The 72,089-nt window shown below is 41.9% G+C and overlaps 1 protein-coding gene across 1 annotated transcript; it reads left to right on the forward strand.

Annotated features, from left to right (window-relative positions):
• Positions 1-30,534: 30,534 nt before the first annotated feature.
• On the forward strand, positions 30,535-45,592 carry TSPAN8 (tetraspanin 8; the record flags this gene model as incomplete). Its single annotated transcript, XM_082308979.1, has 8 exons — positions 30,535-30,594; positions 35,132-35,194; positions 37,893-38,021; positions 38,658-38,732; positions 38,818-38,925; positions 40,636-40,785; positions 42,830-42,913; positions 45,539-45,592. The coding sequence occupies 8 exons, from the start codon at positions 30,535-30,537 to the stop codon at positions 45,590-45,592; spliced, it is 723 nt and encodes a 240-aa protein (XP_082165105.1).
• Between the last annotated feature and the right edge of the window lie 26,497 nt (positions 45,593-72,089).

The following is a 72,089-nucleotide window of genomic DNA, read 5'->3' on the forward strand; positions in this document are numbered from 1 at the left end:
TTGACGCATACTTTTGTTTTAATAATATTCTAGCTGGTGGTGCCAGAAGAAGTGAAGATCAGAAAGAAAAACATATGTCATTACTCAGCAGTCTCAGCGCTCAACCAGGCTGTGTTCTCCATAACCTGCATTCAGTGCTTTGCTCACTGAAACACCAGTGTGCAGAGTGCATAGTCCAGAATCCATGTTGCATTATGGGATCTGTGTCAGCGGGGTATTGGAAAAGACGACCTCATGTGACAGTCACTGCACAGGGCATGGTGGCTTAGCACTTCCCATTTGTGGAACAAAATTTATTAAAAAGAGAGTATATACGTGTATGGGCTCATTCACCTGGTTTTCTTCCCGTCCTGTCTGCCAGTGTCTAGAGGCAACAGAAAGACCAAGGTTTCATGGCTTTACTGGTGGCAAAGGACCCCTCTGTGAATTTTGTTGTTGGGCTGCTGATGAGTTTGCACTCTGCATCAGTTCATGGTTCAGGAATGGTGTGGGACAAAAATGGAGCACGTGAGAGAAGACTGCCCCAGTAAACTAAGTAGCCTTGGAGAGATGTTGTGCGTAAGCTCACCTGGGGTTCAGAACCTAGACACCTCCTCACCAAAGCACACTGAGAGTCTTCATCTGGAGAGCAGGACCTACTAAAAATGTACTGACAAAGGCATTCCTCGCAAAATTTGTCTGTGCTTGCCACCTTCATTATAAAGCTAGAGCATAAAGACACTCTCCCCATCCTCCTCTATATAATAATCTAATGGTGTGAGCCTTCAGCCTGGAGGTGTAGGACATCTGGATTCAGGCCCTATTCATCTTAAGGACATGCAGATTCAGATCTCCCACTAGAGTGCCTTAATCCTTGGCTGTGGGGAGCATAGGGAAGTGATCTTAGTCCATTTTTGTCAAAGTAAATGCAAAAAAGGAGCCAAGATTCATTGGGCCACAGAAAAAGAGGGAGATCTGGGCAATTACCTGAAGGAAGGGAGTCCTGGATCTTTACTTTCAGACAACTGTTCCCGTATATTATATCAAGAAGTCACTGGATAAAATGAACTGAATTGAAAAAAAAAAAACCAAAACAAACCCTTTTCAGTCTTTTTGTATGTAACCATAGGTCCTTTCATTGCTAACTTTTATGGCGCTATATCGCTTTGATGACCCTGCTGTGAATTCCCTGCAATTTACTGTAGCAAGCATGGTGGCCCGTTACTATAGCTTTCCTTCTGAGAACAACGACAGGACTGTAAGCTGCGCATGTACATGCAGAATATGTGGCGCACATTTTAACCTCACTTCCCGGAGCAGAGGTATTATTCTCACTTTGGCTTGCTTAGTAAGTTCACTAAGAGGTGGGAGAAGAATAATGGAATCCTGGAGATCTGGCTCATGACATACAGCTGTGTGCCGTGAGTAAAGCCCCCTTTGGAGATATCATTTGGGGCCAATTTCTTTATTTTGCAGTCAGGCAAAACTCCCATTGACGTCAGTGGGAATTTTTCTTCAATAAAAAATGGGGACTCAGGTTTGGCCCTGATTTTTTTGTCAGCTTGGGCCACTTCAGATAGTGCCAGTATTCTGAACACCCATTGGTGGGCAGAAAGCTTCTATAATGTACATAAGATATCCTCAGGTTGGCATAAAAAAGGAAAAACAAGGAAAAACAAGGAAAAACAACTCATCAGCCAGCTTTTTTTCAGTATTCCCAAACGTATCTTCTATGAATAGTTGGACCCCCTCAGATGGATAAGGATAGCAGGTATTTTGAATTTAATCTTTCAAAAATACTTTTTAAATCAGACATCTGGTAATAGCTTGTAAATAGAAATGTTAATAAAAATGCATGATATTCAGGGATATTCACAATGTGAACTGCTTACTCCACCCCAAGCTTAGGAAAAGTAAATGTTATCCATTTTCACATAATTTTTTTAGCCAAAGTCTTTTAAGCATATAACTTTACAGCTTTCATAAAAAGGGCATAAAAATGAAAAATGTGTTTTGCAATGAATCTGCCACTGATACGAGTGTTCAATTAAATGGACCGTGCAAGAAAGGAGGAAAGATTTGCTACTGGGATATTGCCAACGATATCCTTTGACACTTCTATGGTCTCATGTGTTCCTGATCAAGCAGCACAGAGCACTGGAAAATCCCAAACCAATAAGCTTGAAACCAGAGCAGTCCGCATACATTTGATATGCAGTCAGAAGAGGCTGATTTGAAATGATTGGCACTGAACTATGGCCTTTCTATTAACTTAGCTTAAACCCTTTCTGCCCTTTTGTTGACACAGAACTTCACCAACTCTATTTATACCCTGTAAAACTGCATGTTTCTGCTTAGACAACAGATTCAAACTGTGTTTTCACTAGTGGCAGCCATTTGGAATTCTTTCCTACCACACTGTATCCCATTTCATTTAAAATCTCTTCTGGACACATACAAGATTCATATTTCTGTAAAAGCTAGTTACCAAATTTGGTAATTTATCATTGACATTACCCAGTGAAATATGTAACTGGTTTTAGTCTAGTTCCTAAATTTGTGTATTTTGTTCCCATCACAGAAATTTCAGCATTCCCGATGCAGTTCGGTATGGTTTCCAGTGTGAGATCTAGGTCGCCATGCATGTTGTACTGCAGGTGCAGGGACAAGAGGGTCAACTCTGCTGTCTTGTCATTTCTCTCCAGCTCCGGCCCTCTCTCCTATGACCCCAGGATGCCTGTCCTGTGCACCTGCTTTGAGGATAGATGAGCATGAAATAAGGACCAGTAGTTGATCTGTCTTGGCCATTGTTTAAACCCTTAGTAGCCGATGGATGCTGAGATTGTCACAGGTAATAGAGTTGCCTCCCACCTTCATGGCGCAGGTTCCTAGGAGGAGGAAGGAAGGGAAGTTCCAGGGAAGAAAAGACAGGATGTCTTCTGGTGGCAGAAAGCCTGCCTGCAGTCTGACCTGGGAACCAGTGTTGGGTTCCCATGGTTTCTTTACCTGTGATCTTTTGATTTTGGTGAAACCTCCTGAACACCAGATACTGAGGGCGCCATTGGTTTTGGGAGACGACTCCTCTGCTGTTTCCTCACTGGGACAGCAACCACTCATTCTGACTGAAGAAAGAAAAGGAAACCCTATGAAAAGGGTACATAAATGTTTCCATCTTCTACTCTGTCATGCACTCATACACATCGAAAAATGCATTTAGAGCATAGTGGGAGCTCTTAACAAAGAAAGTGCACAAACCAGAATGTCACAGAGACTGTTTTTCCTTGTAAAGCTAAAAAGTGGATGTGCATCATGAATATATTTGCATTCTTGCCACTCACTGGCTTACCTTCCATAAAGCTGAGGTCTTCCTTTTCCAGTGCTACAAATCTGGCACCACTCATAATGATTAAATTCTCTCAAAGAAAAATAAGAAAGAGAGAAAAAGAATTATTTTGTTGTGGCCAAGGAATGCACAAACTACTGGAAGAAGAATTTTATAACTGCTTAACACAACATAACAGAGAGGTTATGCCAGTCTTCAGGATAAAAAAAAAATCTCATGAGGAATTCAGCTTCTAACTTGCTGTCTCATGTAATTGCATTCTCATCTGTGCAGATGCTGTTTAGTTCTAAGTATAAAACTACTATATCAATCAGATTTATTTTTCATATGCAAGAAACCCTGTTGCCATCAGTTCAAGATTCATCTGTTGTGATTGAGTTTGTTTTCTTGTGCATGAGGAAAGATATGTAGCTCATTTCTCAAATGACATGTAAAGGACCTGCCACTACTCTTCCAAACACGTCCAATTCAGATATATCTTGGCCTTTGTTGGTGAAGAATGCAGTTGTTCAAGATCTGGCTCTCTTCATGGCAAGGTGCTCAAGTTCCACCTTCAGCTGCATTGACGACTGCATCCCCAGCAGGCACATCTGACCGCCTGCCCTGCATATGGACAGTTGATCCGTACAGGGGAGAAAATGGGACAGGTCTCAATCTCAGGGCCAAGCGCCATGGCACCCCTTTGATCGCTAAGTGCGTTTCCTCCTCAGAACAGGACAACCTTGTCCATGCTCCTCCTGGGAAAAGTCTTGGCCCTGTTATCGCCCTGTAGAGTATTAATTGTCTCATGTCAAAACTGGGGTGTATTCTAACAACTATATTTAACAGATGATCCTGGGAAATTGTTCACGCTGCTGTCCTGACTGTAACCTTTTTACTAGCATAATCATAGTCCAAAATATCTAAAATCCACCCCATTAGACCTGGAACACTAAGGAGTAAGCTTGAATTGGTTTGCACGGGAAGCACAAATTTTAGTGCGTTATGAGTTCTCATTGGTCTCTCTGACTTGACTTGAAGTCTCACTGAATATTGCCATTCAGTGGTAATTTGGGAACAGAGGAAAAATGCTGAAGACAAGTAAGCACACCATTAAGAAATAAACTCAAGCCTTTGAAAATGTCGAATAAACATATCTATGTAACTTTTAAAACAAATGATGGACATCTTTCTAGACTGCTGGAATAACATTATCCCTCCATTTTTTTTCCATAACTTTATTCCCTTGTCTAACCAGGAATAATTCAGTGCAGCTGAAATTCGGGAGCTGAAATGAACTGCAACTGGGACTAATCCCAGTAAAGTTTATTGCCTCATGCCAGCCAATGACTTCAGTACAGTGAGTCATTTTAATTGCATCATGAGTGTCCAAAACACCTTCTGTTTCACTGACCTCTTGGAAAAGTGAAGACTTCTTGTTGGGATAAGTCTTTTTTATTTCTTTCCTTGTTACAGTGTGTGTATGTTTGTGTATGAGATGTATAGAGGACTATAAAGAACTGAATCATCAAACTGCAGACAAAACTAATAGTGGTGTTCAGAACAAAGCAAGATGACTGGCAAACATACAACCCTTTATGATTCCTTTCCAGTCCGAGGGGGAAAATAAACAAAGAGGGCATTAAAATCTAAAAGAAAAACTAGTTATGTTTTGCATATCGCTACCTGGGCACCTTCAGAAATGAAAATTTGGCATTCTCACATTTGTTGAAGCAAAGAGAAAATACAAATCTGTATTTGCAACTGTATTATTTTTTCCTTAATTATTTCAGACCTTTCATCTATTGTATCATTAACTTCTTTACAGAGAAAAACAAACAATCCAATAATATAATTTGTGCAATTTCATGGCTCTAATTTCCTTTCTTGTGAAGTGGTGAAAAAGAGTGTGTTTATTCTATTTTGGTTACAGAGCATTTTGGCAAAAACTTAATTTTGGAATAATTTCCTTGACATTTGACTTACCAGTGTAAAGGAGAATGAAGAAGGAGAAAGAGGAATTTCCATCCGGTATCTTTCCATTTGGTGCTACCACTTATTCTGTGGCAATCAGCAGCTATTCAAAACCCTCATCGGATACAACCAGTGAATGGTATTTGCATGTTAATACATATTTTGTTTTATTTTATTTTGTTTATTACAAACAGTGTGGTTTACACGCAAGTTTAAGGTAACAGTTCACAGTGATTTTAAGAAATGTTGCTTGATAAATAATCTAAAACTGTTCCTAATCTGCATGAGACCTAGGCTTTAGGAAATGAAAAGAACTTCAAGAGGTCACCTATTCTGAAGAAGATCTTTGCAGGATCAGGATCAGGGCAAAAGTGTTCCTGGATTTCCTTCTCAGCAGAAGATAATGTTTCAGGGAATCATCACTGGGGAAAAACCATGCATGGTACATGGATACGCAAAATTCCTGTACAATACTTCTGTATCACATTAAATCCCACATTAGCCCAGTATAATGTGTGCAATGTATAGGCTCGAGTAGGCCTCTGCACAGTTAAAATAGATTTATAGAGCAGTGTTTTCTTTACTTGTCAAGAGAGTTGTTGAAAAAAGTATCGCATAATAGCAGGAAGTGGGAATAAAGTGGGAATGTGGTTGCATGTAAAGATAGAAACCCCTAGTAAACACCGTACTCTGAGACTGAAAGACTATGGACTTGTTATTAAGCCCATTAAAGTTAACAGGAGCAGTTCTGACCACGAGAATGAGTGCAATTCACATACAGACTTGAGCTCAGTGAACAAGTTTGCATAAAACAAGAGCAAACCTGAAACCTTGCAAAAAAAAACTTGAACAGAACCAAGCCTTTTCCTGAGGGTTGGAAAAGATTTGATTAATTGTTTAATTTTCACATTCTTCATTTTTTCCATTTTCAGCTGGGAGAAAAAGTGGACAAGAGAGTATTTTGTGGTATTTTTACTGGCCTGACTGAAGCTGAAGAGGTATTAGAGGTAATCTCATGAGAAAGTTTGACCTTGCAAGATTTCCGATTGATTTGGAGAGCCAAAAGATTCAGATACATTTGGATAGGCTTTGAACAAACACCCAAACTTCTGCATGCTTGTCTGAACTGAGGATCCAAATGTTTTGATATGCCCTCCTTCCTCTCCTTGACAAACACACATGTATATTGTGTGCATATTTGCATGCGTTATTTGTGAATCTTGGGAAAATATGGGTACATTTAGGCTCTTGTCAGAGGGGTTTCTGGGCTGAAGTGCTAATTCATTACTGGAAATAAAAGCTGATATAAAACATAAGTGCTAAGTACTCCAGAAAGTACATTATGAAAAATTGTTGAGCTATACGCAGTCTTCAGTCTCATTAAGAAGTGAGAAAGAGATGGCATGGAAAAAATTAACTTGTCAACGTAGCCATATATAATTTGCAAAGAGCACAATGTGAACACAAGATGTTGCACTGACCATTCAAATGCATCAGAAAGCTGTGAATTATTTCAGAGATTTATTGATTTAATTACTGATCATAACACAATATGTTTGTTCTAAAGTAATTCTATAAAATGGAAAAACATGATGTATTTATGCAGCTCTTGGACAGAAAAGCAGATCCTTTGAAACTGGTGAGTTATGGGCTGCATGTGAATCATGCATTTACTATGCAAAGCTTTTAAAAAGTTTCTATAGAGAAGAGCAGCATCAACAGGGCATGTTAAAAGTTAGAGATTCCAAGGAGATCTTTTTGACCTCAGAGTAGCTGAAGATTTCTCTATCATTTTAGTCATCACTGGAATCTGAAACAGCAAGGGAGCACACTGACCAGGAAGATGATTTGGCATGGGAAAATCATTGGCGCTTTTCAGCCTTGCACACAGACAGCACCTAAAATTAACTACTCTGCAAAACTCGTACTGAGATGGAGGGAGCCTGAAGAAAATTACCTGATGCTCCTAACCGAATATTTGCCAGCATTTCAATATTTAAACACCCTGATCAGAAAAACTCATTAGAGTTAAGCACAAGCTAAAGTCCCCTGAAGCAGTTCACATGCTGAAGGTTATGCATGTGCTTAAGTGCTGCCCTGGGGCAGGTCTGCATAGATATGGAAGCCAGTATATTGGAGCAGTACTAGGAAACAGGAGCAAACAGACGTATAATTATGGATAAGGAGCAAACAAAGCAAATAGCCACAACATAGTGGAAGAGAAGTCACAATGATTAAATTTACTGTCTTATGATGGATCCCCTTCTCTAAGGCAGATTTTCCTCCTCAGGACATGCTGCTGAAAAGCCTTGGTTGGGTTGTCCAAAGAACCCACAAGGCACGTGAGAGGTCTTTTTGCCATAACAGCCCAACATAGTTTACACATATATTTAAACAATACCTGTAATCCAGAAATTTCAAAGGTTTTGATTTTCAGGGACTTGGTTCATCCAGAATGGGGCCAGAGTAAGCTTGTGTGTGCTCACTGTGGGCAGTCAGGGTACAAGGCCCGGTGAAATGGGAAGTGAAGTAAGTGAATTAAACTTAGTGTTTTAGACTAAAAAGTATCACCTCCTATAAGAGACGGGGAATGAACTTACCAAAGCCACAAGGATTCCTGTCTACCTGACTTTTGGTCCATGTTCTACATGCAGAGAGATGAAATTAAACATAAATGAATGTAATTTCTTTGGGACAAAATTTAATTTTCCAGGCTGTCCACTGGAAAAATTAACCTCTAAACTAAATCTCTGGGATTTAATTCAGGCCTGATTTTTATTGGTCCTGAAGGAATAAAAGTTAGTAACATCTAAAATAGTGTAACCTACATCTCCCTCAGAGCTGGCATAAACAGAAATTTTAATGATCTATAAAGTTTTATGAGTGACTGAACTTTAGTCAGCAGCGTTTCAGCGGGATTTCTAGAAACATCAAAAGAATAAAAAATCCAAATATAACACCATTCCACTTTGGTGGCTAAGAGTTAATAAAGTTAAAACCTCTTCCATACTCTGTCATTTAACTCCATATCATAACTCTTGTTACACTAAGGTTCATTGCCAAGAATTCATAGTAGTAGAAGCAGCAAATGAAAAATGGCCAGAAAGACCACAGTTTTGTTAGGCAAAATAGTTCGGGTACAAGATTTTGGCCGCTGTGAAAGAAGGGGAGGTGGCCAAAACTACTTGAGTATAACAACCTCCCCATATTCTGCAATTATATAACAATGAGTCTAGTCATTAATATCCATTAGCTGTCTCAAAGTCCTGAGCAATCCAGTGCTATGATGCCTCCCGGAGTGCATCAAGCCAACAGCCTAAAGAGGTTCCCAAGACCTAAGCAAGCAGAATAATAATGATAGCTGGGAATAAACACCTTTGTTCAGTAAAATTAATCATTGCAATGCTAGAGTCTGTGACCAGGTCATTACCTAAAAGGCAGGTCCTGATTGTGGCAGCTGAGCAACCATAATGGAAAAGCTCATACGCAGAGGGCATGAAGCAGTTCTTTCATTATGGGTAACTAGGCCAAGGGAGTGAGCCCTTACGAGTGACAAGCTGAGCTGGAACTGGCCACCATGTCGCTAGTTTAAGCAGGAATACTACTATGGCTATAGGATACTATCTAGGGGTGACATTCACTGACTGGCAGAAGAAGAAATGAGAAGAGAAAGAGGATAAGTCTGTGTAAGGCAGAGAAAGCAGATGAAAAAGCAGGACAATCTGAAGCTAACACAGCACTGACCCAGAAACTGAGCTTTCCTTGCTGGGAACAGATGCAGTTATATGGGAAACCCTTGCTCTGTAGTTGGGCGTAGCAGTGCCAACCACCCACAGCCTCTGCTGCAGCCATTAGTAGGCCTGAGGCCTCAAAGACATACCTGCAGAGCTGGGGGAAGGAGGTTGTCTAGTTTCTATAAGGTACCTAACTTGCTACTGATTTCCATGGAAGGTTAGGCATCTAAACCTTGTTAGACACCTAATACCTTTCACGGACCTGGCCCCCTATCCTCACAAAAACAAGGTGATTTGGATTCCTTAGTAACAATTCCAAAGAGAGATTCCTCACGGTCACTGCTACCACTTCTATAAGTAGCAAGGGTTCCCGTGTGGTGTGCAGGTCGGAGGCAGATAGCAAAGGATACAATTCCTCTCCATGTCAGTCATGGTGGATGAACTCAGTGGGAGTCAGATGAAAGCATAAGACAAGTACAAAGTGAACAGGGCTTAGCAGGCATGCTGAAATCACAGCTTTGCATTTGCTTGGCCAGTGCAGGAGGGGAGTTATGGAATTTATTTCTCTGTCCCCACATGGAGAAGCCTGCAGGGGAGGTTAAATTAAGAATTCTCCATAGTAGTTTTCCTCATGCATAGGGGACAGGCAGATGAAAGCGTAGAGGTGGCTGAGAAAGAAGCAGACGTGGTGATCAAGGCTGTCATCTTTGTCAGATCACAGGCAGGAGCTGACAGTTTGATAGACCAATATATTTGACAGATAGGGTGAGGCTAAACGTGAAGGATCTTAAGGGCAAAGATAAGATGCTTGTGTTTGAAAATGCAAAGCCACTGGAAGGACACAAGGAGAGTGGTGATGTAGCCAAAGCAACGAGCCAGGAACATGGTTCTAATCTCAGTGTTTTGAATGGAAGTGGAGGCAGCAGTAGTGCTGGAACATGGCTGGAGACCAGATTATTACAGACGAAGTGCAAAATGATGGGATCCTGCTATGAGCCTTCGCTGGCTGCTGAGAGAAAGGATGAATCTGTGAGCTATTATGTAGGAGGAGGCAAATAGACTTGGATCATACAGTGACTGAAAGAGGGAGCAGAATCTGAAATGTTCCCTGATCATGGGCTGGAGGAAATGTGAGGTTAAGACCAGTGGAAAAATCAGGGAAGATGGACAGAAAATTTAGTTTTAGCCATTACTGATTGTCGGAGATGTAGAAGTGAAGTGTTAGAATGAGAATTACATAGAGAAACAGATAGTGAGAAATTTGGGAATCATTTGCAGAGATAAATTTTTAGGGGAAGGGCACCTACAAATGGGATAGAGCTAGAAGATCTTTAAAGAAATCTTTCTGCCTCTCTGGCTCTCTTCTCCTGATGTACAGGAAGCAGGAAAAGTCATGGGCATTACCAATAACAATTCTTCCTTTCTTTGCTTACTAAAAGCATCATTTTCTTAATTTTGTTATGTTTTTTTCACTTCTACACTAAGTTGTGCACTAGGTGCACAGCCAGTTGACTCAGCTCCAGATATTGCAGATACTGATAGGGGTTACTGGCAATACTGGACACAACAGAGCTTGTGAGATTCATGAAAAAGGACAATAATTTCAGTGCAGTGATAAGACCCATCCCAAAATGTGACAATCTACTGGATACACAATGGGCCCAGTCTTCTATGGATTTGATATAAAGTAGTGTGGATATATGACGAGGCCCTGGGTATTCTTAAAGCAGCTTTATGTGGCTTCTTTAATTTTCACAGTGAGATAATCCTGTGCTTTTCTCTCTGGTGAGAAATGAGAGTCCTGATGGGAGTTACCAGATTGACAGACCAGGAAATACTTGATGGACATGTCATTCTTATCAAAACCACCAGCTTTGCAGCCAGGTTGGATTAAGTCCCATCAGCATCCCATGGTTCAGCTTTTCTGTACTTCCCAACCCTCCTCCCCGCCCCCATCATTCTTGTTGATGGACATGACACCCTCCCTGCCAGTCTCAAGAGGAGAGGGGCAGTAAGGGATTCTGTGCACATTTTTGCTCACTCCTTTAATCCCAGCATGGCAGACCAGGTCTCTGCTGCGAGACCCCAAGATGAGCTGGCCTTCAAACTTGCTCCAGGACCCATCTCAGGACAGATTTTAACTCCATCAAAGAGTATCAACAACATTCTCACAGGTTTCTGCTGAGAAACTGAGGCCAAAAGCCAAGGAAACTATTTAAAGAGATGATAGTGATTCCTTTTTCCTACTAAATTTCTAGCCAATGTCTAAAAACCAGGGTGATGGCTGAAGTGCTGAGAGTAATAAACAGAACATCTTACCGATTGTTTTGGCTTAAGAGAAAAAGAAAAGCAACGAGCCTTTGTATACTTGAAATAATTATTAACAGTTTTTATTAGGAAGAGACCAAACTTGTTCAGCTTCTTTTATAGTAAACATGTCTGGTGGGCTGGAGGGAAAGGAGGGAAAATCACGCATATTTTTTATACAGTCTGGTTGGATAGCTGGCAAGTGCACCTGTAGGGCATATGTGAATGTGTAAACCCACACATGTTCACTTAAAAGGACACCGTCAGCTTGCTTCAGAGCTTTTGTTTGCTCTTTAATCGACATTATTTTAATACCCTCTTAGAAGCTTAAAAAACATTATTTATTTCCCTATTGATTTCCTTCTTCTCTTTCCCCTTGTCAAACCCTTTCTGTGTGTGTTTGTTTTGCTTTTTGTGAGTAGAGATAAAATTAACACAGCTGGTCTTATTTAACAGCCCAAACAACTTCAATTTGTACCACACTTTATCAGGCCAGTGCAAGCAATGGTGAGAGCGTCAGCGGACAGTGAGCTGAGTGGGCAGGCCGTGGGAGTGCTGCTTCGTGGTGCCATGCTTAGACTGGCCTTTGATGGGACACCAAGGCAACGCAGTTCCTGTTTTGGTGACCTGGGAATGGGAGGGAGGACAGACACATTAAAGAGGTTCAGCTCCTGTGAAAATGTGAGTAGCCACTTGCTGCCCTCCTTGAACAAAACAGATCAATTGAAAAACCACAGTGGCCTTCATCCTAGTCTGTGCAGTCGGGTTAACACCTTTCTGACGGTGCAAAAAGACCCGGTGTTGGTGTAACTAAGTGTGAGAACCTCTATTTTCAATTCTTACTGCTGTTGTGAGCATGGGTCTGTTTGCAGCGACGCAGAACTCCACGAAGAGCCCTGGGGGCAGAGGCTGCCCGTCCTTGCCATCACCTCATGGTGCTGCAGGCAGCAGGCACACCAGGAGAAGCAGCCTGGTGGGAGACACTCAGTGAAAGCCCCCTGCTCCTTGCCCTCCCTGTATTCCTTGCCAGAAAAGCAGTGATGGTAGGGAGCCCTTCTGAGTACTGGGCTTTCCAGGTAGATTGAAGTGGGGAGATAGGAAAGAGCAGAGAAGCGGGAGAAGGGGAGTTTCCTAGACAAGCCACTGTGCAATAGCTCTGCTGTGGGACCTCCAGCTACCTTGGGAGATTTATCTGTGGTCACTGCTTGGCCATTGTCTTTAGGATCTGTTCCAGAACAGATTAGTTTAGCTGCTGACTCTCATTTTTAGATATTTGATCAAGTGAGGAGGCTAGATGGAAAGCAACAGATGTTCAAGGATCAAATAATGTTTCTGTCTTCAGCCTTGCAGGCTTTGTCAAAATCTAACAAACCCTCTTTAAAGTTCTATGTGGATGAAAGGATTTTGTGATTTCACCAAAGTTTCACCCAAAGGGAAGGAGCATCGCCTTTGACAACTTGCTTAACATCAAATGAAAGCGAGCGGGACTGGCACTGGCACTGTGCTGTTGTTTCTTCTTCTTGATGGCGTGGTGGGACCAGCTTTCAAATGAACCCTTGCAAGCAGAAAGTGCAGGACGGTCTTATTAAATAAAGCACCAGGCTAAAACATACAAAATAAGCTGCACAAGAGCTTCAAATATGGTGTTTCACCTGTTTTTGCGAATTCACAGGATTGCTGTCCTTTGGAACATGACTCTCCAAAGGTTGCCACAAAAGAACAGAATCTGATCTCAGCAATAGCCGGGGCTACAAAAGCAATACGAAATAACAGGGTGAAAAGAGAAATTCACACCCAGACCATTACTGGATTAAGCGTTTCATGTTCCCACACAGTGTTCAGCTCTTCTCCAGTACTTCTGATGTCAAAGAAACATAATACACCAAGGCAAAGAAAACACTCCAAAATGCTGAGATGAAAAGCCACCCTCGCACGGAGGTCAGATGTGGCTACTTCTTCCCCTGCTCTGAGCAGCTCCGGGCAGGGCTTTCCCACCTGGGCTGGTGGGATGCCATTTTCAGGGCTTCCTTCTGCCATCTTCTGCCTCTTTGCAGTATTGCGAGCCGGGGAACAAACGCTTCAGCCTCCTGCCCTGGTCTTTGGTTGGTGGCAGCAGGACCTGGGCTTTTGCCCAAGGGCAGAAGATCTTCTTATAGTCCTACATTGGGAAATAATTGAAAAGAACTTGTTTACAATAGTAATTATGCTTTATCAAAATTATGCTCTAAAGTGCTTATAGGTATCCCTGCCTGAGCATCTGGTGTCTGAGTACGCACAAGAAGACAGAGAATCCTCACCAAGGTGAAAGCGCATTTTTTCCCTGAGGTTTTTTTCGGCTTGCCCTTGTGCTGCTAGCTCCCCCCCTCCTGTTGAGGCAGGAGCTTTGTCCACCCCAGCGAGGTAAGATGCCCAGCAGTGATACTGAATACAGCCTTATGCCTAGGTTTTAGCTAGGGATTGTCTCCTTGGGCTATTGTAGCAGAATTATACACAGTAAGGTTATCATCCCTGATCAGTTCTGATGGAGTAAAGACTGTGACAAACCCTCCTTTGCCCCTCTTTCTTTTAAGCTTCCAGACTCAAGGATAACACTCATTCAGTAAGGTGGAAGGCTACTAAATGGACACCTCCCAAAGAGGACAGAGTTGTGTGTGTGTGTGTGTGTGTAGCTCTATGTCCCTTCTAAAGGGCATCCTGCTCTGCTTTTGCTGCTGCTGTGTTTAGTCTTAGCCAAGCAGCTTTCTGGATATGCCTGCCCCCACCTCAGTACACATTAGTCCCTGCCATTGCTGGGTCGGGTAGGAATATTTGAAAATATTTTGCATACGTAAATGTGGCGTTATTTCCTTCCAGCTGTATCCATCCACCATGCTGCCAGCTATCTCACAGCATCCAGGATTTGCATTGGCATTCTGCTGCATTTGTTTTCGTATCAGTCAGTAAGCAGCGTTTTCAGCTTTTGAGAAAGCCTCAGCTACAAGCTATATATACACATATATTCTGTGAGGCTTTTGCTGCTGGCATTTAAACAACAAAAACAGTGACAGCTACCAATTTTTATTCCTGTTGTTTGGGTCTAAGCTACAGTACCACCTGACAAGGTGGAAGGAGTTCAGCTATTTTCTGCTTTTTCCTAAGAAGGTGATTTATAGTTTCTCATATGTTTTTCCTCATCACATTTTGGCCCTGGATGTGTCTCTCTTGTCTCTATTTACAAATGTTGTCCCAGAAGTATAAGGTTAAAACAGCGGTCACCCCATTCACCTCTGACTTGGAGTTATGGACGTAGAAGTCCCTTTCCTGCCAATTTCTATGAGCAACTGCATCTAAAAGCTCATATGATGGCTTTCCTGGCAAAATGCTGCTTCTCATTTCCCTTCTTTTGTTACATTTTTGTCCGTGCACAAAATAATTAATACTTTCTGTTCTGCTTTTTCTTACCTTCCACTCATCTTTGTTTCATTTCTGACTTTGTAAATTTGTTTTGGAATAGAAAGGTCTTTCTCTTAGCTCTTTCCAACAACCTTGTGTACTACATTTTATGAATGACTGTGACTTTTACAGAGCACTGCCTATTTGTGTGTGCGATTTTGCAGTGCTAAGGTTTTCAATAAAATTCCTCTCACCACAGAAGTTTAGTTAAGTAAAAAAATTGACTTTTTTTCCAGTTCTGCTTGGGGTTACTTTTATGTGTTGTTAAGCACACCTAATTAACATTGGCACAATAAGTTTGTCATAAAAGTGGAGACAATACAAGCTGAGTAATCCTTGCCTAAGTTCTTAAAATACAGAGAATGTTAGGTTTTTGTGGTTGCACTGTAATTTATTTTAACAGAAAACAATTTACTCCACCAAATCTTACTGGGCATTCTTAACCTGTAAGGTTTGTTTTCTTGCTCATGAATACAAATATTTACTACATCAATTATTTGCTATTTTTATGTGGTCAGGGGGAGTCTCTGTGCAGTCCTGAGCAAGAAGCGGGGTTTAATGTGCCTGGCTGCAGAAGCAGCCCAGGGGGCAATGAACCTTTCCAGGCAAAGCTCTGGGCACAGAGCTGGTCACTGGGGGTTCAGCAGGGCTCTGAAATAGCCCAGGTGCAGGAGGCTTTTGGGGCCAAAGTCTGAATTAATGTAAAGACTGCTGCCAGCAGTAGAAAGGCGTCGTTTACACACTGAGGAGTAAGAAATAATCAACAGACAAAAAGCCTCCAAGAAATTAATTAAAAAGTGGTGAAGGTGTGAAGCATTATGATAAACCTATGTTTAATTTATCATTTCTGGGACAATATTATCTTACTAAAACTTGCTAAAATGTGCTGTATCAGTTGTACCCTAGTAAAGGGCTGGGCACGTGCTGAAAAAAGAGGGAGAGCTTAGCAGAAGCCCGTTTTGTTCGCCGCAGTGTTCCTTTTCCATCCTGTTTCTTCAGCAAACGTGTGCGTTACAGTACACACCTTATTTTAGCTTAATCAATAGTGTACCAGGCACCAACAGGTACACATCATCACACACACGTTCTTATCATCTCTCAAGGTGTGTTTGTAGATAATGTGTAATGTAAATGTGTCCATCATTACATGAGTTCCACATACCAGTTATTATTATCTACGAAAATTATTTATTAACAGAATAAGGGAGGAGAAAGGCTGCGTGCAGTTTCAAACTAGGGTTTCCTTTGCTTAACCTTAGGTTACATGACTCACAAACTGAGGGCTGCGAATGTGTATCTGAAGCTGTGCTTTATTGCCTCAACTATGAAGAAGTTCAGGAGCATTTTACTTTGCCTGTCTCTGATCTCTGTTGTTAATAGTTTACTCCGTAGCATTGTCCATGTGTAGCCCTCGTCTTTCTTGATTTCAGTTGCCCTAAGTAGCCCACAGTATTCTTCCTTCCCCTGATTTCCCTGGTAGTTTCTTTGTCATCAGTTCTCTGCCTTGTTTCTGTTTTCCTGTACTCTCCCCACTCCTGACGCTGGAGCAGAGCATTCGGTTTGGAGAAGTGTCAGGCTTGGAAACGCCTGCTTTGATTGTTGTATTCCGGCAGTCAGAGTCGCTATTGCTTGGCCATGCCCCAAAAGACTTTCTATAACCACAGCTGGTGCCGGAGCAGTTCCACCAATTTGGTGAACGTAGAGGATTCCTCGGTGCGCAGAGGACACTCGGTTTGCTATTTAACTACTTTAAAGTTTTCTCATGAAAGCTGCAATGGCGCCCAAACGAGCCTAATGTAGTTAAGTATTCAGCCCAATGATCTCACATCCTCCACAGCAGTTGAAGACTCATAAACACATTTTATGTCTGTATTGGTATGTTGTCATAATTTGGGACACACATTGCCTGGAAACACAATGGTTATGAAAGTCTAGTTTGATGCTGAGAGAGCTCAGCCAGATGTTACATTCCAGTAATCAGAATTAAGCTATTGCAGGAGAGAATAGAAAGTAGTGAAAGGCTAATTTTATGTAGCTCTGTTTTTTTTTTTTTTTGTTCTTTCTTTTAAAAACGTAATTTATTTTGTCTTTAAAAGCAGGGACTACTCAGAGAAGGCAATGATGACTCGGAGACTAGTAGGAGAAGAAATCCAAAGAATTGTAGAATCAGTAGAGTTAGTCAGGGAAGAGACTTCACATTATGCATTAACTTAGAATGTATATCTGATTAGAGCTGTACATGCATTAAGTGTAACCTATCAGAGCTCCACGAAAAGATCAAGAGACTGTAGAATCAACTGGTGCAGGAGTACAGATGGATATAGAAGATACGGCAGAGAAAAGGCTTCACAGAAAACTCAGAATTTGCAGATACCTACTGCATAAGGCAATCTCAAGGCTGTTCTTCTAGATAAGTTGACCCAGGGAAGTATTTCTGTAAGAAAAATGTAAAGGAACAGAGAGTCAACTGAAAGACACAGAGGCAATTAAGGGATGAGCTTTCTGCGCTGTGAAATGAAGAACAGGAAAGGAGAGAAGGTAGGAAAGAAGGAATTTGGAGAGAACAGCCAGCTTCACAAAAGACAGGAGGAAGAATGGAGATATCTGGCAGTCATGATCTGGGGAAGAAGAGGAAAAATACACAGAAAAGCTGTCTCTGAAAAAGGGATGTGAGAGGAGGACTTGGGGTTGGGGGGGAGGGCAAATGATCTTGTTGGAAATAAAGGAAGATTCACCCACCTCTCTGAAAAGCAAGGTCCTTGCTGGAACAAATTGATAGTCAGTGTGCTGGGCAGAGGTGAATACTTAAAGGTGGAAGCTCAAGCGTCTTCTGTTTCTGTCACATATTCAAGGACCAGTTTAAAGCAATATGCATAAACACTTACGGTAGTTGAATCCCACTATTGATCCATGGTAGTTTAGTGTCCTAGAGAGGAAACTAATACAGAACTAACCTTATTTTCATACTAGTCACCTGGATTCTGCTTTCTTATCTCCACAGGGGCCTAGCTTCAGGAGAAGTAGATTATGTTTGCACACCCTACCTTCATATCTCTCCAGAATGCACTGTCCCCTGATAGTGGGGATTCTTCCTTCCATTCAAGGCTGAGATTTGCTTAGACCCTAAACCTTCTGCTTCTCAGGAAAGTACTCCAGCTAATATTCAGAAAATCACCATCACTGGCCTTGTCCTGAAAGATGTGAAATATGCTTGATAAGACAACCACTTCTGCAGACAATGGAAATGCAGGAGCATTTCTCTATCCCGTCTCTGTAAAGCGTACGATGGGATGCCACACAGGGGGTTGTCTGTTAAACCAGTGAAGATGGAGATCGATGGAAGTGCTCTATGGTGGCTAAGGAGATGCTTAAAATAGAGATGTCATCAGGTAGTGTTGAAAGGGCAGGTGCTGGCGTTAAAGGAAGTTAGTTTAACAGAGGAGCGGAGCGGAGCAGAGCAGCAAAGGAGCAGGGTTGGGACCTTTTTCTTTTAACATTTTCACGGTAGCGTGGAGAATGGAGGAGCGCTGATGGGAAATGCTAGCGACACAAAGGTTTGAGAGATGTTCAAGATATGAATGATCAAGATACACAGAAAAATTGAATGGCCTGAGGACTGGGGGATTAGAGTGGGATGGATTTACGCAAAACATAATGTCAAGTATTTAGCTTGGACAGGGATAAGAAAAGAACTTCTGTTATAAACCAGAAACTAATCAGGTAAAATCAACTGAGGATGGGAACTTGGGTGTATTATTTACCAGGATAAGTATGCACTACTGGTGTGGTACAGCCAAGAAAGACAACTATGGTCAGGAGAGAAATTACCTGTAGAAAGAAGGATGGCTATTTTTCAGACCTTATCTGGAACTCTGTGTCCTGCGTGGGGCTCCCTTATTCAGGAAAAATGAACTCAAACGAAACAGGTGCAGAGAGACATGGTTAGCTTCAGCAGGGGAACGCCAAGCATCTTGAGAGGAGAAACTAGAAGAATGTGGCACCTTTTTAGCAAAGCAATCTTTCAGTTCATAAAGGTGTTCGTTACAGAAAGAAAGTAACTATTTAAGCTAAAAGATGGGGTTGTCAGAAAAGACAGAAATAAACTGTATAAATGTAAGCTGGCCATGTGCAAATTCAGAATGGAAATCAGAAGAACCTTCCTAACCAGTATAGCAATGGGAGTAGAGGAAGTGAAGAAGACAAACTGCTAAAATGGAAGTTGATAAAAAAGGATATAATATGATGTCTACAATAACAAGAGACTGGTTTATGTGACTCAGGAGTATTCACTGAGCTCAAAGGCCAGTTTCTTAAATTAGATGTAATTTTACAGTTCATGAAATCAGCATACCTATGGCAGTGCAGTACTGTCTAGCTAAATGAGACTGGATTCATATGTTCAGGTGAGGAGAGAGCATTAAGATCATCTATTCTGAACTCCAATGTAATGCAGCCTATAGAAACCCACTCATTCATTTTTGCTCCAGGCTCAATGCACCTCTTTGATCTATAACATATCTTTTCAGAAAGGTATTCAGATTTAATTTAAACGCTTCAAGTGAAGTAGAGTCCACCACATTTAACAGCAACGTCTATTGAAACTGCAATGCAGATGGGGTTTGAGAGAACAGCTTTTGACCTTCGTGATTTTTTTTTCTTTTTTGCCATCGTTGACAGGCTTTATGAGGAAATACATCAGACAGATCACTGTGGAAAATATTAAACCTCCTACATCTATTCTGATCTGATGAATTCCTTTTCAATAGTCTCAGGAGGAGTTAATGACCTGTGGTATGTTCTTTCTGCTGTTGAGCCCTATTTCGAAATCAGTGAAGTTATTCCCATTTACACCAGGTAAGAATCTGATCCTTTATGCATATGATTAACAGACTTCTTGGGATGAGTAAATATTTTCTAAGTAATCCAACAGGCTGGAAAATGGCTATATATCTTATCTATGAGTAAAGCCAGCAGACTTTGTTTTATAGTATGCTGTGTGCAGTGCACAGCATTTAATTTCTTACACAGATAGAAAGCTCTTAGGGTAATATCTATTTCCTTTAATATTAGCTTCCTAAATCTGGCACATAATCCGAGCTAATCCTTTAAGTTCTCTCTGTCGTTGGAAAAAAGAGATAAATACTTGCCAACAATAAGCCATCTCACCTGTTTTATATACTCAGGATGGATCTCCTCCAGGTTAGAAAACTAACTTAAATTACAGACTTACCTTTTAAGTGGCTGCAATTAAGTGAAAGCAATCCTATTTATAAAGTCTGGAAAAGAAATATCCTCATGACAGGGAATTCTGGGTGGCTGTCATAGAATAAATTTGAAGTAGTGCAGTGGTAAGACTAAATAAAAGAGCAGTACTCCGATGCAAACAGAGGTCTGATTTCTGTGTGATGGGGAGGAAGGACAGGAGAGGAAGCCGTTCGGGTCTGGGAATAAATTTGACTTCTCATAAAGAGCTACAAGCCTTAAAAACCAAGTATGGAGCTGAATCCAAGCATAGCTAAATAGTGATTAGATACATGGTTATTCTTCTCTTGTAACATTTCTGGTTGGTTGTAGTGTTTCATTGGCACCCCTTCCAGAGATCGTGGGCACCCTGGCGAGCAGTCCTGTGCAACCAGCAGTGTTGTCCTGCTTTCGGCTGGGATAGACGTAATTTTCTTCCTAGTAGCTGGTATAGTGCTGTGTTTTGGATTTAGGATGAGAATAATGTTGATAACACGCTGATGTTTTAGTTGTTGCTAAGCAGCGCTTACACTAAATCAAGGACTTTTCAGCTTCTCATGCTCTGCCAACTGAGAAGGCTGGGGGTGGACAAGAAGCTGGGAGGGGGCAGAGCCAGGGCGGCTGACCCAGGCTGGCCAAAGGGCTATTCCATACCGTATGACGTCATGCTCAGCGTATAAACTAGGGGAAAGCTGGCCGGGGGGTCGCTGCTTGGGAACTGGCTGGGCATCAGTCGGCGGGTGCTGAGCCACTGCATTGTGCATCACTTATTTTGTATATTCTTTTACCATTATTATATTATTTTCCCTTCCTTTTCTGTCCTATTAAACTTTCTTTATCCCAACCCACAAATCTCACTTTTTTTTTTTTTCCTGAGTCTCTTCCCCATCCCACTGCGGGAGGGGAGCGAGTGAACAGCTCTGCGGTGTTTAGCTGCCTGCCGGGTTAAACCGCGACAAGTGTGCACCCCGGAGGATGCTCCCACTATGTATGACATCTTGTGACAACAAGCTTATTGTTTGCAGCACTGTGGTTATGCCTTATTCTTAGTACCCAAAGACTCTTTCAAGAGCAAAGTGCAGTGGTGCCAGACTTTGAACTAAATCTCCAACTAATCAATATCCTTGCCCAAATGAACTTTTTTATGTATAGTCAGCACACCGTTAGGCATGTCTTTTATAAGGATAGTTTGAATGTTTAATCTGTACTACGGTGCTATGAAAAGAAAGGCGATGTGTCCAAACTCTGCTCTTGGCTACAGCAGTCAGCACAGCCATATGGAGGTCAAGTATTTTTAGAGGTCTGACTCGGATTAGAGTATGACCCCCATGCCCATGAATCATCACAAGGATTAATGAAGTGTATAAAGTGTGTGTGCTTGTTAATCTCATCTATGGACATGACAAAGGAAGAAATACTTCACTTTAGGATAGTAAATGGTTTAGCAAAGAGAAGGCACAAAGCCTAACCATATGCTCATGGGGAGCCTATAGCTTAATGGAAAAGTGTCTTTTATTATCTTAACAGTTAAGAACTACAGCAATTGTGCTCAAAGGAGGCATGACATGAAAACGATCCTGTTTCACTTTTAGCCATGAAGTTTTCACTCTTCTTCCTTTTGGCAGTCCCACCTCTGTTTTAAATATTATCTATTATATAGATTCTATTTTAAATTAAAACTAGAGTTTCATCATTTGCTTTGATTTTAGTTCACAGTTCCTCTAAGTTCCTCTGGCTCGTGCCATGGATATAAACATGGTTGCTCAAGATTTGGCTTTGGCTTGGCCAAATACTTTCACAGGGGCAAGTATTTCTCATAGCAACTCTGATATCATAAAATAGGAAGTTTACTAACTTCATTTTGACTTGAGTTGTTGCATTAGTTCTTTAACTGTAAGGTTAACAGGGTCCTCTGCCATTCCAAGGCAGATACTCTGAGGCAGAGTAGTTCCATAGACTGTCTTCCCTGGCCTGCAGAGGAGGTTTTTAAAGTTTCAGAGTCAACTCTAAGACAAACTGTGTGCAGAGCTTTGAAATCCTTCACGGATGGTGACAATCAGAGGCTCGTCTTCAGAAGCTCATCCCTTCTGGTATCGTACTGTTTGACACAGAATGAGTCAAGGGGATCAGAGAGCAAGTAAGGAAGCACATCACGTCCTCCAAAAGGCTGAGCTGGTCTCTAAGAACTTCTGTAGATACAAAAGCCCCGGGTTTGTTCCAGTATGCGTCTTCTTTCTTTCTGTGTCAGTAAAGGAGGGCTTTGGACACTTTTTTGCAGCATTGAAGAGAATCATCTTTGTGCAACAGCCAAGAGTATCCCAGCTCCACGTGCTTGTCTGTTCAGAGGGAGGTAATCCCAGAAAACTTGTGAAAGCTGAAAAAAGGGGAACTATTTTTGCAGTAGTGGTTAACATTTGGAGCTTAGCGCTGGATGGTACTGAGCTTCCTCTGAAAGCAGCTCAGCACTCTCAGCTCTGATTACAGTCTTGGGAGGCTGACAGTCCCTCAGTATGGGCTTCTTAGCTTTTCTGAGGACCGGGCTCTTTACAGCATCTTTCTTCAATGGCTTCAGTAGGAAATTAGTTTTTAGTACAAATGTGAATTGCACATGTGCAAGTTATAAATCTGGATCATTGCCAGTAGGTAAAGCCGCTAACTCTGCTATTTGGTAGTTACTATAAAGTTTTCAGTAATACTCTTCAGTTCTCTTCCTGTCCTTTCAGCTACAGAAAAAACATTTGGAAAGAAAAGAGCCTTTTTATGTATAGAGGGGATAAATGGATAGCACTTGCGGGAGTGGGAATGAAAATACGAGTTTTTTCAGCAAATGTTTATAGTCTGCAAATGATAGAATTTTCATATTCAAGCTTTGTAAAAAACAGCACTCAGGGGCAGAAATGAAAGGTCTGTGTGTGAGGGGATTAAACTGAAAAAGCAATACAGCTATCTGAATCAGAAAAGACCCCAGTGTCCACAGAGCACGGCAGAGCAGCAAAGTTTAACGTCAGCGGGATTGTGAAGGTCAGCGAGCAGATGAGGGTTGATGGAAACTCCTCTCTGGACTGTGAAAAGACTATCCACATCTGGTGGAATAGTCCCAGAGGATCTCTGAGTTTCAGGGGGTTGTGAAGCCTGTGGCTCACTTGCTGTGTAGTGTTATTTTGATAGCATCACTTTGTCTACAGCAACCACAGAAAAATAAAGAAGCTCCCATTCAACTTTCAGAGCATGGATGTTTTACCCCAAATGAGACTTAAGGAATTAATAATGTTGAAAGCTAGAGCTTGCTTACTTACATTTGTTTTTTAATTTTTGTATGTGTTTACTTACTTTGCCAAACAGAGGTATGCCTCAGTGAAAGTGGGGATTGAGTGTCATATTATCCTGAAACAGAAGAAATACACTTGTCAAAATAAATATCAAATCTGCATTTTTGGAGCAAAATTTCATGACAGATGTTAGGTACTTCCCGTGTACTAATTCTAAACATAACTGGTGACCACATTGCCTGCCTGCCTGTATTATGTAGAGTTTTCATATAAGGCATTAAGAAATCGTCTTTATAGGGAATAATGTAATTACAGTTACATAACTGATGTCTATAAAACAACAACAGAATAACCTAGTTCTCATTTTCTAACCTATAAGTATCTGATTTTTGGGTCACAAACCAACTGTATACCTGTTTGGGCCTCATATCGTTTGGGACACTTTCCACCCATGGCTGGAGGGCAGCAGGGAAAATTCAGAGAGAATGTGTCACATTTTTCTGGCAGATTTATTCTTTTTCCCTTGGAAAAAATAGGGCAGGGAGGAAGGTTACATATATGATTTCTAATCTATACTGGCAGTGACTTGCCTTATAAACTTCTTTTGATTTACATAGGCATAAACAAAATCAGAATCAGGTTCCCGGTGTTTAGACCTGAATATGAAATACGCATGTCCTTTTCCAAGAGAAACACTCCTGGATCAGCTCCCCCCATGCTTGAAAAAGAAGATGGTATTCTAAAGATGAATCCGAAGCCTTTTGATTCTTCATTGACAAAGGCTGTTCTCTATATTTTTAAGGCATCTTTCTTCACAGCAATCTGTACTTTACAGCACAGACAGTTTCAAGATATGCTGAAAATGCCAGGGGTCAAAAATACCACCTCTTTTGTTAGTAACAGCTCCCATACATTAAGCCCTGCCTACATAATACAAACCTACAAGAATCATATTCAGTATGGGTTCTTTAGCAAGCATTTTTTTAATGAAGTTAGGCTTAATAATATACTTACAGGCTAGATGATAGTGAAACCCTTACTGACACTTGTTAGCATGTTAATCCATGATAAATTCGTCTTGAAACCAACAAACTATTTTAAACCTGGAGACCTATAGTTTAAATGAATCCTGACCAGGCGCTGGGAAATAGGAAATCCCTGACATAAGGCCTGACATAAAGGAACAGCTTAGTTCATGAAGTACATAAATGAGCAAAAAGGATGTAAAACAGCCAAGGCGGCTAGCAGTACATGAAAAGGTCTGGGGAGGCAGGGAAGGTGAAAAGAGAAATATGTGGATTAGGTATGTGAATTTATTCCTACTTAAGGTCTTCTTTTATTTTAATATGAGCCAAATATCAATGAAAGCTTAAAAATATGTATTTCAGACAGTTTTCAGACGAAAGGCTTAGAAGAAAACCGGTGGTGTATGGGAAGAGGAGGCTGCATCCTTTGGGAGGGAGAGCGGATCACAGGCAGACCTGCTGCAGGAGGTTTGTTTTCTGGTGGAAGAGTTGTTGCTTTAGGGGAAGTGAGAGTGTTCGAGACACTAGACCTTGCTAAAGCAGGAACATATGAGTGATGTTGGCGCCAGGCCACGGAGCGCCTGGATAGGAGTTCAGCCCAGAGCTGGCTAGGGATTTGCTGATGAAACTCTTTTGTCAGAACAGGAACCTTTCGTGGAGACGTATCCCCATTTAAACTCCCTCCCCGGGGACAAGATTTCCAGTGCTAACGTGAAAAGTGTGGTCAGAGGGAGGGCATGACGCAGCTCTGACCAGTGCCCCAGTGCCTGTTCTGGGATGGGGGTATTACACATCAGCGCTGCCTTTCTTGTGAAGAGGGGAGAGCACCAGGCTAACCCAGCTATACATTTCCCAGCCCGGAGCTGGGACTGGCATGGGACAGAGCACATTTGCCTGCTCCTGAGTGTATAGACATGGCTGGGACGTCTAGGTTTGTTCTGATGGTCAGCCCACTGCCTCTTCCAAGCTGGGTTGCTCACCAACTCATGTGTTGAGTTGTACCTTTTATATAAAGAGTTTACATTTTTATTGGCTGGAGTGCAGAGGAACATAGTCATCATGAAAGAAGGGTTTACGTTGTTAATGGCTACAAACACCGATTATTTCAAAGTGAAAGCAAAAGCCCTAACAGGCAAGAAATCTTTTCCTGGTATGACACTAACAGGAGCCCAGTTCACTCATGTAGCCCACAGGAAACTGAGAGGCTCCAGATCCGGCTCCGAGACACAACTTTTTTCATCCTTGTAACAGTTCGCAGTGTGGTAGGAGGGAGGAAAAGAAAGGAGAGAAGTCAGTAGCAGTATTTGGCACCCAGGGACCACACTGGACTGCTTTATGTGTGGATTTTAGCTTGCTCTGAGGTGGAACTGGGGTGGTGCTGGGGTCAGTGCACTGCTGAGCTGCAATGAACCAGTGCCGCTGAGAGACTGGGCTTGCTGCTTTGGGGTGCACACCACGCTAAGGCAGCTACCCAGCTTTGGGTTGGGTCAGGACAAAGCCATCACAAGGCAAAAACTGCGCAGACGTGCCCACAGTGTTAAATACTAAGGCCAGATCCTCATTTCCTCCCCCCGCCCCCCCCCCCCCTTTTTTGCATCACTCTAACAGAAAAAAGAAGTCCTAAAAGGGAAAGAAACATATTCTTCCTTTAGAGCACTATAAGAGCAGAAAGGGTCTGCTGTGAAACAGAGATGCTGTCCCACTGGGGAGGCTCTTGGGTGGGATCCATCTCATAGGACTTCTGTTTCCTGGGCTCACTTTTTGGTCAGTGGAAAGAAACAGCCAGTGTAAGGGCACGGTTCACCTGGGCTGTTTTCATGCCTGTTTTAGGATAAGCTAGATCACTCCCTAGCGGTCCCCATCCCTCTGCAGAAGCTGTGAAGGCACCCTAGACAGCTGACTCTGCCAGCCATATACATGCCTAACAGTGCTTGAAAATATTCTCATTCCTTTTCTTGTGGTCAGTTACAGGATCAGCCTTGGACTCAATCATAGCCTCCTAAGCCATGTGAGGCATAGAAGTTTGCAAAAAGTTTATCTGCTTATAGTACTGTCGATCACAAGTCAGCTACCCAAAATCATGAAAATGGTGTAAAGCTCATGTGATTAAATACAATACTGCTGTCTTCTTTCTTCTGCTTTTTACTCAGCCTTTGGAATTTTCAGGTATATTTTTGTCATGCTTTCGGCTCTTACCCTTCATCTCAAGGCCTAGATGAAAGGATATTTTAAAATGAGGGCAAGGAATCTTGTAATTGTTTGACTCTGGGAGCTGGGTATAAACCCAGCAGCCATGTCAGTGCCACATATATTCCAACGCAAAATAATTCTCCACAAATAAGATCTGTTAGGGCACTGTAGTATTTTGCTATGAGTCAGACATGGGAGTATACTTCAGTTTTACAATTGATGTATTACTAGCTGTTATGGTATTGCAGTAAGATCTATTTGCTAAGGTTGAACCCAAGACGTGAGGTGTAGTAGGCTGACTGCAATCTCAGTCAGACCTAGTGTTGCAAATACCTTCAAGGACAAAAACAGATGCTCCCATTTCCCACTGGTTTGAAGGTGTTTGTCCTACTGTTTGGATGGCAAACGTCTTCTTTAGGCAGTGTTCCCCATTTAGATGAGTGCCAAAATGCTGTCAAGGCTGATGGCACACAGCGTTTGTTTCACCTGGCATCATGGGTCAGCAACTTACTGTGAAAGCACGAAAAAGCTCTTAGACCTCGCACTACTGTTTAGACAGGAGTTTAATCAGGAAATGAAGAAACTTGTATTGAGTAGAGACCTCAGGGCAACAGCTGAGGTTGCAAGAGGTGAAGTGTCCCTTTGGCTGAAGGATGAATGCTCTGACAGCCTGACGAACGCTGACAACCTCTGCACAGCTTATACAGCCTGTCCATACTGATTCAGCAGATCCAGAGATCTACTGGTCTGAGATTGCAAGCTCCACGCTGAATGTAGTTCTTACCCGTCTTCTCTGTTGTGCGTTTATCACTGCACTGAGCAGAAATTCCAATGGCCATCAAACTTTTATTATCCATTCTCCACATCCCACTGTTCAAAGAGCTCGCTGCTACCCAGATCAAACCAGTTTTTCAAGTCCGGACCTGAACGTATGACTGGCTATACAGTGAATCATCTGATACGGGGCTTTGGTCACAGCCTGACCATGGAGAGGCACCTCACAAGGGGAAATGGAGGTCGTAAAAAAAGAAGGAAAAGACTTGAAGTGAGGAAAGGCTCAGAGGAGAAAGAAGATAAAAGCACTATAAAACCAATGGTAGCTGCTCGGGAAGTGTCAAAGGGGAGATGCTTTACTCCAGGTTCATTACAGGCGTACTGGCATTTTCTTCTGGCAGAATATGCCTCTCCCTCACCAGTCTCTTGTGTGATGCAGCGGGCAAAGTCAGCATGTCATCATAGCTCCCCTGTTGTTGTGGGCAGCTGCGTGCTCTGCGTCAGAGGCTCCCACCCTGTGCTGCACCCAGGCTGTGCGCTGATAATCCTCTTCTAATCTGTAAGGAGGAGCTGTAAGGGAATGGGGTTTTACAACTTCTTACCGGGAAAAGCTTTTGAGCAGTTTGTGGCACAGGCTTTGTTATTGGTCGGGCATAGCTGATCATCTAAACAGTTAGTGGAGGGGTAATGGGAGCAATTTCACATGCAGCCAAATAGCGGCAAAATTTCTCATGCCATTGCTGTCATTCATAAGCCTCTGCAATTATCTGCATGACCTTCATACTTGTAGGTACAACTGCAAACGTAATCTGTGCCATAATTGTGGCTTTCCTTTTCTCCAAGACATGTAAAAAAGCACTCTGTAGCCAGGAAATAAGAAATCATCAACTCATACAGAAGATTTAACCTGAAAATCTGTCACTTAATGGAAACTGCTTGTTTGCTTTCAATCTTAGATGACATATTATAAAATTGTAATGAAAACAGGTTTCAGATCTAAATCACATCTATCTTCAGCTGTTTAAATTTCCTAGACTGAATGAGAAACTCAGCTGCGCTGGTCTTACACCTCCCGAGGATGGAGGCTGGGGAAAGGTGCAGAGATGCTGCGGAGCTCTCTGCCCCCGCACAGGCCTGGGGTCCTCTGACAGCCCGGGACTGCATACCACTCTGGGAGTCACGCCGGGGCATTGCTGGCACAAACCCCTACCCGCCCAAAATCCAAGAGTGCTGTGAAGGAAAGCGGGGAGGTGAAGAGGGAGTGGGCCTCTTGCACGTGAAAGAAGGCCCTTTTTCGAAGGGCCGGTGTGTGAATGCTCACGCTTGCTCCCGATGTTATTACTGCCCTAGCACAGTTTCCCTCCAATGTCTCTGACTGAATGCCTGGGCTAAGCATCTCACAGACAACAGTGCTACAGCTCAAGCCTTCTTTAATGAGTATCTACTGTGCATGAAGATTTATAGCTGTGTAGTTTTTGGTACAAAATGCTGTTTCCGAACTCCGCTTATAATAAACTAAGTTTACTGCAATTGCATGGTCTGATTGCAGACTTATCTCTTCAAATTCTGTGTCATCTGTGATTCTCTTATTACCCTTCATGGCCCTTTTCCTACAATTTTATATGGCACTTTAAACTTTTCTCATGATTCATCTGTGGCTATGGCATCCCTCCATAAAGACACCCACATTTCTCAACTTACTTATTTGTTGAGTGCTTTAGATCTAAACCATACCACACAGTTGTTTCTCCCAGTCCTTACAAAATCTGTATTTCATGAGTGCAATTATTTTTAGGAACGTTCTCAGATTCAGGGTGGATATTGCGAAATAAGCTAGTCAGATGGCCTAGCTATCTCCTAGAGTTAGAAAAAAGAATATTACTCCAGAAAGGAGCCCAGAAAGTCAAAGGCAGGTATAGAGCCACTCATAAAAATGGGAATGGTTGTGTCTGTTTAAATATAATTAGTGAAAGTGAATGGAGAGATTGCAACATGATACCTTCATTAAAAGTTGGTTTAGAGAGCAGCTAGAAGTTGTTATTTTCAGTGTAGAGTAGATTTTTTTTTTGTGGATCCTATAAAAGCCAGGCTGTAAGTTACATCTTTTTGTCACCATCTACAGGTGTGTTATATACTAACACTTTCCTTTTTTTTTTTTCAAAAACAGACAACAGAATTGAAGAATGTGAACTGAGAGTCAAGGCTGATAAATGGGCTTGGGCCAAGGGGACTTCATACATCACTTCAGTCCAGCATGTCCTTAATCTCTCACACTTAAATCCTTTGTGCTCACCTGGAAAATAAAGCTTCTTTTTTTATGACAAACTCAGGGGAACCTGTGTCTGACCCTCATCCCTCCAAGGACTGCTATACGGGGCTTCTCCAGAAAATGGGCTGAGAGACAAAAGCAGAGCAATGATACCTTTATTTTCCCCTCAGGATTCCTAGTTTGAGGAGCACAAAAGAAAACAAACAAGACATAAAACAAAACTAATGAAACAGGTTTATTGCCTTGTCTTCTGGGACAAATCTAGCTCCTGTTGCTGAGAGGTATCCTGCACCTGAGGCCAGAACCGTGGTTGCTGTGCTGGGTTCACAATGCTTTTGGAGACCTGCACAGTGGGATGTTTTGTGCACCACAGTGCTCAGGTTCCCGGAGTCCTGATTTGGCGAGGAAGAGGAAAAGGATCTGAAGTAGACACCGAGAGGGAGAAAATAGCAGCAGATTCCTTACCCCTCCTCTGCTGGGATAACACACATCCCTTTGTGCCGGTTGAATGTCTGGACTGGGAGGGTGAACACGACCGAATGAATGTTGGCAATGATCAGCGGGCAATGAAAGAGTAAACCCTGTAACTGAAAAGCATTAAGAAATGCAATCATTTCCACCTCTTAAAAGCAGGTCTGTAAAATGCTTTTATGCTCACTTCCCTTTCTCCTGAAACTATGACTTTTGCAGCATTCTCTATTTACTTTTGAGGTGTAGGGCAAGACTAACGGGGTCGTAGAAAAGTACAAATCACAAAGACACAATAAGAGTCTGGAGACTCAGCGGTAACACCTGGTAGTGCTTCCTGAATGCTCTAGTTAATATTTACCTGTGGTATAGGAACTATTTAAATAATTGTCAATGCCTTGGTCACAATTTTTGCTTTCGGTAGCAGAGCCCGGTGTATATGACGTGGTTTGAGAGGTTTTCTGAAGACACAGGAATAACTTTTATATCGAGGTCAAACTCTTAGGAAAGCTTCTTCTGCAGCGCTTGTTTTTGTCTCAGCTTGTTGAAAATGGCGGGTGTAAGCAGCTGCATGAAGTACTCCATGTTCATCTTCAACTTCTTCTTTTGGGTAAGTTGGTGTTTAAATTGTTACTAGTGATGCACGAAATGTGTTCAAGATTATCTGAACATTGTAGTTGAAGGAATTGTAAAGAAAATAGAGCGTAAGTGGAACCCGAGTACGATTCTAAATCCGGAGGGGAGAATATGTTTAACTTTTGTCCTTCCCTTTGTCTTTTTCCTTCAAAATCGCTTTCCCTCTGCATTGAAAATTAGACCAGCTATGAGTCTGTCTCCCTCTCCCTATCGTGCCCCTCATGTCAAGGGACATCACTCATTTCAGTCAGAAGATAACAGACCCTTCACTTACAATGCATCGTTTTGCTTTTATTGTCTGCTGCTTGCATCCAAATGGCATAATCCTGGAAATGTAGCTGCAACAGAAGATACGGAAAATTCACTTGTGTTTTTAGCCTCCTAATTGATAAATGGTTTCATATCCTTCTTTGTGGTTCTTTGCTTTATGTTCAGTGTCATAATTAGTTTCTGATGCTGGACAGTAAATGTTTGTAAAATGGTATGGGCTGGCAGTACTGCAAATAGCTGTATCAAGGCAAATACAGCACAGGGCAGCAGGCAGGTTTCTGGGTGTCATCTGAACCGTATTTGTCTATTTGTCGCATCTCAGCTGGTTTGTAACAATTTCAGGTCCTGGAAAGTCTGGAAAGGTTTGAGTTAAAGAACATTTCTCTCACGTTCAACCTCACAGTCAACTTTCCTGACAAAGATTTGTCAGGTTCACCAGAGGTTCACTGAAACCAGAGCAGAACTACTAGCCACATTATGGGCTTTGCCTTAAGGGATTTTTTTCAAGTGAAAAGGTGATACCATTCAAAAGGGACCACAAACAGTAGCCTTGGAAAATTTGTGGCTAGCCAAAATGAGACCAATTAGTGAAATTCTTTAATCGCTTGTGGACCTCACACAAGGAGGAAAAAACACAGGATGCGATCCTGGGGGGAGTTCTGAAAGCTCAGGAAACAAGCAGGCGTGGAACAAATGTCCCAAACCTATCTTTATGCCAAAGGTAGGAAAATCCGTACTCTAGTCTGGGGAAAAATATGCTGAGAGCATATTCTGAGAGGATTTGCTGTGCATGTGACTGCCTGGATGGGACAGAGGAGGACAGAAATGCAGCTATAGTTCCTTATTTTGAAGGAAGGGGTTTAGCACTACCAAGACAGCGAAGAACAGACGTGGTGCAAACAGGCGTATGGGCTGACAGAGCACAATGAAGCTGAATTCTTTGATTCACATTCCTGGCTCTAATTCCTGGAAATTATTAAATTGCTGTAGTAAAGTCCAGGGAACAGTGATGCCTTTACAGCCACTGGTCCCACAGCTGCTCTGTCAGGTGCACAAGGCAATTGGCAAGTGGAAATATCGAACTGATAGTGGGAAATGAAGGTGACTTTAACCTTAACTCGATAAGAGCAACGGCTGCATATCTACGTGGCGTCCTTTCTTTTTAAGCCCTTTGCAATCTCTCTGGGAGTGTCCCATCTTAGGGGACTCAGGAATGGGCTTTCCAGCCTCCTGATGCCTTTTTCTAAGCAGCTCTTACAGCACAGCTCTAAGTGGGTGGGCCCTGGAACAGTCTAAACTGGCTCTGCAAAGTGGCTCTGGCTTCACTAATGACGTGTGCCCCCTGGGAACCTACAGCCCCATGAGCCCCATGCTGGGCTCCAGCGTGTCCATAGAGTTTTCCATCCTCCCAGTTTGGTGAAAGCAAGCTGAGCGCGGGCTTTTGAAGACCTGTGCTTTGGAGCTGGGTGCTTATATGGAGCTTTTAATAGTCCTTAAGTTAATCTTAAGTCAGTTTTGTGCATTAAACCTGACACGTAGGTCAGATTTTTCCTCTTTCCCTTCTTCAGGGTTTGCAGGATATCCAGTCTCACCTGCTGCCCTCATTCTGTCAGCTTCTGCTGCTACCCCACATCACGCGAAATTGTAGAATTACCATTTCTTTTCACTAAGTATTGATGTCTGATCCTAGTTTGAGGCAACCCGGTAAGTGACAGAGCAATCTTTGATCAGTTGTTGATACCAGACTTGCAGTCCAATCTACAGCCAAAGTGGCCCCTTTCCCATACCTCACATCTGAGCAGCTTGATCCCTGAAAGTAGCAACACAAACTTAGCAGGTATGCTGAGCCATAGACTGCATTCTCTGTAGGACTTTCCTAGGACTTAATTCCAGGTATCTCAAGGAAGTATTCCAGTCAAAAGTTTTCCTGAGCAGGAGCAACCTTGTAGAAAGCTCCTTCTGATACCCTTAAAGTGGTTGCTTAAAAAGTGTGTGCCAGTGGAGGGAATTCCCCATAGGTTTGGTATTCCCATGTCTGAGAAGTGCAGAGTCTTGATATGCCGCAGGTCCAGAGTCAGAGCAGGCTCATCTGAGGTGATATTAATTTAACTAGGCTGTATTTCTTCACCACCCCAAGACTGAAGGGCTCGAGAAGAGAAGGATCAATTGAACTTGAGGGACAACAGTCCTGTTCCTGGTCAGCTTATGAGACCGTGATGAGGTCACTGATTCTTGGTCAAGGGTTGAGGCAAAACTACGATAGCCACCTAGTTTGGGGAAAATGGGTGAGGACCTTTTCAAAGCCACTCTTTTTATTTCATTGGAAAATACTGGTTCATTAAAAATGAAATTTCCTGAAATGAAAGTTTCTTTAGTCGAAACTTTATTTCAAGAAAATTTAATCATTAGGATGGAGTATTCCAGCAAACTTGAAATGTTCGACTTGGACTCTTTGGGAACAGACGATTATGATTTTTTATTTCAAAACTTTTCTTCGTGTTTTCTTGTACACTTTGTATAGTATGAAAATAAAAAGAAACAAAACATTAAGATTTTACTGAAATGGAGCATTTTTTATCAGCCTGAACCAACTGCATTTTTATAATGGAAATATATACACCTTACTAAAAAATTTGATTTATAAATGATGTTTCTTTTTTGAATGAAGGAAATAAATATTGTAGCATTCCCATCTGATTGGTAAGTTCCTGTACATTCAGCTATATTTATTTCTGCTACTGTGCTGTATTTTTCTGGGAGGTCCTATGCAACAAATAAGGCAGTGGGCCAAATTCTGTTTGGATTTGTAGCAATAGCTGCTTCAGTGGAAATTTTCACATTAGTGAGCCCCTGTTGTCTGGTGCATAGCCACACAGCTCGCACAGTGCTGCTGAACAAGACCCAAATACAGAGTCATATGATACTATCAGTTTCTGGGCGGATTCAGTGGGATTCAGAAGGTTTCAGTGGGGAGTTCTAGTTAAATTTGATAACATGATATAGCTGTCATCGATTGTACAACTTTCCTTTTCATGTTTAAAATGTACTTACAGGAGCTTGACTTAGAGCAGGAAAATGTGTGGTACGCATGTCTGAGTGCTGGCTCTGTTCCATATTAAATAATCTGCTAAAGTCGTTATGGTCTTTGATGCTGAATATTATATGAAACCTTTTGCGGGGAAAGTATTTTTTAAGAAAAATTATCTAAAACATATAAAAATAGCTCTCTTAATTTTAAGAGGTTAGGAACAGTCCCAGTCTTCATGGGAAGCTCATAACAACATTTCAGGGCCATTTGTGGCTTGAGCACTAATGGCATAGAGGAAGATAAGTCTAAATCTGACTAGTCTCTGGTCCTCAGTGATTTCTCTTTCCTACTGGTTGTCTCAGTAGGCACAATCCTTACACCTGATTAGCCTCTTAATTACCTGTCTCCAACACTTAATAAAGAGAAATTCTGTGTAAGAATCATCACGGACAAGTTTAGGAATAGGGTGACTGGTGCATAGTGGAATGGTACCAATGATCAACTAAACAGGAGCACAACTACGGATTAGGGAACATGTCTGGACCTGGGATTCATCTGCCCTGACTTCAACATCTTAAAGCAGGTCATGCCGGTCTAACTTTCACGTGTACATGACTGAGTATGGTTGTTTTCTGTAAAAATGTAATGGTAATAATAACTATAGGCATTTTATAGGAGGAATATTCTAAGGATTGGAGATGGCCAGGTATTGTTGCAATACAAACAGCAGAAAGACTGCTGTTTATTTAGAATGTTTCCTGATAGTTTTACTATAGAGAGTGTGTCTCTAGATGTGTCCTGAAGAATTCTAGAAACAACATTTATACAAACATCCTTTATCAAATCTCATGCGTTTCCATTATACAAGAAATAACGTTCTTTACAGCCATGTTATATACGTATAATAGCAATTTATATTCCTCTCTCATCTGACAGAATATTTCTGTGTGCTTCCCAACCACATGTATAAATCATCAAGGAAATGTGGAGTCCTATGAGGTAGAAGTATCAGGGATTGGATGCATAACTGAAGACTTTTAACTATGAAGTTTCCTGGATGTGAATCAATAGTCTACACTCCAGCAATTCATGTTTCTTTCACTTTGCCAGACAAGAGATTTCAGAATTTTGGCCAGCATCTCGTGTAATTTGGATGCTGAACGTTAATCTAAAATTGCTGATCTTTCTAAACATTCTTTATTTTCTCCTGCAGGTGTGTGGTTCCGTTATTTTGGGAGTCTCTGTATGGATACGTGTTAGCAAAGACGCTCAGCAGGTAAATGCATGCAGTCATACCAGAACCACCTAAAATGTGGAAGCTACTGCACACACTTTCATTTCCCATCTTCATTTCCACAAATTTGTTATGTTTTTGTTGAGGTAGTTTGTGCGGGTAAAGATTAATGCATTTTATGATGTTTAAGATTAAACAAGATGGTGCAGGTAGTCAGATAAAGTGATTGACATAAGCACAGACATGTGACTACAAGAAGTGCCTTCTAGTGTTATTAATGTAGGTTCTTGCAGACGCACGCTGATTGCTGCTGGAAAACATGTGTCTCTCTCTCCTCTAATGAAAACTAATGATGGTTTTGTTATTGATTTCAGTGTTAGAGAGAATAATGAGGAGCCATGCGGCTCCTAGAATTTTCAATGTCTTTCCCTATTGAAACACTATAGTCATATATATATTCCTAGGGTTACTTTGATATGTTTGTAAGGAATATTTTTACCTTTCTCACTGTCTTCAATAACACCATTCTTATTTCCCCAGTAAATGCAACTTTGAAAGGCAGCAAGGATTTTTCCCTTCTATTTTCAGTGGCTCCTTAAAAACACATTATCCTTTTCCCCTCATATTTATATAGAAAGAGTTTTAGAGACCCAAAAATCTTTGCTTGGGATTAAAATGGCCTAAAAGCCCTCCTGGAGGGGAGGAGAAAGCCCCTGAGTTCCCCTCCTGGATTTTGTCTGGGTTATTAAATTACTTCAGGCTTTATGACTTTCCTTTTCTGCAAAGCCAGGGAAAATACAATTTTGAGGAGCCCTTGATCTTGCAGACACGCAGCAGAGGCTCGTCCTGTTGGTGCAAAGGCTCTTTGGCCCTGTGGGCCCTGCCAACCTTCTGCCAAGTGTGTTCCCAGTGGCACTGCCCTCTGATTCACAGTAGGTTTTCTGCCAGCCTTGAGTGAAGCTGATTTCACAGCTCGTAGCTGCTTCTCTGAAAGGCACTGTGCAATCTCCGAATGTTGGTGCTGTTACACTAACAGGAAGAACAATCTGACTCCAAGGTTTAACCATTTATATTTCTTCTTGTGAATTTGCGCCATAGAAACGTAAATGAATTTGAAAATTTAATTTGCATGCTTCTATTTCTAAAAAGGCTTTCTGGCCATAGAAGTGAAAAAATGGCCAGGTGTGAGATTTTTTTCAGCTTTCAGATCAAGCCTTTAATATAGATTAAGTCGCAAATCTTCAGGTGACTCGTCTGCTGCTCTACCGCAGTCCGTCAGTTAAGAACAATAATTTTTAAGTCAGTATTTTCCCATCCGGAAATAAAAAGATGGTGGAGATAAGAAGATAGCTTTATATCTTTCTTGCCATTTGGCTGATGACACTGTTGCCCCTAGCCAATCCCAGATGTCTCATGTCTGGCAGAGGATGGATGCAACAGAACTCAGTCCACGATGACGTTGTGCCATGGGGTAAATTAGGTCATGGTGTAAAGCTCTGCCGTTCTCTGCTGTGGAAGAGGAAGAATGACAACTTTCACTCCTCAATCAACATTTTAGAAGAAGCTAAAATTGCCATACTTGCTAGCTGACCATCTCTAGTATGATGGCTCAGATGGTACAGTGGAGCTTGGAAAACCGTAACCACTATTATCCTTTCTTATTTTTTTGAGAGATTTCCTATTCAGAAAAGCATACTTAAGCGTGTCCCAAACTGGTTTCCTGCAGTGACATTTAGTACTCCCCAAAAGCTGTGAATTCAGATTAGGGACCAAAATTGAAAGCATTTTCTCACATTTTTGCCTGTAGGCAGGCAAAGTTCCCATTCAAAACCAATGTATGTTTTGCCTGAGTAATAATTGAGCAGACCATAAGGATTTGGCTGTAGATGAATAGAGCTTTCTAAGAATAAATAACAGGACGTTCAGTCCAACTTGGAAGGGGAAAGAACAACACATTCTTCAAATTATACTTGTCTATATACCTTTGCAATTTCCATCAGAAGATAAATGTGACAACTTCCAGACATTTTTGCTAGTCTTGGCACCAGCCACACTAGAAAATATTCTTTGAACATTTTTCTCTATTTTGGCCTTTGGCCTTTGTCAGTCCTGTGGGAACTGAATAATTTGATATTTAATAATATTGAGGTATATGAATTGTTTAGTTGAATGTCCCACACATCAAAATACAGTCCTCATCTCTGAGGGTAATATTAGAGATCATGCCTAAAAAAAGAAAAAGAAAGCTGCTTTGGAAAATACATCTGACTATTTCTCTAGTATATCCAGCATCGCTCTGAGAAGTGTTCTCTCAGGAACAGCCACAGAGTATGTGCCTGGCCTTCTAATGACAAACCGAGGTTTTGTTTCTTTAACATTTGGTTAATGTAGGAGAGATTTCGAGATAATCGATTTTGCTACTTCCAGTAAAAAGAAAGATTCATCAACTGAAAACTAACTGAAAGCCACTTTAAAGACAAGAGATCTTTATTTACTCTGTAAAGTTGACTTTCATCTTGTGCAGAGACAAAGACTGTGAAAAGCCAGGTTCTACTGAGCTGCCCAACAAAATGTTTAAGAACAGGGCACTAGAGGTTTGTTTATTTATGGATCAGAATTTCTCCATGGTTGCTAATCAGTATATTTATTAGTTATGAAGTGCTTCTCTTGTTTTGGGGGATACAGATGTTTTTACGAAGAGCTTCTTGTAGCTGAAAGATTTTTTCCCCTCTCTTTTCAGGAGTTGGAGATAGACAACAGCCTGTTTGCAGGGGTTGATCTGCTGATAGCCGTGGGCTCCATCATTATGGTCCTTGGGTTTCTGGGGTGCTGTGGTGCCATAAAGGAGAGCCGGTGCATGCTGCTGTTGGTAAGAAAGAAAAGCATTTGGCTACCTTTGACAGGCCACAGCTACATTTGATGGATACGGTCCTTCCAAGTAGTATCAAATGAGGATGGAGGCCTTTTTGTTTAACCAAATGCTTGATTATGATCATGTATTTTCATTGCTTACCTTGTGCTTGAGCCCCTTCTGAATTCTACTGCAGAAAAAATGATCGGTGGTCTCATCAACAAGAAGACAGGGTGCAGAGAGCCCCAAGCATGTCACTAGCTTTTTTTCCATCCAACCATCACCGAAGTTCCCTCCACCAGTCCTCCCTCACTACCTATCCCATTTAACTTCATAAATTCCCAGTTGCTCCATTGCTGGTCCTCCTAGAACGTCCTCCCTGTCCTCCTGGCCAACACCTCTCACTTACGCACTGCCCATCATGCTACTGCTCTGGTGTGCACCTTGTTTTGATCACCATCTGAGAACACTGCATCTCAAGCACCCCCTTTTCCAAAGAAGGAATAACTGCAGGAGCTCTGACTGGAACTCTGACTGGTTCATTCTACCTTCATGGTTATTCAAGCACATGAAAGCTTAACATTCCCTTAGGAGAAATTATATCATCTTGGTCAAAAGTACTATAGTTTTCTCCCCCTTTTGTTTTCTTCCTAGTTTTTTATTGGACTGCTTCTGATCCTGATCCTTCAGATCACAGGAGGTATTTTAGGAGCTGTGTACCGATCTCAGGTACAGTATTATTCTGCATTTTCATTGATGTCTTCCCAGCGTTTTGTTTCTACCCCGAAAACTAATAAAATATTTGGACTTGCAGATTGAAACATCACTTAACAAGACTCTCCAGTCGAGTGTGAATTCATTGCAAAGCTCTACAGAAGAAGCTAAAGCGTTTCAAGAGAAGTTCCAGAAGTTTGAGAGAATGGTAATTAAAATGTAACGAAGGGCAGGGGTTGTTGCTATCTGTTCCATCTCTAGCATTTGTCTGTGCTTCATTTTATGGCTATTCTGCCATAGATTTGAATTTCATTCCCTGGGGATGGGGAAGGGTCTGATTTAAATGCAAGTTAAAACAGTACGCAAGGGGCTTCTGCTCTCTTGACGTGACATGGGCTTTCTGTGATGATTTCTTTGTGCAATAGTGTTTATAAGAGCAATGGAGCAAGGACACAAAACACCCAAGTGAGACTGCCAGTTAGCTAAGCTCTTTCATGATAAGGCCGCCTGCTCCTTTGTTACAGCTTTCCCTTCTGAAGGGACGTTGCTCCTCCACTGTATCCCAGCTAAGAACTATCCAGTACTCTTAAGGCAAGATAACCCCAGTGATAAGGAAAAATTCAGGAGTGCATTTCATTTGGAATATCCTATTGCTATGAAGTCATTAAATGCCATACTTTGCTGTGCAAGAAGGGGGAAGAAAATACGATAAAAGGGAGGTTTGTTTTCACTGTGCTTATGTTTATCCTGGCTTCCCCCACCTGCAGGACCTCAGAAGGTGGACACTTAGGGCCAGCTTGCTCCTGGGTATCACACAGAGAATACCCTGGAATCTCACTGATATCATTGATGGCGTACACCCCTACCCCTCCCACTAGTACCTCTGTCTATACATTGACAGAGTGCCTGCTGTTATTTTTTTTTAGTCCCTAATGGGTGATGACTTTGATGGGTAGGCTTAAAGAATTCCTATACTTTTAAAGGCCGCTGGTGTGAAAGAAAGGGAAGTGAGAAACAATATTTGGGTGGCTTATATTACTTCCACTTCTTCCCCATTCCACCTCCAGCCTGTTGTCTGCCTCTGAGCCAGCTTATTTCTTCTGATATAATAAGCAGCTCCCTGGAGAGATGATTGAAGGGTGAGCAAAATGAAAAAAATCCCGTAATTACTGCATTAATTTTTAAATAGACCAGGATTGCTTTATTATGTCCCACGGCCTTTGCTTTTATATGAAATTATGTGAACATTTCCAGCTGCTTTTTAAAAGAGGGAGGACCTCAAACCCAAGCCTGCACCCCTGAGCTTTAGTGGCTTGAATAAAGTGGAACATGAAGTGAAACTGCACCTGGTTTAGGTTTCACAAACCCCAAATGGAGCCCGGGCCTCCTCAGTCCATTTCTAATTTAAAGTGCTAACCATCATTCAAGGTGGTTATTTTTCTAGATTTCAGAGTTTTATGTGCCTGAATTTTACATTTTCAGCCTGGCTTTTCAAGATATGAAATGTGGATGTTACAGGAGCTGTTACCTTCTGCAAGTATAACCTGCAGAAAGAAGACTTGATTCTCAAAAAATACTATACCCAGCGTTGTTCCATGTTTCAGTTCCATTCTGGCACTGACAATTACTAGCTTTACAGTATGTTAATGTTTTTTGAGCACTGTATACTGAAAATCTGCACTTCTTGCCTTTTTTTTTTTTTTCTTTTTTTTAAACTTGTGCACTTACTTACTTACATTCTTATAACTGGTATGGAAATGTAAAGGGTGTTTGAGACACTGGTTTGGGACAACCTCCACATGGGAAAAGCTGAAAGGAAATTTCTCCTTCACCGTTCCTCTCAGCTCCCTTGCCTACTCTCCTCAAACTGCAAATCACCACTTTTTTCCTCATCTCCCCATTTCCTCCTTTCTTGCAGAACGAGTGCTGTGGTTTGCTGAATGGACCTGCAGACTGGGGAAAAAATTTTAATAGTGGTACTGGTATCAATAAAATCTGTCAGTGTCAACTAGAGGACCTATCACCAAAACGCTGCTTCATGTTTCAAGGCAGATACGTTTATAAAGAGGTAAGAAAAATATAATGTTCCACTCCGTTCCAAAAGGACGTTTTAACCTGAGGTTGTCTTTGGTGACTGGCATAGTCAGTAGGTCTGTATCTTTCCAAAAAGGCAAAGCTGTGCCTTCTCTTCGTTAGCCAGAATTGCCCCGTGCCATCTGATCGGAAATTACTGTGCATACCTGAAATATGCTGCTGCTTCCTCTTCCTGGGATGCCTCGATTTTAGCTGTGCACCTCAGCAGTCTGCATGGTTACTGTGGGTGAAAACTATTATGGTTTTGGGGTCAGGATCAGAGCAGCACATCAGCTACCCTTTGGTTCTCATTCCTCCCTCAGAAGGTTGTGTTCCCACCCATGTTGACATGTCAACATGTAGACATGTTGACTCAGAGGCTTTCAAAGGGCTAAGGGATATTGAAAAATGAACACATTAAATGCAAGACCTTTGGGGTTTTATAGTCCTTTAATAAAAAACCCCACAGTCATTTTGCAGGATCTGCTGGAAAGAAACCTTACGTGTTGTAGGCTTCATAGCAGCATACTCAAAGTGTAATTTCCTACAACTACAGCCTTTTGAAAAGCTTGTGGCAGTTAAGGCAAAAACGTCTGGTGACAGGCAACAAGAAAGCATACTCAAAAATTGGTAGGTGGGCAGCATCGATCTCAATTAATTAATTACAAGATTTATCTGTCTTCTTATATGAAAATTTGGACTCCATGCATACAAAGAAAAACATGGAAAAAAGTGGAAAACTAGCACACAATACCTGCATTTTTAGTATGCTGGTAGTACAAAGTTTGCCAATCTGCACCTAGCACAAAGCAGATTTTAGCAAATGTCCAACTCTGGTTGTATACTTTTCTAAATGCATAGCTCCTTAGCCAGGTCCTGCCTGAACACTAATTTCCTCCCTGTGCAGTCCCACAGAAGCAAATACTGTTTTAAAGCGAGGGAACAGTCTGGTTAAGTAGAGGATGCCAGAACCCAATCTGGAAATAAGATGTATACAAAGAGTCTGTTTTGGCCACATTTTAAGGTCGTCTTGGCCTCAGGCAAACCCTCAAAGGACACATGAGAAGCCATCAGTGAAATTAGTGCAGGTGCAAGATATCGCTCACATGAACACACAGATTTCATGGTGGTGTTAGACGCTAGTAAAGGCATTCAACTCTTGTGATCCAGGAAAAAAGATTTGAAATTCAGTGCAGTTCTGAGTCAGCTTAAATGAGAGTGTTTTTAGAAGGACTAGAAGGAGAAGACCCATGTGTTTACAGTGAGGGAGGAAATATGGTGAAAGAATATAACTATATCTGGGGAGAAAGCAGTTGTAGTGTTGGAACGGTACCATAGTTTTGATGGATTTAAGCCGTACTTGGCTTTCCCTACAATTTGCAAAAGGAGTATTGTCAATGCCTGGAGAAGATGTAGTCATTATAAGAACAGATGTATGCATTTATTAAAAAGGAGAGTAGCTCTGCATAGAACTTCAGATATGATCACTCTCTTCAGCCCAGCCCCAGCCCAAGACCACCAAACATTTGTCAAAATTAATATTTAAGCTAGGTTTTATATCCAAATAATGATAGTTGAGCCCGATTCTAATAATAGGCTTTGAAGTTTCAAATCCAAAGATCAGATTAGCAGGAAACTGAAGTTCTCTTTCAGATCTGGTCATTGCTGCATTGACTTTTTCCTAGTAGTGACTGATTATCAAGTCAAAGTAAGAATAAATGCTTCTTTCCTTGTCAACTGAAAATCATGCAAACATTAGGCATTACAACCGCACGTCTTCATTTGAAATCGTACCATTTTATGGTACTAAATTCATCTTCATATTTGGGAAGGCAAAGACTAGATATCCTTCTAACAAGACGCATATAGCTGTGTTCTTTGTTAGCAACAAGCCAGAGTAAATTCAAATAGCCTTTCTTTAACAGAGAGAAAGAAAGAAGGAGAGAGAGCGTGAGAGGAGTTATTTTAGAGGATGCATTCCTAATAACCTTAGGATAATATTGCTTACCTGTAATTAATCATTTTGTCTTATTTCTCAGCCTTGTGGAAATGTGATTGCCGAATACCTTAAAGACCATATGCTCATAATTATGGGGATCGCCTTTGGACTGGCCATTATTGAGGTACCAGTATACACCATTAAAATATTTAGTAGCTGACAAGCAGTATGTTCTACTTAGAAATACATTGGGAATGGGATTTAAACACCTGGCTTGCTCAATTAGTAGGCAAGGGGAAACCACCTCTCACCTTAGCTATAATCTTACCGTTGTTTCATATAAACAGTATATGGCTGCTGAGCTGAGAACTTCAGGTGGGATCGGACCACCCTGCTGCCTGTATAAGTGTAGAAGTGTATCACGTGGCACTTTTTACGCAAAGATTTGACGGTTCTGGAGCCAGGCTGTGCCTTGACAGCGAGCCCTGTGGACAGAGGGGTGTGCGGATACCCAGCCCCAGGAAGACACAAGGCAGAATAGCCAGTCTTTTCTTCTCTCTCCTTTGCTTGAGGAAAAAGTCTTAAGAAAACTTAGCCCCTAAACTGCATATTCTTATCACGGAGAAATTATGATACAAAATTATTACTCCGAGGGCATCATTTAGCCATCAAGATGGTGCGTGAATGTGCCTGAGTGCACACCTGCTGTGCTGCTCCATATATTCCTGTGTGTAAAAAAAGCAGAGTATGTAAGCAAGCTCTTTATTTTAATTGCTTCATCATACGCTGAAGAATAACATGCAAAATTTTCTCCAAAGAGAGGAGAAAAACAGTGAGGTTATCCAGTCAGCTACTTGATGAATGATAGGCTTTGATTAGGAGAAAATGACAAAGAAACAGGGGATTTCATCATGTTGCTTTCTTCGGTCATTTTCTTTCTTTTCACTATTCCTCTGTGGCTTCCCTCCTCCCCTGCCCCCCGCCGATGGATGTTTGAGGGAAAAGCAGAAATGACGAAGATTGCTGTGCAGAGTTCAGTCTGTTATTCTGAGTGAAAACTTCTTAACGTCATTGGCAGAGGATTGCTCCTCGTGGTAGAAGAGTGGGCAAGAGCCCCGACTCAAAAATACATTTCCAGGAAAATAATAGTAAGCGGGGAAGAGTTACACAGCTGCAGCGCTGGGAGAGGACAGGCCACTAACTTCTTACTCGGCACAGGCTTCATGTTATTTAAGGTGCTAAATGTGGGGGGTCAGGTCTCTCACCTATATGTAGACTTTGGGCGGAAAATAGGTGAAATACACGAATATTAAAAGGCCTTTAAAAATATAATAGAAGTGTAAAATTGCATCTGTATCCTGAAGGTAAGTTATAAGTCACTTTGCTCTAGTTACTGCAGTTACGTGAGTTGTAGCCTTTAGTTCATTGGCCAACGTTCTTCCCTATTCTCCAGTTGGCATTTTTCTGTGGTGGCTGCCTCTCCCAACCATAAAAGGATTAGAAAACGTCATGAATAAACAATATGAGCCTCAGCTGGTACAAATTGTCAGCTGGCAATTTACACTTGATAAACATTTAACCTTTCCAAAGATATTAACATATTATGACTTCTCAAGCGATTGCAAATCCAAGGCCACATGCTTAACCATCCCTCTGCTCTGGAAAAACCCAGATAAAAAGAAGCGGGCAAGGAAAAGTGCTCTTCCCTAGCGTTCCCCCCTCTGCCTCCTCCATTATGCCACTTGTGGGCTGTTAATGGTTTCAGCTCACCCTATTAGTGGAAATGATACCTAGAAGAAGGGCCCAGTTTCACTTGGGCGCAAGTGAAAATGCGGGCATGGTATGTCAGGGAAGCTCTGCCAGCTTATTCCAGCTGTGAGTTCATCCCCTCAGCTTAGCTGTATCCCCGTGTTCTGTACGCTCTCCACTGTCTCTTCCTTAAAGAAATGAAGCATCCTGGTGTTCATGGCTTCATAAATGTCACTTGGATACTTTCCACTTTTGCGAAACACCTTCACAGACTGGTTAATTTTAAATCCAGAAGGAAACTTTCTGATCTTCTGATCTCTCCAGCTGTCTGTCACAGGCTGTGGAATTTCACCCAGTAATTCCCACTACAGAAGGTGACCCTACGGAATTTTACATTTCAAGCAACAGCTTCTTTAGTGGACTCAGTGTTTCTATCCCAAATCTATTACTGATCAATATAAAATAATTGTTGCATGATCATTTGCCACTCAAAACAGCTGGGTATGTGTATAGATACATATACATATACATATACATATACATATACATATACATATACACATGTATGCCTTTATATATATATTTACATAATAGAGAGTGACAGTGGAAAAGAAGTGAGATTTTAAAGGGATACAACCCTTAGAATATGCAATGGAATCAGAAAGTTCCGCCAACTTCCTTAGAAAATAAAAGATTGAATTTTTGTCTGAATTTCTTAAACTTCTCTATATATATGCTGCTCCATTGCAGCTAACAACTCCATTTTAAACCCCCAGAGTTACAGGGTTCCCCATCCACAGAGGCAATCCATCTTTTAAACAAATGAAAGTTTTCCATCATGTCTGCAGTCTTACCTGTGGTACATACTGATTTCATTAAAATGGCTGTATTCTAGAGTCATGTTCTTTAAGAATTACATTGGAAAAGATCTGCTGTATAGCAGATTTAGCCTGCATGTAAATCCAGGACATTTGCAAACAAAATGTTCCCACTGTGTATCGGTTGTATCCTGGGATTTCCAGGACTGCCAAGTAATACCAGAAATGTCTTTGTTTTCCAGATTGTCGGTATGGGGTTTTCTATGAGCCTCTACTGCCAGATCCAGAAAAAATGAAACCGTGGAAGTGTCAGAATGATGTCACCAGCCAAATCAAAACCTTTGTAGATAGAAGTATATTTGGCTTGGCACATTCAAATAAATATATGCATGTCCCAGGCAGCTGTTCTGATGAAAACGGCAGCCCTTGTGCACATGGATGCTTCACAATTTGCAAAATTACCTCCTTATAATTCATAAGATTTAATGATGTGAATGTGAATTTTTATTTGCAATAAATGTCTTTGTTTCTGTTTCTGAGGAGTTTATTTTGTCTGAAGATAGCATCTACGTCATGTTGAGATTCCAAGTTCACCATGCAGTGTGTCCACATGGGTGTTTGGCCACCCGTAGCAGAGTCACCGTAAACAGCTGCAAACGATCTTGCGGTGGTTGACTGCTCTGAGGAATCACGCGCCCCCAGGCAGCTTTGCTTGTGGGGCAGGGTGTTTTCATTACGAGTGTCGCAGGTCAGTTTGACATTCGATGTGGTATATATGGGCAGGGTTCTGTTACTTGTGAGAAGCACAGGGACTAACTTCTATCCAAATAGGAAAGCCACATTTCCCTTCAGGGACGTTTAAATCAATATCCTGGCAGCTGGGATGGTCACTCTCAGGCCCAAATGATGCTTAGATTGCATACAGGAGTTGGATTTAGTGGCACATGTTTTGCAAATATGCATCAAGGGTGAAATCCAAGCCCATGTGGAGGCAAGATGTACACAGAAGTCATGCGGGTGAGACTTCACCCAGAGTGTCAGCCCCATGGAGCCGTTGGCCCCTGCCCCAGCGATGCTGCAGCAAGGCCGGTCTCCAGTTCCCCACAGCCCTGCCCTGCTTGGCCATGGGGTCCCACCAAGCTGGGTCCACCCATGGGCCCGTGTCCTGGCCTGGCCTCAGCCCATCCTGTCCCCCAGGGAGATGCCTGATGCCCAGGGCTGGGGCTGCCCCAGTGCCCCCCAGCTGCCCTGCTCCTGGCTAGGGCAGTGGGATGGACCCTGGCTGCCAGGCAGCCAGAGAGCTGCTGGCCCAGGTGGCTCCCTGACAGAAAGTAAATGGCATCAGGGACCATATTTTTTAAAGGTATGAAGATGTCTAACGATGCCCACAGGGATCTGCTGAGGTTTTCCACAGCATGCCAATGGCCTCACTGATGTGTGTTGGGGGCTAGCTGTTTTCAGCAGTCCTGCTGGGCCCCCATCTTCATCTTCAGGAGCAACTTCAGACAGCTGCCCTTAAGAGAAAACCACATACCATGCTCTTCTACTTTAAGACCCCTCAGGTGCCCACGACTGTCTCAAAACACACCCAGACTGCTACCATCTTGACAGAGCCATGCAACTGTTGCTTGTAAATACATTAAAAGCTTTCCTTGAGCAGAGACCTTTGCCCATGCCTTACCCTGACAGGATTGGGTTCAGGTAAAATTCATCTGCAGCAACTACTTTCTTTTAAAACAAATCCAGAGGAAAAATTTCTGTCCTGTCCCCCGCCCTTTCCCTAGCACTGAGACCACTAGGCAGTGAGAGCTGCTTTCAGAAATTTGTGTCTCCAAGGAAAGTCATCTAGCTACCAGACAGTTCTGGAACTTGCCCTTCCCTCTGCTGAACCTCAGAAACTATGCCAGAATTCAAATTCAAAATCCAACTTTGGTGGACCAGAGAAAAAGCATAACTCCATAACCCAGCCGTACTCACTGGAAGGAGAAACTCTGGCTTCTGGTTGCTCCTCCCCCCCAGACTGTTTCTTTCTGTGCATATCTTACCTGTGATTTGAAATCCTGAGAGCTGACCCTGAATCACTGAGATCATGGGATGGCAGTTGGACTCTTGGATAACCACGACAGAAAAAATTGGGAGTAGAGGGGCAAAACGCAGAGAGAATTGCATCTTCCTCTTCCTTCTTCTCCTTCCTATGAGAAGGAATGTTGTCCTCTTTGAACAAAGGACCAGGTTTCCCATAGAGAGGGGGCTCAGAGCTGTGGATGTCTAATTGACGGACATGAAGGGGAAATTACAGCTCACCCTTGCTACCAGAACTAGGTAGCATCAGGCAGCTGTAAACTTAAGTATTACTGCTAGGGATTTGTGATGAATATTGACATGAGGTTGGCACAATATACACTGGCTTGGACACCAATCCAATCCTGTATCTACTCTAGGGGAGACAGATGTATAAAAGCAAGGTGTTCATATATGTAAATTTTGGTTGTCTACAGCCTGGTATGCTGGTTTTGGCTGGGACAGAGTTAATTTTCTTCACAGCAGCTAGTATGGGGCTATGTTTTGGATTTGTGCTGGAAACAGTGTTGATAATACAGGGATGTTTCAGTTATTGCTGAGCAGTGCTTACACAGGGTCAAGGCCTGTTCTGCTCCTCATACCGCCCCTGCCAGCGAGCAGGCTGGGGGCGTACAAGAAGTTGGGAGGGGACACAGCTGGGACAGCTGATCTCAACTGACCAAAGGGATATTCCGTACCATATGATGTCATGCTCAGCAATAAAACTAGGGGGAAGGTTGGTGGGGGGGCCGCTGCTCGGGGACTGGCTGGGCATCAGTTGTTTGGCAGTGAGCAATTGTTTTCATTTGCATCACTTGTTTTTCTTGGGGTTTATTTCTCTTTGTTATTTTCCTTTTCATTACAAATTGTTGTTACTATTATTATTATCATCATCATTATTTTATTTTATTTCAATTATTAAACTGTTTTTATCTCAACCTATGAGTTTTCTCATTTTTACTCTCCCGCTTCTCTTCCCCCACCCCACTGTGGGGGGAGTGAGCTAGCGGCTGTGTGGTGCTTAGTTGCCGGCTGGGGTTAAACCACGGCAGTCCTTTTTTGGCACCCAATGTGGGGCTTGAAGGGCTCGAGATAATGACAGATTTGATTGGAATGCGCTAGATTGAATTTATAGCTGTTATTGCTCTTTGGTTATTAATCGGCAGGCTCCTGTGCTTGCCACGGGGCTTTCTTGCCTTACTGTATATCAGATTCAAGTACTCGTTAGTGGCTGCTTTTTGCTATTGCTGCTTGCTGTACTGCTTGTCATCTTACAAGTGCCTGGGAACATTTTGATACCAGCAGTGGCCATGTGCCTGGGCTGGCAGATGCTAAGGGCATCGCTGCTGTTTCTGTGCTGCTGTATTGGACAGGCTGGAACTCCAGCGTGAACTCAAGTCGAAGGGACTGTGACCTGTAGATCAGTCCATACGGGAGCAGGACACCCTGAAGCATCTGTGGCCGTGAATAAGTCCACATCAGAGCAGGTACATCTTGAAGCGTCTGTGACCATGGTTATGTCTGTGCTGCAACAGGTATACCTCTGAAGGGATTGTGTCCCGTCCTACAGTCATAGTAGCATATAATCATAGTATTTCAATGTTTTGGATACAGGCCTCAAAATATCCTCCTTTTGCGTCAACATAATGATGTACAGACTTTTTGGTTAAAACTGTGGTGCCATTAAAATCAACAGCAAAATGTTGTCTTCAGTGAGGAACTTTGACACAAGAGTTTCATCTGGAGCAAGGTGAATAGTTTCTCTATTTATTTAGGCAATTTGTCTTTATTTCCTAATGCTCTAAGGAATAAAACTGAAGTACCATGATTATATGCTACCATGACTGTTTAAATGGGATTGTATCAATGAAGTCATTCAGAATTATTACCTATCTGCTGCTGAAGTGGGTTTGCCTCTAAAACATGCCCATTGCCTTTGATGTTGCAAAACTTATTTACTTGTAATGTTCTGTAGCCTCCTGAAGTTTTCTCCTCCATTTTTCAATGGAAGCAGCAAAATACCAAGCATAAAACAAAGAGAAATCTGTCTGGATGGGATTCATCTGGCCTTATGCAGAACTCTACAGAGTAGAAATTCATCTCATAGAATCACAGAATAGTTTGGATTGGAAGGGACCTTTAAAGATCATCTAGTCCAACCCCCCCACCATATCTGAGCTACCTGTTTGGACTCCCCTTATAAACAATGAAGAGAAATAAGCACATCTAGGATTTGAGCCATCTCATTCTAAAACAGATGTCCAAAGAGGTTAGATGGGTCATTTGCATTGCAGATAGGTGAAGTTGGAGTGAATGAATCCCACCCTGCAATACTGAACTTCTTAAAATTAATAGAAGCAGTAGTTAGTCAGGAAAAAGCATTAGTATGATATTCCATGAGGGTGTATTGATTATTCATTGATTCATTGACCTTTTTGTTCAGTCATAATCCAGCCTGCTGGGAAATGAGCCCTGCTTACTCTCTGGGCTGGTAGGATGAGATTCATCTGCTGTGCAGGAATGTCCCTCTCAGAGCCACGATGCTGTAACAGAGATCCCAGCACCACTCCTTCATGGAGTCCTCTTCACATTCTTATCACGGGACGTTTTGAGTTAGCAATTGACTCAAAGTAACAACGGGACATTTTCCTGAGCCCACATCCACTTTTTAATCATGATGTCTGGAATTGCTGAAATGGAATTTGACAATAAATCCTTGATAGAACAGTAAAACCATAAGGGTTTTCTTTTGTGGGGTGTTAGGGAAGATTGTTTTTGTTTTTTCACAACAATTTCATCCAAGGCTATGTTCCTCTCAATGTTACCCAATAAAATCAAGCATACAGAGGAAAGACGCATGGCCAAGACTTTAGTGCTTTGGAATAGCAAAGGGAGAAAAAACATACATTGTTATAATCTTAAATACTATAAGAAAAGACTGGTAGAAAGAAAGACAATGCATCCCTGCCTTTGCTAGGGGAGCTGAATGCCAACTTAAAACCAAGTCTATTTAACACAAACTAGTGATTGATCACGTCAAAGCCAAACAACTATTTAATGGCAAGAGATAAGACGTCACACCTGGGTCAAACTATCTCCAAAGAATGATTTGTTACATGATTTAGGGAATTTTGGGGGAACGTGTTGTTCTCAGAAGGGATTGCATTTGGGGGAAAAATACAGCATGAACAGCAAAAAGAAAAAAGTTATAGTTTATGGTAAAATATGAGTCAGTAAAGCAATGTCAGGAATGCCATAAACAATGAAGGGAGCGTTAATAAGTCTGTTACTGGAAACAAAAAACAATGAAGAAAAAGACAGAGGCAGATAGACAAACAAAAAAAGAAATCTGATTTTGAAAAATGAAAGAAGAATGAAGGAAAACAGGAGAGGTTATTTTGAAAGAAAAAAGAATAAAAATATTGAGCTTATCAAGATCCAAGGGTTTGCTGCACTCAGCTCAGCGTGAGGGAAATTTTGGCCCCGATCCACCTTTGTGTCCTGGCTGTCATGTTGAAAGCCAGTTCAACCTGTTCATGCAATGCCGAATCTGCCCCAAATTTGGCTGGCTGTCAGGGCCCCTGCGAAGCCAGTGTTGCAGCTGGGGCTCATCAGAGCAGAGCTGGTAGCCAAAGGGTGCCCCAAGAGACAGCTCTGTACGGCCCCCAGGGATGCCTGGAGAATGAGCCCGAGGAGCTGGAACCGCTGGCTTCCCCTCTGGGAAGGACACCAGGGCACTGCAGATCTGGCCCAAGTATGTTTAGAGACATGATTAAGTGAGGCAGCAGGGTTTATTTTTAAATTAAGATGGAGGATTATCAGTTTAAATTCTGAAATAGGATTGAAACCACAAAATTAAAAGCCAGTTCTTTGGCTCTGCTCTAGGACCTGTCCTAACTGCTTAGCCAAAGGTTTTCTGGCATGGGAGAAAACTCAGCTGATTTAGGCTGGATTCAACCCTCCTCAGTTGAGGGGATATTTGACTTTGGGTTGTTTGGGTCAGCCAGTTATAGAGAAAATACCTAATGCTGCTCCAGGCCAGAACCAAAACCCCACAAAGGTTCAGGCTGGGGAAGCTGCCTGGACACTGCTTGTCCAGGAGGGAACTGGGCTGTGTCGATCTGGGGAAATGTTACATTAGGACCACAATTAGGGACCAAAGGGAGGCTTGGATCTCTTCTGGCTTTATCCATGGCAATTTGATTATTCTTGATAATAACATATCAAGAAAGCTGGCAGGTTTTCTCCCCACCCCATCAATAGCAATATTCTCATCCTTGCACTGAAGGGCTCTCTTTTTGTGCAGTGGTTTGGATTAAATTGCTTTCTGTTCTTTTCAAGTCTTTCTTTTTTGAACTGTAAGCTGACCCTCGGTGTATTTTGCAAAATGCTGAGCCTGCTTGGGTTTCTTGGGGAGGCAGAGGGGTGATGTCATTCACCACTTGATAGGGTTGAATCCTTTATCTATCTGAACTTGGACACCTGGGAGGAATGGGAAAATTGCGCCTCTCCCTTTCTGTCTGAAATCCACTTACAAATTCTTTTTCCTTCTAGAGAATAACAAGTCTCCACAGCAATATCCCCTTACCCCTAGATTTTATAAAATTTGCTCGAGCAGTCCAGAATTCCTTAAAAGACAGGAACCAGAGAAGTGGAAAAGGCATGAAGTAATAAGAGGCAAGAGAGGTCCTTGGGCAGTAAGAGGGATAAGAGACATATAATATTCTTCCTTCCCAACCTGTGAGGAGCTCAAATTCAGCTAGTATAATTCATCAGAGAGACTCCAGTTTCTTCATCTACATTAACCTGTGCAAGATTGGAAAAGACTGTTGGGCCCATTTTTTCATGAAAAAATGAACTAAACTGTGCTAATGGACTTGCACACAAAAGGCAATGGAGGAAACTGGTACGAAAACCAGGCACTGAATATGGACAAAGCCCAGTGCTCTCTCAGACAGCTCCATAAAGCAGTCTCAAGGCATTTCAGCGTACCAGCTCTTTACACTGAAAGTCTGTGATCTTGCTAACGTAAGGAGGTTAATTAGTGGAGTGGGTTCCAGAGATTGTATTAAAAGGCCCAAAGTGTCAGTAGTTTCACATCTGTTACTAAATGAACGTAATGTGTTCCTAAGCTGTTTCAAACTGTGCTTTTGTGGTGTTTGTTATCTAAAAGATTTGCCAGATCAGCTAAACCCAGGTTGATATATGAATACTATTTTGTTGCTGTAATGCATTTTCTTGCTAAAGTTTCGGCTGAACATATTACTTCATTGTAATACAAATGTTTCCTAAACTCCATTTTATTATATTCATGAATTAAATCAGCAGCTACACTCTGAACCATTAAATCTATCATTACTCAACTTGACATTAAGTTCTTTATTATTACAGTTAATTCAGACCAGGAAAGATCTTTTGTAAATTTGATTCTGTTGGGGATGAGAAAGGAATTGAATGTCCTTACTACTGTCTCTGTTAAAAAATCATCTTTTAGAATGTATTGGGTTTTGTTCAAAAAATGTTTGTCAAAACCGTCTTTGACTAAGGCTTAGTATCTTTATCATTGATTACCAGTATATTAAAAGTAACAAATATTAGAAGTGGAGCCATGGAATGAATGTTGGCGGTTCATCAGGGCCTCCATTATTTATTTCTGTTCCCTGCCTGTCTACTGCTGTAAATACTGTTGAGATTCTCTGGCATAGGATTAAAATAGACTCTTTCAAGAAAAGCAGTTACTGAGGAAATTGTTTAATAAAAAGTATATAGTAATGGTGTGAGTAGGAATAGGAATGAATATACCAAAGAAATATACCAGCACCGCGTTACTGCGTAGGAAGCTAATTGCAATCACTTCTCCCATTGCTGCAGCAAAGGAGTTGGGAGCACGCTGCCCCAATACCCGGACTATTGCAGTTCCGTGTATGTTTATAGACAGGCAAACAGATGGGGTGGGGAGTAAGGGTCATGTGGCAACAAGGCTCAGAACATCAGAAAAGGACGTGACTGAGAACGTCATACCTAATTGCAACAGGGAGAGGAATTCAGGAAGCCAGAACGTGAATTACAGGAACCGGAATGCCATCGGAGCGACAGGACAGAAGTTTACAACCCAACCTGATGGGAAGTATGATGGATCCCTGGAGCCTCTTGCAAGCTGATCAAGGATGGGACTGTTTGTCAGCACAAATGAGAAATTACAGACTACTGAACACAACAGAGTGTGCTGAAATGGGAAGGAAATGAGGACTTGTTTTATAGTGGTTTGATTTCAAAAATGTCCTCTGCTCTAAGACACATTCCAGATTCTGAAAGAGTTCATCACATTAAGTACAGGAAATTGTCTGTCAGATACGGTTTTGGGTACTGTGATCAGGGTACAAAGGATCCAGATGTGCTATCTCTGACATGCTTAATACCATAGCACAAACAATTATGATGAATTACCTTCTCCCTGTGATGCAAGATTCTGCTCTCATTCTGCACTGGACTCTTACAGTGACACGGAGAACTTCCTGCTATTACCTTTTTCATATTATTATTTCTCAGTCTTTCAGCCAGTGGAAAAAGGATTTGAATCAATAGAATAAAGAGGCCATTCTGGAGTACAGTGTGGCTAACTTGTTTAAACATAATTTTAAAAATATATATACAAAGAAATATACAAACCATCTGAGAAAAAAAAAAAAAAAAATTGCCCATGGCTTTAGAATAGGAGATGTGCTACAGATGCAAAAAGTTGTGGACAAAAGACTTCAAGAGCAGTTTTTCAAAGCTGAAATTGGCTCTGCTTCAAATATTCTCAAAAGACTAATTTTTTTTGGATGGCAGTGACCATAAGTTGATGTTAATAATGCAAGTCAGTTTTAATAATACGTGGCTCTAACTGCAATAACCAAAACAACATTATGTAAAAGGAATGACTGCCATGGAGTTCATGCTGGTGTGGAAAATTTTGTGAGCAGGTAGAGTGGGTTTTATATCTTCCAAGAGGGACACTTGATGTACTTCTGGTCATATGGCAGCCATTCCTGAAGCTTGAAATGATAGGTGATATAGCTGGTATAAACTTTCTATGCTTGGAGATCCATGGTTTGAATTTATGCCTATTGGCTGATGGCTATCACTTTAAGTTGTATTGGAACAGAAATGTATTAGACAGCCTGGAGCTAGGTAGGCAGAAATGAAAAATATATACAAAGAGATGAAAACAGAAATGAATATTGACACTTAAGAAATGCAAGCCACCAGACTGAATATTTAGAGAATATTTCACAGGGGAACACAGTTTATGTACTACTGCGTGTTATGGACCCTGAACAACACATCACAAACATGCTAATGTCTCCAAATAGAGAAAATACAGAGGTTCCCTAATCTATTTTGGACTTCAGTGGATCTATTTATCAAATTAAGATTGGATAAATTAAGAGGGATTCGGTCACCTAATGAAGCATTTAGTGCCTTTTAGACTGTTAAGGTCTCCTGCCTGGGCTCCAGCTGCTGCTTGATGAGACCATGTGTATCCCTTGAGTCCTGTGTCACACCTGGCAGCCCTGCACAGATTTCTTCCTCACCTTAGCAGAGCTAAAAAGTGAGACAATTTACTTTAAGGCTCTTGATTCACTCTCTTGGTCCCTAGCAGAGGATTTGTTATCACTCAGCTATGAGTTACCTGGGTTATTGCAACAGGCTGCTTAGAGAGAAAAATTAAAAAGTCTAGAAAAGTTTGGTTTCTGCTAACAACAGAATGATTGTGTCAAAACCCTGCTGTAAGTTAGATATCCAGGTAATGTACCGTTAGGAATGCTAATAGGGCTACGCTGGCTTCACACGATGCTGGAAATACGAGCAGAGTATATATATAGTCTGTGGTCCGAAGCAGTTGACCCAACTGTGAGACTGAGAAGCAGACACAAATGTTCTTGTGGGTCTTGTGGACTTAAGTGACTTGTTCACATGAAGATGTGACATGGAAACAGCAAAGCCACAGGCATTATGACTAAATGAATTTCGTAGGCAGCAGAAAGGGAGAGAAGGCTGCAAGGAAGGGAATAACCAAAATATTTTCAGGTTGCAAAGTGCAGTTCAGATACACTTACTATTTTGAGACTTTTTCATGCACCTGGGAGCAAAATTATTTTGGCATGGAAAATGCTGGGTAGTTTGAAACTCAGGTGACAGAAGAAAGCAAGGCAGCACGGGCTACCTTAGTTAATGTGCATGGGTTCTCCTGAGGCATGTCCATACGCACAAGACAGTTTTGTGCAGCAATAGAGCTGTAGGACATGTGGAAAATTTGTGACGCCAGGCTTTTGCTTTCAATTGGTTCTCCAGGGTATATGTCTTGCATATATCTTGTATGTGGTATGTGTCTTATTACTCTAACCAATGTAATGGTGTTGCTACACACTTTGTAGAGCTCAGGAGGTTGCTTGTAGCCTGGAGTGTGACAAATTCTAACAAGGATATACAATTATTAGGGTCCAGATGCACTGAAAAACGTGCAAGTCATCACTAGAGATATGGGTTACAGCGGCCTCCATGCCAGCAGCCTGCTGTCGAGCACAAGATACAGCTCAGCACTTGAGCCACACTTCAAAGCGTAGCATCTGCCTGCAGCCAAAGAACATCCACCCCACTGGAGTATGGATTAGCACCATGCATGGAAAACAAGCTTTCACTGTCACCTTATAATTTGTTATTTTGACTTTTCTGTGTATATTTGCAAATGTTAGAGAGCAGAACTAAGAGTTACGGACTCTGGGGGGCAGGTGAGGTGGTAACAGAGGAGACAGATTTGCAGAACAACAGTTGAACGAATAAGATATCAACATAATTTCACAGATTTTTAAACCATGTGTTATTCTTTTCTGAAGCTGCAGAATTCTGCAGAGGATGGTACTTGTTAATTGCAAATACTTAAACCGCTAAAACGGCAAGTGTCAGTTTCTTAGGAAAGTATCTATTTTTTCTAACAAAAATTGAAGAGTATCAATCTGGTGGCCAGAAGACATTCACAGGCAGGAGTCCGTGTTCAAGCAGATGCAGTGAAATTGTGCAAGCTCAGAGTAGCAACAAAGAGCGCCACATCACGATCTTAGGAAACGGAAACCTGTTTTGTCCTACTTACCCTGATTTAGAAATCTTTGGGAATCAACAGTTTTAAAAAGCGAGTTAGTGTTTAAGGCGACAGTGCTGTGCCATTTGTGGAATAATAATGTTCTCTTTAACGCAGAAAATCTCATTCACCCAGGAGACAAAATGGGGCCAAATCCTCATCTGATGTCAATCAGCATGATTCCTTTGCCATTAGCATGGCTCCAATGTGTTCGGTGGAGCAATACCAATTTACTTCTGCTGAGGGCTTTGGCCTTCTGTCTCATAGCTCAAAGAAATTAAGCTGCCTTCCAAGTCTTCTGACTAAAGCTGTGTGCAGTTTAAATCTTGCTGCAAAAAAGCCTGTTCAGATATGTTTTTCCTTTCTGTTTCAACTGATTTTGCACATTCATCATAAGAGTTTAATGGAATATATCTAATTTTCATCAAACCATGGAAAACCAAAAAATGCTTAAAGGTTTACGCCAATGACCCATTTTGCTAAAAAAATAATAATGCACTTAAGCTATATTTACTTTGCAGAAATGGTTTCTCTTTAGTTTTTCTTTTTTTTTAATTTTTAATGAAATGTGAAGAAAGTTAACATATGAGCCATTTTACACCTTATTAATAACATTTTGACAGCCCTGCTTTGAAGGTCTTTTCAAAATAATGTGAAAATCCAAGAAAATTATGTCAATATTATTTTAAGTCAAAAAGGCACCCCTTTTTCATCTTTGTTTTTTCCTTGGTCATGGTCTGTCTTAAATTTGGAAAACACTGTAAATTCACAGTTAAAGATATAATTCTGTCCTTATTGAAACTAACAGTTTCCTATATAACTTTAAGACCTCAGCTCATTATCTCATCTCACAAGTCAGGTAAACTATGATGCTCCTACAAAACAGGAAAATCATAGGAATTACCATTTTCCATGTTACGTAGCAAGAACATCCTACACAGATGTTAACAGTAGCTGAGATCAGGAGTGTAGTACACTTCCCCCTGCTGTGATTAGGTTTTGCAGTTATTTTGCATACCTCTGCCATCACTAGAATTAACTTTTTTATTAAGTGAGGTATTGGGCAGGTGCATTCATTTAGTTTTATATTTGTTTGGTAGGCCTAAAAACCCCTGAGTCACCCCCTGTGTGGGTCTCACTTGCAACTGGCTGCTCCCTAGGTGGTGAATCGTGAGACCAATAGGCAAGATCTGCAGGGAGCTTACCAGAGAAAGAAAGGACCTGAGAGGAGCTGGTCAGCCCCCGCGGTGAGGAGGACCTGCCCAGGAAGAGGCTGAAAGCCCCAGCAGCAGGAGACGTTGAGGGGACTGAGTCAGGTCGCCGTTGGTGATCCAGAACTGGGACTGCCAACACCAATGGTCTCCCTAGGAGGAAAGAAGCAAAAAGTGGTGCCAGTAGTTTGGAGATACTGACATACTGGCTCATGAACTGGTGTGCTGGCCTATTTGAGACAGGGGAACATGAAGGAGGATCAAACATCTTCGAGCAGGTCTACCTGAAGCTTCCTCTTAGTTTTAAATTTCCCTGCAGCTTCGTCACCTCTCCTCACCAACCCCGTGGTCACGGCAGGAAACCTCCTTGTAACTTGGGTTCAGTGGGTCCCTGTGATTAGAAGATGTGACCCCATGCATCCCACCATGTCACCTGTGATTGCCACCATGGATGTGAAGGGGGGAAAAGTCACAGGGGTGAGGACACGGTGAACTGTGGTGCTGGCTGGGCTGGTAAGGATCTGACGGCACGTCTAAAGGAACTAGCCCTTGTAAGGAGAAAAGCAGACAGCGTTCCCCAAAGGAACTACTCAAGATGACCAAAAGAAGCTGTTTCCCAGCAGATCCCGTCTACGCTAGGGCTCTGCTGGCATGACTGTGTCAGCAAGTCTGGAAACTCCTAATTGAAGCACAGCTCCAGCAGCCAAACTTTAGTGCAGATCAGGCCTCAGAAATGGCCAGGACGCTCTGATGCATTATTTCCAGTGCAGGTCCCGCTAGATTAGGGTGTGTTTTTCATTTGAAGTTGGGCTACTCTAACCCAATTCCCTCCAAACAAACAAACAACTGAATGAGCGAGCAAACAACCCCGTGGGAGGGATGGCTTATTCGTGCGCAGCGGGGAGCAGAGCGGGGTGGGGACCGACTGGCTCCGAGCGCCGGCGCTGGGGTTGTTTTCCCCTATGACTTTCATCCTGTTTGTCACTGTTACCAGGGGTTTACAAACTCAAAGCAAACATCTGGTCTGGTTTAATACCAACAAGAAAGAAAACTGCATATTAATTTTGATATGACAGTAAAGCAGTTTGATAACGCTCATGCTGACAGACACGCCACCCCAGTTACGATCTCTAAAACTAAATTGATTTTCATAAAACCCTCATAAGATCGTATTAGGGCCGACAATTAAGATTATAATGCAGCCTAGCCTGTTAAGGAGCAGTAAATTTTCCTGGAATTTGGTCAGTTGGTTACACTGATTTTACATTAAGTTAGAGAAAATTTTGGTCATGTAAAGGCAAAAGCAGTTTAAATCTGTTTCATACATTGCAGCATGGTCTCGCTGATTAAAAATACCTGGGTCTCTTCCAAACTTGTCGTCATATTGGCTACATGACTGTTATAAGCAAACCCCCGCAAACAGAAAGATCTGAAAGTTCAAAGCTTATTTAACTTGAGAGTGCTTGTAAAAGGGGAAAAATGCCATTTCTGCATGGAATAATGGCTTGTAACTTTTCCAGCATTATTTTTTCATTAATATCACCTGAATCTGATATGCATGTTTCACAGCAGACTCTAAATAAGAAATCTGGTACCTTTTGGCCTGTTATTCCTGTACCATCTGGCTAACAGGTACTGTACTGTTCTTGCAGTGTGACGCACCAAATAAAAAAGTCAGATCTTTTTAAAGCCACAATAAATTTCCCAAATGAGTTTGTGTGAAATGTTAAAAAGCAGAAGATAGAGGTTTTGGGTTACATTGCCTTTAATTTGAAAGGGGGATAAGTGGAGCCAGGTGGGCTACTTAGCCAATACCTGCCTGTTCCAGCTTTTTGAATCTGTGAACATTACACCCGGATACAGATGGAAATTGGAAACAATAAATGATTATTACAGAGGCTTTATCATCCTGTAACTTGTGCACAAAAGATGAGCCACTCTCAAGGACACTTTGAAAGTGCGCTGCTTAGGCATGTATCTGGACAGATGTACAGGAGTAGGAATGTGCCATATATCAAGTGAGAGGAATAAGATTTCTTAATTCCACTGTGACAAGCACAAGTATCTTTTAAAAAATGAACCTCCCCTTCTCAGCATTAATCCAGTTTCTTTCTGATGTCTCTTTTGCGGTTAAGATGAGTGTCCACCCATTTCCAGCAATCTGCTAGTCCACAGCTGGAAATGGGGGATGGTATAAGCAGACAGATATTAAGAAAAGGGGCTCATGATATCTTACTTGAATTACAAGTACAAGAAATAAAGGTAAGATCAGACAGTTAAGTTCTCCTCTCCCACTGGCCACTTCTGACTCATAAGTCTGTATTCTCATTAATGTTCAAAAAGCTACGTTTCAGGACAACAACTGCAAATAAAGCCAGATCAGAAATTACTCAATGGCATATTTCTTCATTGACTATCACAATCAAAACTTTCCACATGGATGGCCTGACTTTGCTGGGGGATGGATGGGAAGCAGAAAAGTTTCCATCACAAAATGTCTAGCTTGCTTTCAACTTTCTCAGCAGAGGCCAATTACCCTGTGGCCTGGAGTCCCTGCTCCCCATCCTCTCCCAGCTGTTGGGAGCAGAAGCTGAAGGAAAACTGGGGCTCTGGGAGCCTTGGCAGCAGCTCAGTCCAGATGATGCATCTCAACCTCATGTGAGACAAATCCCTCCACAGAAGGGTGCATCTTTTCTCATTAATGAGGACGGCAGCCTGGAGAGAGGCAGGCACTGAGCAGAGCTGGGCAGGTGGGCTGCTGTGGAGTTCAGGGATTTCCTTTGAGTTGGTGACAAAACTAATACGGAGACATGAAAATCCTCAGCAGGATGGGATGAGCTTCTCTGCACATCTCTATAACTCCCTTGGAATGGAGACCACCGCATCCAGCCCAAGTCCTGATAAAGCTTGTAAGCACTGGGAAGGTCTTCCTGCATCTGATTTTTATTTCTGTTTGATTTAAGACAACTATGCCAAGGGGCTGAGCATTGCAATGCTCAGCACTGACATATTAAGGGCTGGGGTGAAGAGGAATTCATAAACCCAAGGCAGGGGTCCAAGTAAGCTGTCCTCCAAGTGGAGTGTGGGGGCATGGATGGCCACAGCCCATGCCCCGCTGGCAGGCAGGTGGGCACCCTGCTAGGACAGAGGTGGGTGCAGCATCCACCTCGCTCCTGCATGGGATTCACAGCCCAAGAGCTCTCCTCAGGAGTCTAAGTCACTCCTCTGTTATAAGGGACAGTTTTTAGTCTCTTACAGTATTGCAAGGCTTTCTTAAAGTTCACTGAGCAAAGTGCATACACTTTGGGTTAGACAGGAGAGGGCAGAGGACTCACTGTGCTGGACTTTGGTGATTAAATTTGCTCATGGCTTTTTTCTCCCTCTCACCCTCATGCCTTACCACTTTGCCACTGTTTTCTGTTGTCAGCCTTTTTTCCTTCACAATGGTCAGCTCACTTCAGCTCCTTGTAAAGCGTCACCAAACTCCGCAATGCTATAATTAATTAAAGGGCAGAAAGAAAGTGTAGGGATGGGAATAATGCAATTCTTACCCATTTTCTAGTCATTTTTCATTTCTCTTAGGGAAAACAAACATGAGCTGGAACAGCAGGACTGCATTTAAAAGAAAAACAAAACCCTCTTCCAAAATACCTCCATATATAAGAATGGGAGATTATTCCTTGCAATTAGATCAAATCAGGGTATTCTACAAGACGTGAGATTCAACTCAGGAGGAACCACTGGAATGAAGTGCAGTGGAAAGCTTAACACCATCTCTATTTAAAAGAAAAAAAAAAAAAAGAAACTTTATAGATCTGATCTTCATTGTACGAGAAATCAAATAATATTTTCAACATTTATATTCATTCTGAATTAGTGGAAATGCCACAATGATGATCATTTTTTGGCCTAGCACCGAAAATGCCAGTTTCGTAACAGCTGTACATGTTAACATGCTTGTTCCCTTTGGGGTATTTGTATGCCTTACCAGCTTAAATAGCTCCACTACTTATAAACTAGTACACAAACGTCTAACAGATGTACAAGTTCACATGAGAAGGAATAAAAAATGCACAAAACCCATCACTCTTTCACAACTAATCTGCTTTAATGTAGGAAACACAGCCCGCTTGCGCTTCCTTCACTGCGAATGCTTTCTTACTCTGTGAGATCCCTGAATCCCAGCCTACTCTTTGTTCTTTCATATTTGAAATAGCTGTTGGACTTTTAGAAATGCTCCATCAGTCTTTTTTAATTGTCTCATGAGACCCAGTATTCTGAAGAAGCATAAATAAATGCCTTTAAAAGCTCTGAGATGGATTTATTGGGAGGACTGAGGTGGGGACATTCCCCCTTATACAACAGCAGAGGAGCTGTGACCCTGAATGGTCCTTTCCTCCCCTTATCCACAACCACGCAGCATCCATCTCTGAACAGTCTGATTTTCATTAACCTGCATCTAAACAGTTTTGAGCTCCTGTTTCTCCTTCTTCGTCCTGGCTCCTCTTCTTTTGTGATTTTGGGCCAGAACTGTGTGGAGCTGATGTTTCTTCTTTCTCCCACCTCCTGTTTGCCATGTCCCTTCTTCAGGGAAGGAACTGGTCTTACATGCACATTTAGGATATGTCTATGTCCCACAGTGTTGTCCTCCACAGAGGTGGCCTGAGCAAGCTGCACGTTAACAAGCACAGGCAACGTAGCACAGAGATGTTTGCAAAATAAATCAGCCTGCAGTTTTACCTGAAGATAAATTTATCCTCAGAAGTACAATAAAATAGTCTCCCTAGACTGCCATATAATTGAGCTTTATTGCTTCTACTGTCCAAGCTAGCTTGCTTATGGTCGAGGCAGATTGTTTGTACGGCAGTGGTTTGTCTACATAACTTGAATTCAGCTCAGCAGTGGAGAATGCTTGGACTGACCAGTTACTCAAGTGAATTTCTCCCTCCAACTATTGCACAGAGCATACACTCTTGTGTGCTGTATGACACCGAACTCATACTTGATTAAGCAACCATGTATTTTCTGAAAGAAAAGAGATGCAAATACTTGTAGACCAATTATTAGTCCATGCTTGCTGGGCGGTAAATGAGGAATACACTCCTGTTGCTTCAGGAGACACCTCAGTGCTCTGCTGAGCATCCATTACCTTTACCATCATCAAGTTTAAATAGATGTCAGTTAAAAAATTGAAAATGTTATATTCTTAACAGTGCTGTGGATCTTGCCGGTTTACTGGCACCGGTGAGACCTAGATCGACTGGGATTTCTCCCCGTGTTCTTCGCTGTAGATCCTGCCTACAGCTTTTGGGTTAGCTCTTCTCCTTCATCAAGAGAAGCAGTAAACAAGCTGGTAAATCTGTCCTCTGCATTGTCAAAGTGTAAAGTTACACCGCATCTGTACTTTCTTTTTCGTTTTGTTTTTTAATAATCTATTGGGTTTGTTTGTTCAAGTTAATGAATATAGTATGTTATTGTTATGTAGTTATGCCAAAACACTTCACCAGAAATTTCATAAATGTTTTCTGGTGCTTTGCCCAGTTTCATGTGGTTTCACTTTTTCCCTTCATATAGAAGAAAAGCACATGGAAGATAAATATCTTAGGGTTAATACAACTAGAAAAAGCCCTGGGAAGATTCCTGTAAACAGCAAAAAAGGAGTTAATGAAAAATCGAGTACAAATGAATTATTGTCTGGCTGGCTAACAGTAAAGCGTTAAGGTCTTGATCGCAGTTTTATTTGCAATGGTAAGCGTTTATTCTCAGCAGGAGTCCAGCCAACTTTTGGGGGGACCATTTGTGTGAGAAAGCATACATCACCACGGGGAAAGGTCTCGCCACCTAACATTTGCAGCTTCACAAAGTTTCAAAATTGTCCTTTGCTCATAGTAGCATTCCTCTTGGGCTAAGCAGTTTCCATACAATTAAAAGGAGAGGGTCTCTGCCTCCAGGGAGTTCACAGCTGAAGGTCAAAAAAACCCAAGGGGAATCAACAAAGGGGTTTTTGTGCAAATCAGCAGGATGCTACAAAACAGCATTGCACTAGCCTGTCTTCTAGGATGTCTCTGACCTGTTCTGTTAGTATAAAGAGGCTGTTTTCCCAGAACACCTCCATTATCGGTGCAAAAACACTACTTTTGGAGATGGCACCTGAGAAGTTCTGGAACTGTGAGAAAGCAAATTATAAGAAGGCAAACTGTAGTTTGTTCATATAGATAGCACAGAATTTGAGTGCAATAGACTTGCAAGGAGGAATAGGTTTGTAAGTGTAGAATTCATCCCTGTGATGGTAAATATATCTACTAATTTAATTTTAAAGCCTGAATTCTGATAAATCAGCCTTATATTCCATCTTTGCATCCTGGCAGTACGCATCTACTGAAGTTCAGGGCTGTGGAACCTCCTGGATATTTTAAGGCAGTAAAATATTCCTCATTTCTGATTTCTCTGCTGTTCATATTAAAGTTAACAGAAAGCTCTCTTTGATTTTATTCAAGTGGGATCAAGCTCTCAAACATAATTTAAGACCTCAGCCAGTTCCCATTGCAGCAACCAGGCCCAACAGCTAACAGCTAGAGTTGCACATGCAGATTGCCAAATGGAAGGAAAACAGGCTGAAAGAAGCATAAATATAAGGGGTACTGAAAATAAATTTATTGGAAATGAACACTGAATCTGAATGAAAATCTGAACAGCTTCCAAATCAGTTTCAAAGAACTGATACAGCAGAAAAAGGCCTTCTTGGCCAGTATTATGTCCCTTACCTTAGAGAAACTAGCTTATTAATGATGTATAGCGGGTCACATATTTTTCTCTGATGCATCTGCCAAACATCTATATGTGCAAGTGAATTCATAGATCCTGGATTGCTTTCAGAGGCAGGGATGTAGACATCTAAGCTCTCAAGTCAAAGAAATGTGACCCGCTTTGTAGCTGGAGACTTTTTTTCCCTCTAGTTTCATATACACTAGTGCAAATTTCCCCAGGACCGGCCACAGCTGCGTGGAGTTATGTGATGAGGCACATCTGCCCTGACAAGCCACATGGTGGGGGGCACAATGCCAGCCTCGGAGCACAGTTTCTGAGTATGAGGTCCAGGTTACAGTATTGGGCCACAGCCTCTCCTCTGCTCTAGGACACCCCAGGCCTGATCAGCCAGTTTGGCAGATTTAAGATGAAGCAGACCAGCTGGATTTGGCATTTAATTACAAGAAAATTCAGCATAGTAAAAGGAACGACGAGTCTCACATGGTGAGACAGTGGGTGATGGTAAACTGCCCCATGTTATCTCTTGGTCCTACCCACCACAAGCCCCCCTTCTCTTCCCACCCAATGCTCTTCTGCTCACCTTTTCAACCCCACTCCTCCAGCATTTTTCAATCTGCAGGTCTTCAGACTCCTTCTTGCTCCAACCCCCTCCATTTCTCCCCATCTGCAAATGCTCCTGATCCATATTTCCAGACCTCCTCGTACCTGGTCTCCCACTGCCCACGCATGTTCCCTGGCTAAAGCCCAGCTTGCTTTCAGGATGATGCTGATGATGTCCCATCCCTCCCCCTAGGCTTGTTCCATCCCCACCGCCGTCCACATCCATCACTGCTGTCCCATCCTGGCCATGTCAGCTCCCTGCCCTGATTGTCCCTGAAATAACAGTGAGGTTTTGAGACCCTGAGCAGAGGCTGCAACTGTGAAAAGCCTTTCAGAGCTGCACCGTGAGGGTGAAAACTGTGTGAAAGAGAGATGGTTTTGCCTGGGATCACAAACTGGGAAGACATCATGGTGTTGCTCTCCCAATACGCAAGGTACCAGTTTCATGGGGGAAGAACATGAGGTAGGAGCCAGTTGCAGGAGTGTTCAGTACTTGAGACTTGACCAACCCACCAGCAAAGAGTTAGTAGTTGTTCACCAAACTTACAATAAATATAACAAAGCCTAGGACACTTGGAGTTGGGAGAACCAAATATGGAGCTATGAGTCCTTCGGGGGGCTGCAGAATAAATTAATTTCTGTGAATTTCCTCTCACATACACAGACACATTATTTAAATGAACACGTCTGTCTTGTCCTCTTCCTCCCACATTTCCCCCCTCTTCCTCCACCAGTAGAGGTGCAACAATAAAACAGATTTGCTTTTTCTGCTCTTGGAAAGCTGGGCTGCACATTAGTAGCTTCCCTTTTGAAATCTAAACTGAAAACTTATGTGCACTAGCAGACCATATTGTGTTCTTATTCTTGAAGCCAAGCTCCCCTCAGGTACCTATACAGCTTAAAAAAGCAGTGACAGGATACACAGCTGGACAGAGTATTTCCAGTGGAGCCACTTTCCACTGGATAGTGACATTTTGGTGGAATGTGTTGATTCTGTAAGAGTTTGCGCTGGGAGCCATTCTGGTAAGCAGGTGGGTGGCCAGAACCACAAAAAGCAAATTTTAACAAAATTCTATTATACATTTCTTTTTTCTTTCTGACTTTTCCTTCCAATTCAAAATAAAAGATAAATAAATCTGGAAATGGTAATTTTTCTGTGGAGCAGGAATTCCTAAGCCTTAACCAAAAAAGAAACTATTTGTTTATTTTTCCATTTGGCTCTTCCTCTCTGTTTCTTTGGCTTCTCTCACTCAGCTACCCTTCCCACTCCCCCTTTTTGTTCCTTCTGCTCATTTTTCCCCTTTCACCTCTTCATTTCGCAGCTGAATTGTTCTCTCACTCCTGGCTTTGCAATCTATTTCACAGCTGATTCTTTGCCGAGCGTGAACTCAACAACACTGGAGGTGAACTTTCACACTCATGTCGATTCAGAGGATTAGGGTAGACAGGTTTGCCTCTCTCTATGTAGTAAGTAAGGTTAATGTATAAACTTCCTCTCTCTCTGCTTTATATTCTCCTCATTTTTATTATCTTAACTTACTGTTTTGTTTTAAAACCCTGATCCGTATCTAAACATAACCTCATGTGAACTGCCTGGCCACCACCACCACCACTTCACCCTAGCCCAGCTCCCCTCTTTGAATAGCAGAGTTGCTGTTTGAAACAAGACTTTGAATTGGAAATGACTGCAGCGTTCAGTGCAGTACCTTCACTAATGTAGTTCGGTAATGGAGTTCCTCCTGCTATAGGCACCTTTTTCCTCTCAGCCTGAGAAAAGTTTTACCTCCCTTATTAGTTTCACTAGCAGTAGCACAGGTTGTTTTAATATTGTATGCTGCCTGTAACATATTGCAGATGTACCTGCGTGAAATGGTCTCTCGTTATTGGAATGCAATAAAAAGAAAACAAGCTTCTCGAGAGGAAAGAGGCTAAAAGAAAAAAGTTAACCCAGTTTGGGCCTGAAATTCTCCAGATTTTTATACTAACATTAACATTTTATAATACAGGTATTAAATTACCCATAGAAGTGCATTTAAAAGGGCTCTGGGCCAAATTCCTTATTCTTTCCTTTACCCAGTCCCTATATCTGTTGCTGAAGCAGTAATAGAGCTTGCCTGATTAAGGCAGAAGAGTGACATTTGCAAAAGCATGGTAGTGATTCTAGGACCTCTTCCCTGAAATTTCGAAGCCTAAGGATACATTTGTGTCATGCCACAGAGAATGATGAGGAGACTTCTGACACAGCAGACACCACACTAGTGCCAGCAGAGGCAGGAGTCTGGGCATCTGGTCTGTGCTTACCCCAGCTCGGGGCAGCGCATTTCAGCTCAGCTCCACCTTGTTGACCTGGCTGCAGTGTGCTGGAGACTGGGGCTGCTGTTTGTACACATTTCTGTGCCATAGCTTGAGAGAACTAGTTTTGTTATCTGTGCACTGTGTTTCCTTGTGTGGTCTAGATCTACTGTGAGTCAGTTTTTAAATGGGACTCAGGCTCTCAAGTTAACTGGAGACTTGCAAAATGTCCAAAGAAAACATGAAGGCCAAATGCTTTCCCCTGAAGGAAAGCCCTCATCTGGTATAATCTGACACACCGTGCCTCTTCTCATTAAGCACACAATGTATTAGGATACTTCAAATGAGGCAAGATATATCCATGTATTGGTTGTCCCTAGAGGAAGAGGGCCAAGTAGTCCAACAGAATAGCATCCATGCTGATCTGAAGTATGTTAGAAGCAGCACAGAAGTGGCAACAGGATCAAATGATGTGTCTGAGCACTTGTTCTGTGCACCCACTGCCATCTCTGAAGGGCTTTTGGTTCAACTGAGCTGGCAGATGAACTCTTTCTCAAATTCAAAAGGCACCTTCAAATTGCTTGCATGCATGTGTAGAGGTCTCCAGCTTGTAACATGAAGCCAGTACAAGCATTTTAATTTGTTTTAATTCATTGCCTCTGTGAAATGAGACCAAGGCAGAATGTCCCTCTCTTCCTCAGAAGAGCACAGGATTGTGCCAGTGCATTTCTCATGGCAAGCTGCACTATTTCACACCAATTTACTCCAAGTTCCACAACAGTTTCTTGCAAACACTGATTTTTCCTTGGGGTTCATGTTTTCAAGTGTAGTGTGTATAGCTGATCTCTTCCAGTTTGAATGCTTTACTACCCATTGATGGTGGAGCTAGAAATAGGAATGGTTTCTTAGCATGAGGACATCATCTATGATCTGAATGGACTTAGTGTACTAAAATGTAAGGGTTGAATACAAATACATGGCTGTTGGTCCCATGCCAAAACAGAGTTCACTAAAAAATGAGTCCAGGTCAGCATAGCCTGGGATTCTGACTTGTGTTTGTGTAAATCCATGAGTCTGGTGATCTAAACCTAGGGGAAAAACCTGTGTTTGGCCCTCTGCACCTTGAGACGTGAACACCGAGAAAGAAACTGGATTATTATAGTGGAAAGGAAAAAAGCCATTGTGCAGCAGTTGTTTGCAATGGGCTGCATCATCAGCCTGGTGTAATTTGAAGTGAAGCTGCCCCAGTTTATACCAGCAGAAGACCTGGCTTGCCATAATTTATCGTTACTGTCAGCAGTCCCTGTAGTTTTAATCTTACAGTGTCTATGAAGACCAATGTCTTACAGACAGCTTCTCTTTTGGAATCATAAGGGAATCATAAACCTTCTGGTAATCTTGGATAATCCCTGAAGCTATGAGTCACTAGAAGCAGAGGCCCTTCATGCATCGTTTGAACCCCTAATTATCCAACACATGCAGGTGAAAAGTGAGAGGCAAGAGCGAGGCCAGCAGCAGACAGAAAATACTGGACGAGCAATTTTGAAGGGGACTTCCCGTTAATATAAACAACCTTCTTTCCTTCCTAATAATGCACCTGTTAGCAAATATATTCCTGGAGAGCTGCTCTCATGCATCTGCTCACGACTTTGCAGAGGAAGTAGCTAATTGACATTAGGGGACTTTGAGGTGTTTCCTGACTGTAACTGTGCAGTATTTAACACTGCTTTATAGAGCACAATGCTCAAAACACTGCCAAAAACTCTGGAGCCCTGCTGAAAATGTGGAAGAAGCAAAAGGTTTCCATGTCTAGAATGATGACCTAGAATTTAATCTGTTTCCAGGTAGAATTAATAGCATTCTGGCATGGAGCCCAGCCTCTTCCTCTGCACAGAATGAGTCCTGATGAGAGGTTTTCTCCTCTCCGAGTGACTAATAGCATCTCTTTTCAAAGACACACGGTTCCCTTGATCATTCTCTGTTCCTCCGGGTGGAAAAATCTGAGCTATTGAAAAGAAATCTGAGAAACTGCAAGAACATTTTAGAAGCAGGGTGCGGGCAGCGGTGGCAGCAGATGTCACGTTGTGCCGGGCTGAGTGCATGCTGCGCAGAAGGAAGGAGGCATTCAGCCCCTTGGTTGCATACCACTTTGAAAATACTTGTTGCAATAGCCTGTCATGTACACTCCCGCAGCAGCGTTCGTGCTCTAATCTGCAGCCTACTGATAATACAAACGAGCAGAGGGCGGCATTAAGAATATAAGTTCTTCTTCGAGCATTGTATTTTGCAATTCATTCAAAGGGAAACATTTTAGCCAAGTTTCTGGAAGGAACCAGGTTAGGAAGCTTGCTGTGTGCCTTGTTCGTTCCCTATCTTTTGAACATTTTGGTTGATTTCAATGATATTGAAGGCTTACATATCTTGGAGAATTCACCAAAGAGAGAGAGAGAGAGATTTATGAGTGCCCCAAGTGTGTGAAAAGCTGCAGTAGAACCCGTATCTTCACAGACACAGAAGTCAATCGATCCTCCAACACAAGCAAAAGGAGGCCTCATTAGTTCAGATGCTCTTTTAATTAAATACTGCTTCTGCTGCATTTCCAGTCAACCTCATGACAGAACTGAAGGAACTTCTCATGGGACGGGTGGGGCCTTTGATAGTAGTAATTGATAGAGCCCTTTTCAATCAGTCGTGTTACTTCTGGTCATTGCTCAAGACTAAACTGGGCATTTATGCTTTGAGTGTGGAATTCCAGAGGGAAACAGGCCGGTTAAAGCTCAGCCAGCAAGAAGGGAGAGAGGATTGAGACTCTGTACTCATGTGCTACGAAACTGTTGTTGGTTTTAAGGCATCTGTAAATCAGGCCTGTCTCTTTAGCATCTCAGATTAGTTGGAATTATTTGGGCCATTGATGAAGCATTGCCTCTTTAAATCTTCAGCAGACCAGCATTGGTTAACAGGATAGACTGTCAAAGTATGCTTCTGGGGGAAAGGTGAGATACGGAAACTACTCCATTTCTCAAAGGTATGTTCAAATTTGCCCCAATGGCTGCAGAGCACAGCTGGATGGTGAAAATCCTGTGGATTTGGCTGTGGGCTTGTTACAGAAATTACTGCAGCAGAGCACTCTCAAGCAACAATCTATTATATTTCCGGAAATATTTTTTTTTCCTCACTATAGCTGGAGGTTTTGCTCTTTTTTTTTTTTTTTGCTTTTAGTTTAGCTTGCCTAATCTGTTCCTCTCTTTCTTTTTTCTCGTTTTAGGAAATTCATTTGTGAGCAACTTCAAAAATGGAAAATATTTTTTGAACTATAAACAATTTCTTTTGTTTTCTTGTGGGGGTCCGTTAGCTGGCATTGGTCTAAAGAAGAAATCCCATAGCTCTTGCAGCCAATTTGTTTTGGTTTCTCCTTTGGTTTATTTTATAGCTACATGGGCCGGATGGGTGGAGATCAGATCGGTATCATTGCGATGCTTTTTATATCTGTCATCCCACAAGTCTCTTTGCTTTCCAGAAATGATTGGTGTTGATTTCAGCAGCTCTATCAGCTAGTATATTGTGCTATTCAGTGCTTCTCTTGCCAAAACACACCTACTGTATCCAAATGCAAGAACAGGAAGGTTACTTATCCATAGCCTGTGTGTACATCCATCAAGAAAGCTCTAGCAAATCTCTGAATGTTGTGAAACAGCCTCGTCTTTGCTGTGCATAAATTTTCCATTTACTAAACAGCTCCGACTTCTTTGTCACCTGCTGGTATGTCTCTCTACATAGAAGAGCCAACCAAAATTCCACTTTTATTATTAAAAAAATCTCCCAAACCCTAGATCCTTTGTTCTACTGAAGACACTGGAAGCAGCTCTGGGCTGACGGAAATCAGCAGCAATGCTGACAAATACTTCACAGGGTCTAAGCTTTCATTCAGTAATATTATACCAGAGTGTAGATCTTCAAAGAATTTTCTCACAAGAGAATTTCTCAACCTCTACTTTCTTACACAGATTCAAGCTGGGAATAGATACTTCCCTGTTAATTTAAAATGGTGCTTGTCTAGATGCCATATCCTTAAATCAAGACAGTATTACTCTTGTCACTGGATGATTTTGCACATGTGAAGCCCCAGAAGATGCGGACACTGGCACCACACAAAATAGGTAACAGAGGAGATTAAGATACTTTACGTGTCTTGCAGCCAAGAAACCAGACCAGCTGCCTTGATCTCTGTCAAATGGGAAAAGGCATTAATCAGAATGAAGGAAAAAAGAAACCTCAGTCACCTTCATTTGCTCATTCTACTACTTGTCTCTTAAGCAGAGGTAGGTAAAACACTTCTGGGCATATTTAAAAAGTATTCTGTTTTCCCAAGACTTAATTTATACCAAGTTTTCATGACAGAACTTGAGGACATCAGCAATATGCAATAGCTCAGGACAGGGAGGAAAAGATCCATGCAGTGGGAATCTGCATTAGGACAATGATGGTGTTCAAGACTAAGAAAGCCAGTGGCCATCCACAGAGGAGTCAGGGCCAAATTTAATGTTAACTTTAGCAGTATATCAGTTCCAGGCAGGTAAGAATCTGAAACTCTGCAGAACTGGATATTATAGAAAACTCATATAATTTTGATCTTCGGAAACTATGAATAAGAATAAAAACCAAGAGAATGGCAGAAAGGAGGCTATAACAATCAATAAAGATAATAAAAAGTAAAATGAGCAAGAAATATCACCTAACATA

The sequence above is a fragment of the Platalea leucorodia genome (genome assembly GCF_965183815.1).
Source record: "Platalea leucorodia genome assembly, chromosome: 4".
Lineage (NCBI taxonomy): Eukaryota > Metazoa > Chordata > Aves > Pelecaniformes > Threskiornithidae > Platalea > Platalea leucorodia.